General features: G+C 32.7%; 2 protein-coding genes, 1 long non-coding RNA gene and 2 other non-coding genes across 6 annotated transcripts; 1 reads left to right on the plus strand and 4 right to left on the minus strand.

Moving 5' to 3' along the window:
• Window positions 1–23,976: 23,976 nt before the first annotated feature.
• LOC112696738 (uncharacterized) lies at window positions 23,977–29,250 on the minus strand. 2 transcript variants are annotated; one of them, XR_011862368.1, is made up of 7 exons: window positions 29,061–29,250; window positions 26,582–26,650; window positions 26,234–26,292; window positions 25,703–25,880; window positions 25,356–25,534; window positions 24,678–24,905; window positions 23,977–24,387 (listed from the first exon to the last, which is right to left on the minus strand). It is a non-coding gene; the product is annotated as an uncharacterized lncRNA (long non-coding RNA). The 2 variants fall into 2 exon arrangements; XR_011862367.1 differs by having other exon boundaries at window positions 25,703–25,883.
• An 8,923-nt stretch (window positions 29,251–38,173) lies between these two features.
• LOC112696739 (secoisolariciresinol dehydrogenase) lies at window positions 38,174–45,092 on the plus strand. Its single transcript, XM_029287770.2, has 2 exons — window positions 38,174–38,291; window positions 44,064–45,092. The coding sequence occupies exons 1-2, from the start codon at window positions 38,257–38,259 to the stop codon at window positions 44,854–44,856; spliced, it is 828 nt and encodes a 275-aa protein (XP_029143603.2). The 5' UTR covers window positions 38,174–38,256; the 3' UTR covers window positions 44,857–45,092.
• Window positions 45,093–45,935: 843 nt separating this feature from the next.
• LOC112805635 (momilactone A synthase-like) lies at window positions 45,936–47,726 on the minus strand. The gene is made up of 2 exons (XM_029287771.2): window positions 47,632–47,726; window positions 45,936–47,043 (listed from the first exon to the last, which is right to left on the minus strand). Exons 1-2 carry the CDS (start codon window positions 47,649–47,651, stop codon window positions 46,194–46,196), a joined length of 870 nt encoding a protein of 289 aa, XP_029143604.1. The 5' UTR covers window positions 47,652–47,726; the 3' UTR covers window positions 45,936–46,193.
• A 6,088-nt stretch (window positions 47,727–53,814) lies between these two features.
• Window positions 53,815–53,917, minus strand: LOC112699996 (small nucleolar RNA R71). The gene has a single exon (XR_003152924.1). It is a non-coding gene; the product is annotated as a small nucleolar RNA R71 (small nucleolar RNA).
• A 15,916-nt stretch (window positions 53,918–69,833) lies between these two features.
• Window positions 69,834–69,941, minus strand: LOC112700157 (small nucleolar RNA R71). Its single transcript, XR_003153075.1, has one exon. It is a non-coding gene; the product is annotated as a small nucleolar RNA R71 (small nucleolar RNA).
• Between the last annotated feature and the right edge of the window lie 2,148 nt (window positions 69,942–72,089).

Consider the following 72,089-nt stretch of genomic DNA (forward strand, 5'->3'; position numbering starts at 1 on the left):
CATGCTCCATCATCCCGAATAGCAACCATTCTGAGGTTATCGTGGACCGGGCTGCGATGATCCACTATATCTTACTCGGGAATGAGGTGGAGGTGGAGCAAGTGATTTCACAGGAGATACATAGCATTTCTTCCAATGCCTCCATCCACGCTAAGTTGGCATTCCCACATCTCATCTGCCGCCTCTGTGATGCCTCTAGAGTGTGCATTGAGCATGACATCCTCATTCCATAGAAAGGCCGATCTCTAGGAAGACGATGGAATATGCCCGGGAGTATGCACGATCCCGGAGAGAGGAGCCAACTGCACAAGGAGGGCCAGTTTCCACTCCTCAGCAGGAGCAACCCATGATGCCTCGGGGATACTACTTCCCTCAGCAGGAGTATGGGCATCAGTTTACTTCCTCCATTGAGTAGCTGAGGGTGAGCCAAGATGGTCATAGTGTTCTCCTTCAGTAGGTTCTGGCAGAGCAGCAGAGTTAGTGCTAGGAGCTCACACAGATGAGAGTTGACATTGGGTGACTGAGAGGATATTGGGGAGCTCAGCTTGATGGAGGAGACAACCACCAGGATGACTGAGGTGGTTGACTTTCCTTTTATGCTATTTTCCTTTTCGTTCTTATTTTATTATTTTCTATTTTCTGTTGATTCCTTTCTGTCCTTTGCATGGTTTTTAATATTTTAGTCTTTCCAGCACTACTTAGTTAGTTAGTTGTTTTTATTTCTATTTAAAAAAGATGTCTCATGTACCGCTCACTGAACTTAAATTCAAAAAAAAAAGAAGAGAAAAATGGTGTAATGCATGAGTAGTTGGGTTTATATAGAGTTGTCTTATTTAATTAGATGTGGTGGTATTTATCTGTGATTTTGAATTCATAAAAAAGAACAATGCATATTTGATCTTGAAGTAAAGGATGTTAATTTGTGAGGAACAGGAGTTTAGAAAAGTATTATGAATTCTCTAAATTAAACAAAAAATTGGTCCTTGAAACAAAAGAAACAACAAGAAAAAAGAGAAAAAAAAAAAGCAAGTCCCAAGGCTCTGAGCATTAATGGCTAGAAAGGTTAAGATTGATCAAAGCTCAAAGAGTTATTTTCCTAGCTATATGCTTGTGGTATGCATGTGTTAAGAAATTCTTGAGCCATAATACTTAGAGTCAAAGCCAAGTGCAATTAAAGAATATGCCAAAGGCTCTGAGTACCACTGACTGAAAAAATTCAATAGAAAAATCAAAACTCAAAAAGTTTCCCGGTTATGTGCTTGTGGTGTTTCTGTGTCACGCAAAGTTTGAGACAAAATATTTACATTCACGGCTAGGCTCAAGGTGCAAAGTACCAAAGAAAAGAAAAGAAAAGGTTGTGTTCAAGGATTAATCAGAACTTAAAAGAAAGAGAATTCATAATATTATCCGGATTCTAGTTCCGAATAATATTGGCATTCCTAAGCTTTAAAGGATAGTGAGATGCCAAGCCTATTCATGATCATAGTGTTGTTAACCCCAATCAGAAGATAGACAGGAGCTAAATTGAAAACTCAACTCTCAAGCAACCCCACATCTCAGGTCATATTGTTTTCAGTTGCTTGAGGACAAGCAACAATTTAAGTTTGGTGTTGTGATGCGTGAGCATGTTTCCTATTTTTTCTTACTAATTTAGATGTGGATTTTTTAGTTTTTATGAGAAACTAGTGTTTTAGACAATATTAGAAGCTACTTTGATTTGCACTGTTGTTTTGATGATTTTAGGTGGAATTCGGACAAGTTTTACAGAGTTCAAGCAGAAGAAAAACTATGAAATTTGATGCTGCTAAGTTGGCGCTAAACGCCACTATCCGGCATTTAGCGCCATAAGCCTAGAAGTTTGTGCAAGCTCTTTGTTTGGTAGCGCTAAACACCATGACATAGCATTTAATGCCAGGTTCTTTGTAAAATGTGCCAAGGTTGTATGCTAGTGGTGCTAAACGCCACTACCTGGCATTTAGCGTCAAGAGTCCAGTAACACTAGAATTGCTCTCTGTCCAGTGGTGCTAAACACCACTGCTCGACGTTTAGCGCCAGTAGTGCATCCTGAACTTTCCATGGAAGGTTTAATTTAGTTTTTAATTAATTTTCTTGTATAGTTTTTAGGGCTTTTTTATTAAGAAATATAGAAAAATTAGGATTTTATATAAAATGAGGCAAAACTCAGCCCTGCGGGCTCTCTTCTCCTCTTCTTCCTCATTCCGCATTTTTACACTTTTTACTCTAGGTTTTTTTCTGAGTCAAGAGCAACTAAACCTCCATTGTTAAGGTTAAGAGCTCTATTTATTTTAATAGATTAATACTATTGTCATTCTACTCTTAATCAATGCACTGATTTAAATTTAAGGATTGATTTCATTCTTCATCCTAGGAATTAGAGTGTATTGAAATATAACTCTTTTTTTATTTAATTTCTTGTTGAATCTTGGAAAAGTTAAATCACTTGAATAACATCTTGAAATCAATTCCTCATAATTCTCTAATTATATGGATTTAACGGGATACGTGACATATAATCTCCTTAATTTTAAGAGTTTGTATGGTTCTTAAACTAGAATTGGACTTACTCTTCTAATTTAAATTAAGTGACCAAGAAATTGGAAATTGATTGAGTTAGATGAGATTAAATTACTAAGGAATTAGAGTTTAATCACTTAAGGTTTACCATGAATTGAATCATTACATGATTAAAATAAGTGAGAATTGTTAATCCAAAATTTTAAATATCTCCAAAACCTTAACTATTTTCTCATACTATTTTCACAACCCATTCACTTCTTGATTTCTTGCATTCACTGATTACTATTTATGCTGTTTGGATACAAACCACTCAATTTAGCTTGTCTGACTAGCCTAATCACTCAACTGTTGTTGCTTAGTCCATTAATTCTCATGGGATTGACACTCACTCACCTGAGTTATTACTTAGTACGATCCGATACACTTTCCGGTTAGTTTGTGGTATTCGAAAATCCACACCACACGTCAAACATTAGGCGCACATGCTCATCGCCATCAAGCCAGAATAGACGAAACTGAAATACACCACTCGCGATCGATGCTAGCATCCTATACTCAACTCTACCAACCTCTTTTCTCTCACCACCGCTGAGTGTGTCAATATCATACTCTTTAACTCAAACAACGAATCCACTCTTCGAGTTCAAAACAGTGCAGGACTCTCACACTCAAATATAACCCCGCTGTCACTATTTCTCATCTGATAGTTAGGATACACCATTACAACAAAGAAACCACTGCCATTAGACATTTTTGCTAAGTTTTTCGAAGAAAAACGGAAGAGAAAGAAGAATTGAGATATTTCTGAGGAATACCAACGATTTCTTAATCCTTTTGTAAGAGGTTAATTTTTGTCCTATTATAATCTCGTTTATTGTGTAAACATTTTTTACTTCCACATATCTTGTTTACACTGTAAACGAGATATGATTAATCAATTATTTTTCACATATCATGTTAAACGTGATATGTTGCCACGTGTTCGTGCCTTAATCAAGATAACACACTTGATGAAAATCGATAAATACCCTCAAATTAACGTATACTCGTAATTAAAATATTTATTATATTTATTTAAAAAATTCTATGTCAATTTGAATTTCTAGCCCAATTTAAATATTTTATTTCTCGAAAACTCTCAGGGACCAGCAAATATATCAAGATCTAACCATCATTCAGCCAACATGCGTTTTTATACCAGGACTGTCTCACCTGCTATCACAAACAGCTTTTTCTCACGCGCTATCACAAACAGCTTTCTCTCACGCTCCTCTCCAAGGAACTATCCACGCTCTTCTACAATCGCAGTTTTGTTGACAAAGTTTGAAACTTCACCTTTTACTCTTGGATAAAATTTTCTTCTCTGTCGCTCATTCCTTCTCAGCTGTAGAACAACTCAAAATTTCACTCTCTCGCTCCATGTCAATGATGGAATCAGTGTTAGAAGAACAAAATATTGAAGTAAGAAATTTGTTCCTCTTCTAATTTCATGATTTTTGTAATGATTTTCATAGTGCATCAATGAACACAATGATGATTATGATTATGAATTTCTGAGCTCGCAAAGCAAGCTGTTTTTGTTTTTCATAATAGAGTTTAAATTGAATGTACAGAATCCAAATTATACCTTATTTGATTTTGATTTTCATAATGCAACAATCCACAATTAACACAAACCAACTGTTTGATGAAATGACTAAGACAGAAAATATAAAAAATGTTAGTGTTTCTTGTTTGTTGTTTTGATTTTTCAGTGTAATTTAAGTTATGTACTGTTGTTGTCTTTTTATATTTTACCTAGTTTGGCCTCCTAACAAAATAATAATTTATTAATTTATATGAAATAAGTATAGAAATAAATAAGAAAGGAAAATAGATAATAAGACAAGATGCATGCTCAATGAAACTGATCTAACCTTAGCTGCAAAGAACTTGAAGTAGACGTAGAAGCATCAAACTTGTAATTGTTCTATAACAGTAAACATGTTCTATGATTTTCTTGGGGTTGGAGCTATGTAATTTCCAAGTGTTAGGAAAGTGAGGTGATGAGCGGATAATTTATACGCTTTTTGGCATTGTTTTTAGGTAGTTTTTAGTAGGATCTAGCTACTTTTAGGGATATTTTCATTAGTTTTTATGAAAAATTCACATTTCTAGACTTTACTATGAGTTTGTGTGTTTTTCTATGATTTCAGGTATTTTCTGGCTGAAATTGAGGGACCTGAGCAAAAATCTGATTCAGGCTGAAAAAGGACTGCTGATGCTGTTGAATTCTGACCTCCCTGCACTCGAAATAGATTTTCTGGAGCTACAGAACTCCAAATGGCACTGTCTCAATGGCGTTGGAAAGTGGACATCCAGATATTTCCATCAATATATAATAATTCATACTTTATTCGAGCTTAGACAATGCAAACTGGCGTTCAACACCAGTTCCATGCTGCATTCTGGAGAAAACGCCAGAAACACGTCACAAACCAGAGTTAAACGCCAAACACACGTTACAACTTGGCGTTTAACTCCAAAAGAAGCCTCTGCACGTGTAAAGCTCAAGCTAAGCCTAAGCACACGCCAAAGTGGGCCCCAGAAGTGGATTTCTGCATTTAAACTTATTTCTGTAAACCCTAATAACGAGTCTAGTATAAATAGGACATTTTACTATTGTATTAGACATCTTTGGTATCAGTTTTAATCTATTCTTCATCTTAGGAGACTATTAAACACGTTCATGGGGGCTGGCCTCTCGGCCATGCTTGGACCATCACTTATGTATTTTCAACGGTGGAATTTCTACACACCATAGATTAAGGTGTGGAGCTCTGCTGTACCTCGAGTTTTAATGCAAAGTATTACTGTTTTTTATTCAATTCCGCTTATTCTTGTTCTAAGATATCATTCGTACTTCAACCTGATGGATGTGATGATCCATGACACTCATCATCATCCGTCCTTATAAACACGTGCCTGACAACCACCTCCGTTCTACAAGCGAGAGCTAGAGTGAGATCAGAGTCTTCGTGGTATAAGCTAGAATCCATTGGCAGCATTCATGAGAATCCGGAAAGTTTAAACCTTGTCTGTGGTATTCTGAGTAGGATTCAGGGATTAAATGACTGTGACGAGTTTCAAACTCGCGATTGTTGGGCGTAGTGACAGACGCAAAAGGATCAATGGATCCTATTCCGACATGATCGAGAACCAACAACTGATTAGCCATGCGGAAAACCGTAGAGGACCATTTTCACTGAGAGGATGGGAAGTAGCCATTGACAAAGATGACGCCCTACATACAGCTTGCCATGGAAAGGAGTAAGAATGACTGGATGAAGCAGTAAAAAAGCAGAGATTCAGAAGGAACACAACATCTCCATGCACTTATCTAAAATTCCCACTAATGAATTACATAAGTATCTCTATTTATATTTTATGCTTTATTTATTATTATTTTCGAAAACATTATAACCATTTGAATCCGCCTAACTGAGATTTACAAGATGACCATAGCTTGCTTCATACCAACAATCTCCGTGGGATCGATCCTTACTCACGTAAGGTTTATTACTTGGATGACCCAGTGCACTTGCTGGTTAGTTGTGCGAAGTTGTGACAAAGTGTGATTCACGTTTGAGAGCGCTACCAAGTTTTTGGTGCCATTGTTGATGATCACAATTTCGTGCACCAAGTTTTTGGCGTCATTGCCGGGGATTGTTCGAGTTTGGACAACTGACGGTTCATCTTGTTGCTCAGGTTAGGTAATTTTCTTTTCAAAAAGTTTTCAAAAATCTTTTAAAAATTTTTCTTTGTTTTCGTTTTTCAAAAATATAATTTTCGAAAAATACAAAAAAAATTAATTAAATCATAAAAACCAAAAATATTTTGTGTTTCTTGTTTGAGTCTAGTGTCAATTTTTAAGTTTATTGTCAATTTCATGTTTTTAAAATTTATGCATTTTTCGAAAATTCATGCATTGCATTCTTCATGATCTTCAAGTTGTTCTTGGTAAGTCTTCTTGTTTGACCTTCATATTTTCTTGTTTTGTGTTTTTTTGTTGTTTTTCATATGCATTTTTGCATTCATAGTGTCTAAACATGAAAAATTTCAAAGTTTGGTGTCTTGCAAGCATGTTTTTCTTTTCTTGAAAATTTTTCAAAAATAAGTCTTGATGTTCATCTTGATCTTCAAAGTGTTCTTGGTGTTCATCTTGACATTCATAGTATTCTTGCATGCATTAAGTGTTTTGATCTAAAATTTTCATGTTTTGGGTCATATTTGTGTTTTTCTCTCTCCTCATTAAAAATTTAAAAATAAAAAAATATCTTTTCCTTATTTTGCTCATAATTTTTGAAAATTTGAGTTGACTTAGTCAAAATTTTAAAACTTAGCTATTTCTTATAAGTCAAGTCAAATTTTCAATTTTAAAAATCTTATCTTTTCAAAATCTTTTTCAAAAATCAAATCTTTTTCATTTTTTATTATTTTCGAAAAATTTTAAAATTTATTTTCAAAATCTTTTTCTTATCTTTATTTCAAATTTTCGAAAACTTTACTAACAATTAATGTGATTGATTAAAAAATTTGAAGTTTGTTACTTTCTTGTTAAGAAATATTCAATCTTTAAATTCTAGAGTCATATCTTTTAGTTTCTTCTTAGTCAAGTAATCAATTTTAATTTTAAAAATCATATCTTTTCAAAATATCTTTTTCAATCATATCTTTTTTTTTTTCAAAATCAATTTCAAAATCTTTTCTAACTTCTTATCTTTTCAAAATTGATTTTCAAATCTTTTTTAACTAACTAATTGACTTTTTGTTTGTTTTACTATTTCTTATCTTTTTCAAAAACACCTAACTATTTCTTATCTTTTTCAAAAATACCTAACTATTTCTTATTTTTTTCAAATCTCTGATTTTTATTTTGATGTTGAACTTGATCAAAACAAGCGTCTCAAAACTATATTTTGGGCTGATGCTCGAAGTAGAGAAGTATATGAGTACTTCGGTGATGTAGTTTCGTTTGATACTACTTATAAAACCAATCATTACGATATGCCATTTGGTTCCCTTGTGGGGGTTAATCACCATGGTAACTCAGTGCTTCTTGGACGTGGTTTGTTTACTAAGGAAAATTTAGGCTCGTTTACTTGGTTATTTAACGCTTGGCTTACATGTATGCATGGAAAGGCTCCTAAAGGCATTATAACAAACCAATGCCTCAGAATACGAGTTGGAATTGAGAATGTGATGCCAGAGACATGTCATAAGTTATGCATTTGGCACATTACGAAAAAGATTCCAGAAAAATTCAAAAGACACAAGAGATATGAAGAGTTACAAAGTGATTTAAATAATATTGTTTGGGAGTCTATTTTAGAAGATGATTTTCAAAATCAATGGGAAGATTTTCTGATTGAATATGATCTAGAAGATAACAAGTGGCTATCAGGTACTTCTCTAAACATGAATTTTTATGTTTTGCACATAGGAATTAGCATATTAGTATTTAAAAAGTATCAAGTGGATATCATATTCTATTTGCTAGAATTCTAACATGTGTTTGAATGTGCCTCTAGTACAATTTTCTTATTCTAATATTTTTTAAACTTCAATGTATTATTAACATGTTTATGACAACATTTGCATCCACTTTTGTTAAGTTTGCTTACAATTTTTTTTTTATGTATATTTGTTTACTATGATACATAGATATCTATGAAGAAAGACATCAATGGGTTCTAATTTTTCTTGACAACTTTTTTTGGCTGGTATGAGATCCACACAACGAAGTGAGAGCATGCATTCATATTTTGACAAATTTTTAAATAACAAGAGCTTGTTGATTCAATTTGTCAAACAATATGGCAATTGCCTTGGATGAAAAGAGCAACAAGAAAGGGAGGCTGATGTTGAAGACTATAAATCAATAATACCTTATGCCACTAATTCCTCAATAGAGAAGCAATTTCAAGGTGCCTATACTAATGCAAAGTTAAAGGAAGTACAAAAGCAATTTAGAAAGAAAGTAAATTGTATTTTGCACCTTATGAAAGCAGTTTATACATCTAAAGAGATGGTTTATGAAGTTAACTACAATGCAGAAATGAAGGATATTTACATGCAAGTGTCAAATGTTTGAATCAAGAGGCATATTATGCCATCATAGCTTGGTTGTCCTAGGGCATGAACGCGTGAGAGAAATTCCAAAAAGATACATTTTGGACTATTGGAGCAAACTTGTGAAGCAAAGACATAGTGATATTAAGAGCAGCCATGATCCAAGTTAGTTGAATCCAAAAACAGAGAGGTTTGATGATTTACGCTCCCATTCTAACAGTGTTGCTCAATTTGCATCCTAAACAAAGGAAACAAGTGATATTTTACATCGTTATCTTGATATGGCTATAGCAGAGTGTCAAAAGCATGTTGCTAACTCATCATCTAATGCCAATGAGTTAGATAATTTGCTTACATTAGAAGATGGTGGTAAAGATGGTGGTAAAGATGCATTGTCCATTTTTGTAAGAGGCTGTATAATAAGCATTCAAGATATTAAGAGCCCTCTTTATGTGTCCACTAAGGGTCATCCAACAAATAGGCTAGGATCTGAAAAAGACAAGATGATAAAAACGAAGACCGAGGCAAAGAAGAAGAAAAGTGAGATAACCGAAAAAGAGGTAAAACATTATTTTATTTTTGTTACCCATGTTGTTTTCTTACAATTATTTAAATAGACTTTAGATGTAGAAACTACTTCCTTAAGGTATATATAAAGGATAATCAGTTGTACTTTATAGCCATGCTGTTATTACTTACACTTGAGTGATAGCTTTTTCTATTGTATATAAAGGATAATCAACATATTGGAGATAGTCAAAGTCTCCCTTTCAACAAACAGGTTCATCCAATAGTTTGTGATTTTTGTGATTTAAAAACATATGAATTTTATACATGTGATCTAATATATTTGTTTTTTTTTTATTGTTTTAGCTTCAAGATGCTAACTACCATGTTAATGAGGGATTTGAATCTGATTCAATGGGAGGATCAATGGGAGGATTCATGTCCTTATTGAACTCAATCCATTCATACCAATTCTCAAATGTCGATTGATAACAAAATAATGTCGAACCAAAAAGAATTTTATTTGGCAATACATTAAAGAGTTCAATTAGCTGATGATTCATGAGACAATTATTATTTTGGATAAGAAATAAAAAAAATTGATTAGTTTCATGTGTGCAAACTGCTCATCATCGTAGAATCGCAACTGATGATGATGATGATGATGATGATGATGATCCATCACTACTTTCAAACTCCAATACAGCAGCTTGTTGCTCCTGTTATTCCATTTATCAATAATTAATAATAAATCTGTATATATAACTATATTAACTAGTACCAAATCTATAGCTTGCTAACTTACCCAATTAGACAAACTACAGTTTTCATCTTCCAAGATTCTTTCCTATATAAATTAAAACAAGTACCAGTTACAATAATAATGATAAGGTTTAATTACTCTGTTGGTCTCTATAGTTTCGCAAAATTTTCAATTAGGTCCCTATACTTTTTTTCCTTTTAACTGGGTCCCTGCACCAATTTTTTTTTCAATTGAGTCCCTATACTTTTTTTTCCTTTTATTTGAGTCCCTGCAATAATTTTTTTTAGTTGGGTCCCTATAAAATTAAGCCAATTACTACGAGGGACCTAATTGAAAAAAAATTTGGTGCAGGGACCCAATTAAAAGGAAAAAAAGTATAGGGACCTAATTGAAAATTTTGTGAAACTATAGGGACCAACAGAGTAATTAAACCTAATAATAATTATATATTAAGAACGAGATGATGGAGAAATTTGTAAGCAAAATAACTATGGATATATGAATATATGCTTCATTAAAATAGGTGTAAATTAAATTTGCTTATAGGTACAAAATTAGTTTGTTACTAGTATTTTACCCGTAATACTATTACGAAAATATAAATTTTTTAAAATTATGTCGGTCCTAATATTATAGATTATGACACAAAAAATTTATAGCATTAAGACGGGTGCAAATTGTGCTTTATAAAGTGTGCAAAATTCTGCTAAAATGAATGCAAACTGTCTGATTTATATATGCAAAATCTCATTATAATAGGTGCAAATTAAACTTATTTATAGATACAAAATTAGTTTGTAATATAAGTAACAAAAAAATTTAAAAATATTATATGTATTAAATTATGTTGCTCAAAACCTCAAAACATTTTTTTCATATATATTTTTTCCATCAAAATCATTTTTTCTCTTTTTTTTCTTTTTTTTATCCCTCTTCTGCTTTGAGGATAAATTAGAGATAAAATTGATTAGTTTCAATTTTTGTTGTGCAACGACATGATAAATTAAACTATCATGTGTGCAAACTGTCTTATTCATGTGTGCAAATTTTCAATAAGGTGAGTGTAAATTATTTGAGTGAGGTGTGCAAAATCTCATTAAGACGGGTGCAAATTGGCTTCATAAGGTGTGCAAAATCCTGTTAAAATGAATGCAAACTATCTGATTTATGTGTGCAAAATCTCATTATAATAGGTGCAAATTAAACTTATTTATAGATACAAAATTAGTTTGTAATATAACCCCACTCATGCTTCCTTATGAGAATGAGATCATGGGACATAACAACTACTCCAATTTATATATAAGATTATATAGGATTCATACATAGCTAAAAAAGGAATCATTCATTCATTGAAAATTGAAAAGTCTCTCTTGTGTTTGCTTACATTACATACTACAGTGTAACTCTTTCTTTCCTAAAAGAAGCAACAAACAATGGAAAATGTGCAAAGTAGCATGCACTTGGTTTTCACAACTGATGCAAAGCCAAGGCTCAAATGGACACCTAAACTTCACCAAAAATTCATTGAGGCAATTAATCAGCTTGGAGGTTCAGAAAGTGAGTGTATACTATATAGTAAAAACTACAAAACCATACCTTTCTACAAAACAAGTATATCTAATGACCCCTTGAACTCTGTTATATACAAAACAAGTATATCCAATGACCCCTAAAAAGAGATGGTAACTCTAACTCTTGAATTTCAGTTTTTGCGCTTCTTCACGAGAGCTTTCTTTCTAAAGCCCTTCTCAGTCGAACCAAGGCATTCGATCATCAATTCATCAGTATTACATACTACGTATGGACTTGATTGAGCTAGAGTTGGCTTTACCACTCTATATTTCTCTGATTTATTTATAACATCTTTAAGAAGGGCATTTGATGGTGATGTAAGCATTTGGATGACCAATTGCTTCCTTAGATTAACGCACTCAAACTGCAATAACAATGTTCACAAAGATCATAAATTATAAAAAGACATGAACATCAAAAGCAAAAATAAAAACTATACAAAAAACATTTACTTCCTCCCATTCTGGCATGTTAGACACATTAATCTCGATACTACTAGGATGCCACATTTCTACCCATTTTATTACAAACAATCCACAATCATAGCTGAAAAAACAATTGAATTAGAATTTGGTTAGTCTTATCATGTGCATTTTATATTATTTATAATATAACATAATTAATATTATGCTTACTTATTTGATTGTCTATGGATATTCAAATAAATTGGGATCGGGTCATTCTTTGGTAGCTCATAGTTTGGCACAGCTATCGAGATCATTTGTTGAATCAATTTGCTCTAGAAAAAAGTTCATTGTTAATAAGTAAAACTATTAAACCACATAATATAATATCACGTGAGCAAAACAAAATTATACCGCATATATGTCTAACTGCGCCCTGTCTCCTTTGGCCTCTTTATATAAGGAATCCAAGGCAAAAAGTCTCTTTTCATAGATGTCATAAGCATATAGCCACCAATGATGGTCATAACAGCATGCCACCAATAACTGCATTATATCATATTTTCTTATTAGAAGTGAAAGTCTTGACCAACAAATCAATTTATAATTTAACAAAGTAATGATGAAATTGTCCAAAACCATAAGTACCAAAGGATACAGAAATACTTCTCACGAATAGGGTCAGCAGATTCAAATGAGGCAAAAGGAGGCATCACTAACTTTAATGTATAAACAAAGAGAAGCTCCAATGCCCATATATCAAGTATAGATTCTTCATATCTATTAAGTAATATATTCATGTCTATAACTTTATATGGCCAATTATTGTTAATAGTCCAAAAACAGAGGATTTCATCTCTGTTTCATTTCTGTTCCATTATAAATATTTAATAGCATTCAAATGAAAAAATTAACACAAGGTAACAGTGACAGGGTATGTGGATAGAAACAGGGTTCTGAAAAAAGTGCAGAGCACAGGAAATAGACACACCCAGAATTAAATAAAGGTAAACATTTTGGGTCTAGTACTATAATCTTAAGGGATTCAACTATGGTAGAGAAGTTTCAGTTTACCCACAGAGAGTGTCCCCCACAAATAAATGGGTAGTTTTGGTTTCATCTCACTGAAACATAATCCAAGTAATCTGAACTACCAATCGATGAAACCTATCTGAATTTATTTCTTCAATTAATTTAATTATATAAACTCAAGGATAAGATCATAATTCTGCTACACATGATTTTGAGTAATTTTGATGAAGTATATTCAGGAAAAATTAAACTATATTTAGCAAAAGATATCCCATAAAAACAATAATGACAGGGAAGGAATGAAATTAATCCACAAATAGCATGACACTGACAAAATAAGTACATAGCAAATATAGCTCTGGCACAAACAAAAAAAAATAACACAAATACATAGAGAATAGTTTTAGTTTTACTCACCCATTTATGTTTCGGAATTTCCTTTTGCTTAAAGAAACTGTCACCATTTTTTCCAAAATCATCGGGAAGAAGTACATAACTTTTTTCCTTTCTTTTGACCAAGTGTCCCCAATGTAAGAACATCTCTCCCTATATATAAAGAAATAGTTAGATCATAAAGTTTAAACTCTCCAATCATAAAACTGAAAAAGTAGTTTGTAACTTTGTATACACACCAACACAAAAGCATTTATGAAATAGACATCAAAGCTAGGTGGCCTTAATTTGTTGAAAAAAAAGACCATATAATTCAGGACCTGCATTTTACAATGTAATGTTAGTTCCAAAATATAATACACATAAAAATATATAAAAAAATAGAAACATGTCACAGTCAAGAAATTTAACCATATTGTTTATCTGATATCTTGGCAACATTGACATGATATCCTCCCTAACAAGCATTGCTCTAGGTATGTCTTTCAAGATGCACAAAGTCTCATCCTTGTTCAACCTATCGTCTGTTGCCCAAAAGTATATCTTATCCTTATCTACTTCTGTTAACTTATTATCCTTTGTCACCTTTTCTTCTCCCCCTATTTTGTTTTTCTCATCTATCACTTTTTTTCTTCCCCTATTTTTTTCCCTCATCTATCATTAGGGAGAATGATGGAATTGATGGTGGCACACGTTCTTGTGTCTTCTTGATTGGAGAAGGTGTATAAATATCACAGTCTTCTATTTCTAAGAATGCTTGGACTGCACTTTGCACTATTTTTCTCCATTCAGGTTTTACTGCATCATCTAAAGCATAAAACAGAACATATACACAAAAATGAGATTTACAATAGAGAGAAAGTGAAATCTAAATAATAGGAATGTGAGTGCAAACTATGATAATTGCAAAAAATCAGATTCATGTGTGCAAAAAATCATTACATTGGTGCAAAATGTGCTGAGTGAGGTGTGCAAAATCTTATTAAAGTGTGTGTAAAATATCTGATTCATGTGTGCAAAATCTCATTAAATCGGGTGTAAAACAACATATTCATGTGTGCAAAAATTCATTACATTAGGTGCAAAATGTGCTGATTCATGTGTGGAAAATCTCATTAAATCAGGTGCAAATTATCAAATTCATGTATGTAAAATTATATAACAAAAATCTCATATATATTCACATAATGCATAGCCAAAACAACATAAAAAAAATTAAAACAACAAACACTAAGAACTATAATTTATACCCTTATTGCTAGGTGATCACATTGGCGATCTCATGTTGTTTTCATCTTTTTTGTCTTCCCTATTAAATCAATACAAAGAATAATTAGAGATTTGTAGAACAACAAATAAAAAAATCAGAACTATAAAAAAGCACATACACTATTTTTACCTTGTTTTGACCTCTTTCTCCTCATCTTGCTTTGCATCACTATAAAGAAGCACACACTATATTTTACTTTACATTCTTTTTTATCACAAAAGATAAATCAAAACTAATTTTTACCTTTCTTTATCTTTTTTCTCATCTGATACATTGTCATCTTCCTTTGACATTTTGTTGTCATTATTCTGTTCATCAAATCTATAAACAAGAAATTTGATTAGTGATAAAGAGTGTTTGTAATACTCATAGGCTTCAGTCCTTTCATTTATAACATCCCAAAACTTTATTTTTTTTACCTTTCTTTCTTTTCCTTCATTGTGTTATCTTTATTAAGCTCCTTCACCCCCCTTTTCTTAGCCAAATTAGTTGGTGCTCTTGTTGTGTTCTTTGTAAATTTAGCATCAACAACACCTTGCTTAACTAAAAGGGTAACAATACCCTACAATAATAGTTACATAAATAAAGGTTTTGTAAGAAAATAGAAGAATGTGTCAAGATAAAAAAAAGCTATATTGAATTGGTTACCTTTGACCAGATTATATTATACACTCATCATATTATGCAAAACAAAAAAATCCAGAAAAAAAAACACGGCATCAAACTAAAACAATTCATTTAAATTAAATTAAATTGTACAGAAAGGCAGAAATTAAATTGTACATAAATTAAATTAAGTGAACTAAGTTCTTTCTAGTTTTGAAAGCCTTAGTATATGGCATATGCATCTTAATTAGGAGTATATCTTAAAGTTATGTTAGTATATATGTCTTTTCCCTAGTGCTTCTCTTCTGATCTCACAAGCAAATCCTATAATCTCAACAAAGATGAGACAAAAATACTCACAACAAGCCAAACTGGTGCTGTGATAATTACATTACAAAAAGAAAAGGCTCATGACGTGCCTCATCCGCATGTAGACCTCACCAAAAAGGTTAAGTTCACTAGAAATAAATATTTAGCTTATAATGCTTTCCATCCACCAATGGAGAAGAGTTGTAGCATAACTAGCATTCCATGAATTAAAAATTGAAAATAAAAAATAGAGATCGCATATTAAATCCAATTTAGGGAAGTAAGTAGATATGTATGCAACGGAATAGTCAGTTTAGTTTCAACTTTGTTATTTACCACTGTAATTGTATTATCTACAGTTTGCACCAAACTTGCATCTATTTTTCTTTTATCACACTGCATTCAATCTTTAGAGCAAATAACTAGATACTAATTCACTAATAAGAACACCACAAAATAGCACAACTATACTCACAAGACACTTAAAAGAAAAAAAAAGCTCTTGCATTACATTATAAGGCAATTACATAAAACATAAAAAAAGAAAATCAAAACCACAATGATGTAATTAGCAGCATTGGAGCAGAGTCCATATTTGCACCCAACAACATTAGAATGTCATTTTACTAACTTCTAAAACACGACATGCAAATATAAGACAGAGAATAAAATTGAGGCACTATCATAACTATAACTATGCCATTTGAGCATTCTATATAGATAGCAGGATTTCAACAATTAAGAATTCAACACATTTGTATGTATCTCAAACAGCACACACATCACACATCACACAATAACACATAAAAGATCAAACCTAATTAATATATTTCCTCTTGGATAAACAAAACATAGCTGATAACTAGAAGTGAAAAGAATTCAACTTAGAAATGGGTGCATTAAGTGGGTGCATTAATCGAAAGAATTCTAGATATTATAAGTAATCATCAATTTAAAAAAAAAAGAAGCTATATTGAAATAAATAAAACAAACTGTTGGCCTTTACTTTGATGACTCATGTGTCAACTTTTTTGCAAGTTTTTCTTTATCCCAATAAGCAATCCATGGTGGTGGAGGCCCCATATAATTTTCCTTATCTCTAAATGTGTCTTTGTGGTAATAGATAATCTACAAGCAAAATAATAAATGTAATGATTATCATCAAAAAAGAAATCAAAAAAGGAAAAAAAGATAAGTACATTAGACTGATTACCATCGAAACATAAAGACAACCATCAATACTTAATGAATTTTTTTCCTTGAATTTTTGAACCCATTTTATAAGCTCATCATGCATAAATCTTGCCCAATTGTATCTTGTGATATTCTCTACATCAACAATGGCACGTAAGTGCTTTGGGGATGTGACAGTGCTACTTGTTGGTGCCAAAAATGAGCTAATAATGAACATTGTAAATGCTCTCCTAAAGTAATCTCTCCCTTTGGATGTTGAAACATTACATTCTCTTGAATGTAATACTTCTTGTAACGATGGGCTTGTCACAGACTTGAACAGGGCAACTTATCTTTCTTGCTCTGAAGTCCAATCTTCTTCTTCTGGAAAACCTTTACCAGTTGAAGGTAATCCTCCTAGAGCTAACCCAATTTTGTCTGTTGTCACATCGATATCCCCCACCACTAATTCCAGTTTGCTTATTGTTGTGTTATATACTTTAGCAAGTGCGAGGAATAACCGCCTATCAATTTTCCAATCTTGAATAGCCTTCATGGATGAGAATCCCATTTTATCAACTTCAAGTTTTTGCTCTTTTGTAATAGAATTTATTGTTGTGAAAACCAAACCGGGAGAACAACGACATTCTATCAATTTCTGCAAACATAAAGTAAAAAATCTTCATCCAATTTTAACCATGTTTTGTTTGGAAAATAATAAGAAATAACAATAATAATAAATTATCATAATCATAATAAAGTAATACTCGCATTTAGATATAGATGGGTGCAAACTATGTTAAGTCATATGTGCAAAATCTCATTAAACTGAATGCAAACTGTTCAAGTAAGGTGTGCAAAACTTGACGGAAGTAGGTGCAAATTATCAAATTGGTGTGTGCAAAATCCAATTAAAGTGGGTGCAAACTATCTGATTCATGTGTGCAAAAAATTCATTACATTGAGTGCAAACCGTGATGAATAAGGTGTGCAAATTCTTATTAAAGTGGGTGCAAACTGTCTGATTCATGTGTGCAAAATTTCATTCAGATGGGTGCAAAGTGTCTTAAGTAAAGTGTGCAAAATCTCTATTTAAATCGGTGAATACCCGAGATTCTAGTTCTTCAAGAGTTTTCTGCTGCATTTTCCTTCTAGTTCCTGTTTCAGATTTCTTTGTATTTGTACTTCTTCGCGGCATCTTAATATCTGGATCTTTTTCCATTTCAAATAATCACTGCATATTATTAAGAAACATATTATTAACACAAACACATAAAAAACCTAGTAATCAATTGTGCAGTAGCCATTGTCAAAGCTCTACCACAACAAAGCTGTACTAACAACTGAGATAATAACTTAATGAATTTTTTCAAAGATTTATAAATTAAAAGTTCCAGCAATATTACTATTATGATTCATCTACATTCAATGTCATGTGTTTAACCTTTTGGAAGCTTAAGTGTTCAGGCTAAAGAAAAAGTATCATCCCAGAAAAGTAATAATAAAGGTAGAAGAAGAGAAGAGTTAAGAGTTGTTGGAGGGACAGGTTCTTTTGCATTTGCTCGTCACATTGCGGTAATTTCTCAAACAGGTGGTAGGCAATATACTCATGAAAATGGTGTTGCTGCGTCTTATCATGTTAAACTTCAGCTTCAATTTCCAAAGCTCTACCACAACAAAGCTCTACTAACAACTGAGATAATAACTTAATGAATTTTTTTAAAGATTTATAAATTAAAAATACCTAAGTTTCATAAACAACATATGATGAATCAAAATCAAAATCAAAAGAAATTTTATTATAGAGTGCTTAAAGATTTTTCATGAATAGACAAGAAACATTGAGTAATATTTTTGGGTGCCATTATGAATTTCTCCTTGCATGTTTTGAATGGATTCAGAATGATGGACAGCAAGAAGGTAAGAGTTGCAGAAAGCAAAGAAGGTAAGAGTTGCAGAAAGCAATAAATGAACAAAAATCAAAACTCATTAACCTTCACATTAATCTTGCAGAAGCATAACGCATCACTAGAAACGAAGGAGAATGGATAGAGAGCTGAGAGATGCTGTTGCAGAGAGTAACGCCGATGCTATTGGAGACGCTACTTGGGATGGACAGCAAGCAAAAGAATGCTGATTCGTGTTGAGCATGCTCCAGCGTTGAGAGCAAGAAAGATGGCATGCAAGAGTGTAGAGGAGAGAGTGTGTGAAATTTTGGGGAAGAATAAGAGCGTATCATAAAGGAGCGTGGGTACACGCTCTCTATATGCATTTGGGCTTTATTTTGTTTGAGGTATAAAATTACTAATGCTAGTTGTTTGCTGGCCCAAAAATAAGAAAATTGTTGGCCCCATAGCGGTGCTCTTTATTTTTATTAGACTTGTTAACATACAAGTTTCAAATCAAGCCAGGCTCAGACATTTAAATAAGCCTTTAACAAGTCACGGGCCAGGCTCATATTGAATCACTACAATGCAAGCCTAGTCTTTTAATGACAAAGTCTGACTTGTTTCTATGCCTACTTGCTATCCTTTTCGTTTCGCATTGGCAGTACCGGTGTTGATGATGAACCCAATGGCACCATCAAGGACTTGTTGATAGTACATTCTGAAATCCTCTATCAACTTGTGAATATCCACTTTATCCCTTAAGATTTCCACATGGGTTACTGCAATGAGCTTTGCATGAAGTTGTGGATATACTCACATAACTTTGTGATGATCTCTTTAGAAGGTAAAGGTGACTTGTAGTTATGGACGACTTTTCTAAAGAGCCCGATAGAAGAGTGTTGGAAAATAAATATTATTTCTCGTTAACGCAATTCTTGTGTAGCTCTCTAAGATTCTCTAGTCAAACCATTACACTAGGACTCACTTGCATAGAAATACTTGATTCGTGGCCTTCTTTGACATCTGCTGGGATTGTTGGGTCCGAGCCTCCAAGCTTTGTGTATACCTGTCCTAAACTTCGAAATACAAAGACTAGGCTGACCAAGACTAGGTCTTGAAAGAATGGGAGAGGCTAGCAAGAATGGATGTTTGTGTTCAACTCAGCTCCCTGATGAACTTGATGAACTTAGATTCATGTAGATAAAAAAGAATGGAGTTGTGAGTGTGATTAGAAGTATAGTTAGTGCAGTTAAACATTAGTTTTTTAAATATAATCTTTGTGACTATTGTAATTTTATACAACAAAAAAATGTGTGCAAAAGTAAAAATTTAGATTAAAAAGTAGTAGTGATTTTGATATCTAATAAGGCATGAAATTAATTGTAACAAACTATCAATAATTTTGTGTTTGAGAATAGCATGATGCATCCAAAAATATGCTCGAAATAGTGCATAAAATTATCTAGTAATATAATGAAATAATATATTCATAAAGAAATAGTGACAATATATGATTTTAAGAGAAATTTAAAATTGATATGTTATTAAGAAGCAGAAGATCAGATGAAACTTTGTCGACATTAGAAAATTCAAATTCAAATTCAAAAAAAATTGAACATAAGATTTGAATAATATTTGATTGAGTAATTTTCCGCAACCAAGTAATTTTATATCCAAATTCATCCAAAGGATTTGAGTTACGCGTTTTTTTCTGTTTTCTTCCCCCTCCCCTTTGCGCGTTCTTCTTCTTCTTCTTCTTCTTCTTCTTCTTCACTCCGAATGCTATGTCTTCTTCTTTTCCTCCTTTTTTATTATTTTTCAATTTCATTACCGTCGTCACCAACAACACCTCTTACTCTTCCTCCTCCTCCTATTGGAATTTTCTCCTCCATCCTTTTCATCATTATCCTCCATCATCATCATCATCATCATCATAATCATCATTGTTATCGTCATTGTCTTCTTATAATACGTATCTTCCTTATCGTTATCAACAAATTTGAATTTATACAATGGATAATTTTTTATTCGTTTGGTATTATACAATGATTTCGTTTTGAGCTAATTTTCAATTCATTCGAGACGCAAGTGTTTCTAAATTTGAATTTATATAATGGACACTTTTCGGTTCATTTGATATTATACAATTATTTCTTTTTGATAATATTTTTGGTTTATTCGAGACACAGGTGTTTCTGAATTCGAATTTATATAATAGACTATTTTTAGTTCATTTGGTATTATACAATGATTTTATTTTGATAATATTTTCAGTTCATTCGATCACCACAGAGAATTAGAATCAATAAAGATGTTAGCAAAATGTTAGTGTTGTTGGTGATAACGATAATGATGATGAAGGAGGAAGAAGAAAAAGAAGAAGGAGATCAAAGAAATTCAAATAAAAAAAAACAATAGGATAGGGAGAAGGAGGAGGAGGATATGGATATGGTGGTATAATGGTGGTGACGATGATGCTAATGAAAAAAAGATGAAGAAAAAAGAGAAGGAGAAGAAGCAGCAGCAGGAGAAGGAGAAGGAGAAAGAGAAATAAAAAGAAGAAAAAGACAAAGCCCTGTAGCGTAAACTCAATAACTTGGATAAATTTGAATGTAAAATTGCTTGGATGTATAGTGAAACTCTATTATTTGATCAGGAAGATATGATGAATACTTGAAGAGCAATGATAACATTTTTGTTGCATATAAATTGATGACTACGGAGTTTTACATAGATAATCTTCTACTCTCCTCAAAATTTTATTCTTATGGTAGTCTTGTATGGCTTTGTAATTTTGTTTTATGTTGTAAGCATAGATGGATCCCTTTGTGTTATTCTGTTGAATTTCTTTTTCTAAACAATGTCATTGCCAGTTATGAACCTAAGGAATGATTTATGTTGGTCATTAATGGGTTATTCATAACTTAGAAAATTATAAACAAATAATTGCCATAAATAAAAGCTAATGCTGTCATTGAAGTGTTTGCTTGTGCGGTATTTTGAATTCTTATAGTTGTGAGTAATGAAATTTAAGTTAGAGTTAAGTCGTTAACGTTGTCTTTAACTAAAGTGAAGAGTAATTCAACCATAATTATCTATTTTTATTAAAATATAAAGGTTAAATAGTCTATAGCACAGTATTCCCGCCAAAAGAGTTAGTGCAGTAGTAACTCTCATTGCAACACGTGGACTCCACAATAAATTATTACAAGATAATTATTATATATAATATTAAAATCAACCTAATGCATTAAGCGGAAAATTTTCCACACTTTTTACTTTCAATCAAATTCCAATTTTTCGCTGAGCGGGAATTAAGATCACTTCAATAATACCCTTCGCTCCCTCTCTTATCCTCATATCTCTGTTTACTTTTTCTTTAATTTAGTAAACCTTCAATCTTCAAGCCCAATGTCGGAAATGACCACTGTGTTGAAGTTCAAGCACACCATGGGAACAGCACAACGAAAATTACCAATGGTAGAGCATATGAATGATGATACTCCCAACTAAAACCCAGGCCATGGGAGAAGTCAAGAACCATGGTGATTGGGTTTCAGATATTTGTATATTGATGTCAATTGGTACAATAGTTTTGTTTTTCCTTTTCCAGAAATTTTATGCATATATTATATAAATAGTATACTATACATTTCTATTTCAATTTTCTTTTTTAGAAGTCTTTCTTGATTAGAGTATTAGACCAACTATTTGAGCTGGAATATCTATAATCTATGGTTTCTACTACATTTTATACTTGATATATGTGTTCCAATTTAATACTTGATTCTTACTACTATATTATATGTCAAAATTTGTCCCTAGACATGAGTTTTAAGTGTGCCATTTAAGTAGTAAGGCAAGTTCAGTTTATTGGCATAGCATTGTCATTAAAATTAATCATTTTAAATTTTATAGAACTAAACTCTGCAGATCTTTTTTTATCATCGAAATTGAGTGTAGAATATATAGCTGAATATAATAACTTGTGTTTACTTATAAATATATTCATTATAAAACTGTTGTTTTCTTGAGGCACCCAAAAAATTGCACACACAAATATGGAACTTCATTATTACCATGTCAGAAGATGGGAGCAGATGATGAGTCATCACAAACCTATGATTTGTTTGGTGAATTCTGAGGCAAGTGTAAACTCAATTAATTATTTAGTTCCGTGACTCAACATCTAACAATGATATAGGATTTAACTTCTATTCTTCTCCTTTTTGTCCAATGTTTCTTTTGTTAACGATGTCACTGTTGTTATTATTATTAGCATTGTAAATGTGTGAAGCAATTTTTTATGTGTTAGCTATTTGGAATAGTAAATATATCAAGAAGGAATTTAAAATAGCTTATAAAAATTCCTTTATTTGTTGTGTATTTATCTTATTTGTAGAAGTGTATTACACAGAGATGAACCAATTTTCAATTTTGAGTTATTTGTGAGAAAAATTTGTGAAGCAAAGAGTGAAGAAGCTGGAAATATTCCTTTATTTCTTGCGTATTTATATTTTATTGGATGGTTAGGAAGAAATATCTAGGTGTTAGTTACAACTTTTTCATGTGATTTAATGATGTAAAATTTCCTTCTTTTTGCATATATTTATTTATTTATATTTTGTTTCAAGTTGAGTTTTTCTTTCTTGAAAAAAATAAAATAATGTGATTGACTTTGAAAAATAAAACCAATTGGCAGATTGTTGTTGTTGATTAGGCATTGGAAGAGCTCAGAGATGAAAAAATAAGTGGATAGATAGAATGTGTTGATGAGGTTAAGTCCTTTTCAGGATTTTTTAACCTTAAATGCAAATCAAAAAGTAGAATAACAACCCCTTACATTAGAATCTGAAAAAGGCATTCCTTTTTCAAATAAAAAATTTGTTCGACAAAAAAAGTATGTTAAGTTGAAGAAGATACACAACTAGAAAATGGATAAATACAGACAGATTTACAGACAGATTTAGTCTTTATTACAGACAGATTTTTGGTTACCGACAAAATTACCGACAGATTTTGTCCCTCTGTAAAAGCACCGTCGGAAATTATTTATCGACGAATTTTTTTTCCGTCGGAAAATTACCGACGAATTTTTACTAGTTACCGACGGATTTTTTCTCTGTAAATTCTCCCTCCATTTTCTGAAGGTGACAAACTTACAGACGGATTTTCCGTCTATAATTATAGACAGATTTTCAGACGGATTTTCTGTCTGTAATTACAGGCGGATTTTCAGACGAATTTTCCGTCTGTAATTACAGACGGATTTTTCGACAGATTTTGCATCTGTAATTTAAACTTTGGAAAATCATCATTACAGATAAAAAATCCGTCTGTAAATCCGTCTGAAAGGTAAAATAGAATTTTTTTTACTTTTTCTAACTACAAAATAAACTTGTTTTCATATAAAATAAATATAAATTTAATACAAATTTTTATCTAATTTATATTCGAATATTTACAATATTTTAAAAAATAAACAAATTCATCGTATTAAAAATAAATAATATTTACAATAAATTATTCAATATGAATTGAAGATACAGCTGAAGTGATTTCATTTGTTCTAGAGTCAGCACTTTCTAAAGAAACGCCACAAGGATCTTCTTTAACCAGAAGGACAAGAACATTGAGTGAGCTCCATATATTTTGTCACATTGCTGCTTGAATCTCCCAAAGTAACAACAAAGACAGCATCAAATCCTCCTGCTCCTGGAACTCCAGCCAACAATACTCCTTCCAAGTTCAGTGTAGCATCTAAAAGTTTTATTTGTGATTCTGGTTCAATCTAAAATTCAGTCACACCACTTGAAACTGAAAACCAGGCAAACAGTAAAGTTGGATATATAATCTCTTTCAAACCCATCAAAAGTCAACTTAATTGTATAAGTTTAATAGTAAAGATGTCCTATCTCATTAAAATAACTCATAAACAGGAATATAGAAATTTAATCTAATGCAAGGCATACCATAAGGCCAAAATGTTTTAGTTATTTAACAGTGAGCATTATCAATCAGTTTACTCTACATCCACAGGAGTAAAAATTATAATTTTGATGTTACTTCCATTAATTAAACAACCACAAATGATTTGAAAGAAATACCTTTTCTGATCTGAGCTTGCTGCAGCTATCAATCACAGATTTATATGCATCCCATTGTTCCTTTGCTAATTTACTCAAAAAGTTCAGTTGAATTTCTAACTGCGAATTCGCCTCTGACAGTCTTCTCCATGTGTCCAGGGATTTCTGAGGGTCAGACTTTTGCCATTTTTTTACAACACCAACCATTAATGGCGTAGATGAACCACCAGTTCCTGGTTCTCCTAGTAACTAAAAACGATATATAGTCAGAATATTAACTGTCACAGTGTCACACATTACTCCACCATCAATTGAATACATTAAACTACATTATATAAATCAAGCATTGTATAAGGGAAGCTGTTATCTCATCAGGCATAGACTCCATAACAATTCATACACAACATTTTTTGTCTTCGTGTCTTTGAATTATCAAGGAATTGAACCATTGACATGTATATAATTGGTTTCAAGAGAAACATATCAATTTGGCCTCAACTATCTAACTAAAATTACCAAATGAATCAAATAGTGTCTTAGTAAGGAACAACCACTCCCAAGTATGTGCTTAACAGGTGTTAGCTGGAGAAAAGAAAAGTAACAAAAGGAAAAAGTAATGAAGATTCACATGTAATAATATTAAACAGTATATAAAAACTCAAATAGAACAAAGAACCTAACAGTTGAAACAACACTAACCTCCGCAAGATGCAGATCTTGGGTTTTCTCACCCTCAATTTCTCTTGCTATTCTTAAGGCTTTTTTTTTTCAATTCTCTTGTCCGAGGCCCTTTTTCAAGCTTTGTTGTATACAGTTCCTCATTGAATGTGCTTTTTACACCAAACAAGGCCTCATTTGTTTCAACCTGATCCCGTCCCCTTGAAAAAATATAGAAAAAAATAGCCAATTTAAAACCAAAATGAACAGCCTATGAAGAAATCGAAATAAACAAAGAAACGGGAAAGAAAACCTGTAGCTAAAATAACAAGATTATAGAAACAGCTGCATATGAATATGTTGTATACTGTGTCCTTTTAATTTCTAACCTGTCCATAATTTAAGATTCCAGCAGATGGAGGGAGCTCTATGTTTCCATAGGGAATGAGGCTTCCATCTCCAAAGTCTTCTCCCTTTGAACATTTCATGACATACATGAAGTCAGTTGAAACTATACCGAATCCAATCTCATCCCACTTGATTTCTGCATGCCTTTCTTCACCAGCACTACTACATGTAGGGTGAAAGATAATTGGAAACAAATTCTATACATAAAGTTAATAGTCTTTAATTAATGGCTTTCATAAGGTACCAATATTTCTTTTATCATACAATATCCTAAAAATCAATAAAGCTTACAATACAAGAATTGCACTAACCTGAAATCCAAGCAAAAAGTTGAAGAGAATTCAAAACATGTTAGGCTAAAAACAGTTAGGTAAGGCTAAAAATATGTTATAGTAGTGCAGAATTTAAAATATTAAGCTTCAGCTTCAGCTTCCACCAAATTTATTTTAATGTAGCAAACTAAATATTAAGATTGTGAATAATCTATCAGGATTTGCTTTTTACAAAAATACCTCTTTGATTGTGGCTTTCACAGGGACACCAAGAACGGCAGTCTCATTCAACCGTCTATCTTTAAGGATCCAAAAACACAGCACAAGTGAGTAGTCTAAGTTAAATTGTAAAACATGTTAGGTGAGGCTAAAAGTTGAAGAGAATTTAAAACATGTTAGGCTAAAAATAGTTAGGTGAGGCTAAAAACATGTTATAGTAGTACAGAATTTAAAATATTCTGAGAGGAACAAATAAATGAATTCAATCTCTCACTAATAACTTCAGCTTCCACCAAATTTATTTTAATATAGCAAACTAAATATTAAGCTTGTGAATAATCTATCAGGATTTGCTTTTTACAAAAATACCTCTTTGATTGTGGCTTTCACAGGGGCACCAAGAACGGCAATTTCATTCAACCGTCTATCTTTAAGGATCTAAAAACACAGCACAAGTGAGTAGTCTAAGTTAAATTGTATACACCACAAACTCAATTGGTGCAAATGTGTTTGGTTCAGTTCCAGTGCCCATAACCCTTCTCCCTCTGCAGCTGCTGACACATCACATAGCTATGCTAAAATTTGTGTCATACTTTGGATGAGTATTTTTATTTTAATATAGTTGTCCTGTATTCTATGCTAATATATCATTTATTTATTATTAGATAGGATATGAGTTTTATTTATAAAATTTTTGCCCCTTGCTAGAACAAGACCATTCATAGGACATACATGGTAGATACACTATAGAAAAATAAATTGTATGATGGAGATTCATAGAGATTTAAAGTTGATACAGTATATATGTTTTCCATTTAAAGAATGAAAGGCTTGCTAATGCATATGGAAGGCTTAGAACTGTGTTTCCAGATTTAAAGTAGAGAACAGACAACAATAGTCAATCATTTAGGTTGTTTCAATATCTCACATAAAAAGTATACACAGTAAATAGGAAATAGGAGCTAAGGTCTAATTCATCCAAATTAAAATTCTTTGCTTAGTTATTATTAGGAAATAGGAGCTGTCAAATAGTTGGGTTTCTTAAGTAAAGTGTACATATTATAATTGAATAATTGTCATGAAAATTGATACACAAGGTAAAGTCAACCTTTTGAGGAATGGTTTGACAGATAAGTTACAAATCAAGAAAAGTGACACTTGGCAACATAGTCAACAAGGCCTCATTTGTATCCTAGATAGAATGATCTAAAGCTCTCATCTGAGAAAAGTGACACTTGGCAACATAATGAAAAAGGTTTCTATACATATAAAGTGGATGGATATAAGAAACAAAAACAGTCATATGAAAGGTCCATATTTGAGCAAAATATATGTGGCCAAATTAGAATATTAATTTGATTTCTATTAAGTACTTAAGGAAAGTGAGAACTCACACCTTAAAAATTAGCTGTTAAGTGGGAAAAACTACTCTCTTTAAATACAACATCAAGTATCCCATACTATTCGTAATAATTTCTTATTAGTATCTATCATTATAAATCAAGGAATCTTCAATATATCTTTGTATTCCTCTGCCATCTAACTTCAACAACTCTCTCACAATTAAAAATTTGATATATGATTGTGCTTTGCAAGAATTTGCTTTGTTCTATAATGGAAAATGATGGTCAAGTTGATTATACCGTGAACCTTTGATTCCAGGGATGCTATATAAATCCTGAGTATTTCATGCAATAATACTTATTTGTGGGACCAGGGCAAGTCAAGCATTCATAATTGACTACCCACATGAAAGCTTTATCAAGTATATTAAGCTAAATACTGAACATGTGATAAATCTTTAGCTATTAAGTAACAAAAAACTAGAGCGATCAAATGAAAAAAGGAGGATGCAAGAAGATAGAAATAATTTGCAATATTTGTTTTGTGATGAAACAAATTGATTCTTCAGAAATTACTTTGCATAGCTAAGATATTTTGATCAATATAATCCTGCAAATAGGAGAGCAAGTATGTTTTCTTATTAGAAAGCACATAATAAAATAGAAGAATGTTTCTGTTTAAAACTAAATATATCTGGTTTGTCTTATTAAAATAAGATAGAAGAATGTTTTCGTTTAATAATGAGAAAAATAAACTATTTTTATGAAGACAAACATTAAAATATGCATAATAAGAACAAAAATTCAGCAACTTCATCATCATCAATCAAGCACATATCTCATCATAATCATCATAGAACAAGGGCAACAACACATCAAACATTTACATTATAATCAAATAATAAGGGCAGAAATAGATCAATAATTTTTTTATGTTTAAGACATCCATGATCCATAAACAGCAGCTACTTTAACAATGTATAATAAATTCTTATCAGATCCAGCAAAATATATAATAAATTGACTAGACAATAAATTGATGGAATAATAGGAATGTTAGTCCAGATCTATGACACTAGAAATGCAAGCGGCTAAAGTTCTTCCAAATGAGCAATATTTAATTCTTCTCTCGGTCTAAACTAAGATTTCACTAAGAAAAAAAGAAAGAAAATAAAGATTAACACATTCAAGAACCAACCTAAAACAAAACCATTGACAAGCACTAGCAGAACTAGTACCAAAACACCATTCTGAGGCTTTTCATCAAACAGCTTACATGTATCATTCGAAATGCTTTGATTAAATAAAAAATTCATCACAGCAACCAAATAAATCACAAAATTAAAAGCAAATCCTAGCTTAATCCCAAATCGAAAATGAAATCAAGCAGCAATTAAACTAACTGGAAGAAAATATAGTCACCATCGATGTTTGGGTTTGAAGAGAAGAAAAAGTCACTGAAGGAGGATTAAAATTTATACTCATAAAAGTAGAATTAGGTTTACCGAGAGTGATGATTGACAACGACGAGTGTGATGGAAGTCCCAAAGGTGTTTATGATGGAAGAATGCAGTGGATGACTGTGGTTATGGAACAGCGGTGATGGAAGAATGTGGCGCTAAGGAGCAAGATTTGGAGTGTGAATGGAGTCTGAAGCTGCTTGTGAAACTCGTTTGGAGTGTAACTGTGGAGCTCGAGGGTATAGAAGTAGCGTTTAGGTTTAAGTCAATATTACCTACGGAAATTTTTAAATTACAGATAGATTTTTCCGTCTGTAATAATTTAACAAAACGTACCGTTTTTGTCCATTTAATTACAGACGGAAAATTTGTCTGTAACTATTTTTCACGAAAAAAATTAATTTTTTTGACAGAATTATCGACGAATTTTTTTTCTGTCTGTAATTTATGTTAATTCATTTTTTTTATTTTTTGACAAAAAATTCCTCTAAAATTCTGTCTGTATTTCCATGGGATAAAATCCCTCGGAAATATCCGTCTGTAATAACTAGTTTTCTAGTAGTGATACAGTAACTTTTCAATAAGAAATATTTGAAAGAAAAGGTTGCTAAGTCTATCTTTAATTACTTAATACTTTAAAATTTGTAGCAATATTTTTTTCGTATGTTATATTAATATTAAGTAATATGTATTGAGGCAGCACTTTAATGGCTTCAGAAGTTAGATGATGTATTTAGTTTTAAGTTCTCTTTGAATAGTTTTGAGTTCTACTATTAATATTTTGTTGACTTTTGCAGAACTGTTGCATGTATTTTATGAGCATCTTGAATATGTAATTAATTGTAGGACTTCCTCAAATTTGATCTAATTATGTAATAGCAAATTAATAAGAACAAAAAATAAAACTAGATTAACTTGCCTTCATTGACACTTCATGGATTTGAAAAGCACTAAGAATACACGTAAAAGAAGATGGGAGATAAGAAGTGGAAAAAAAGAAAATTGCTACAAAAATAAACTAAAGGTAACCTTTTTGAATCAATACAAGTTTTTTATATATTCATAAATTAATTCATATAAATTGATAATTTTTAACCTCTTGCTTTCTTAATCTGACATGCTCATCAGATTTTGCATTTGTTTCTTCCATAGAAAATATTCCTCCATCTATACAAAAATATGAGAGCTATAGAAGTAAAAAGAATTTGGATTCTATTTTTTAAAGGAGGTCTTTGTCACTAATCATTCAAAGTAATATCACTTACGTTCTTTCCGTCATAGTATTATTTAGTTGCAAATCAATAGTGGATTACATGATATCTCAAAATAAATACAACATATCTCAATTGTAACTCTTTCTTAAGGACAAATCTAAAATATTCCAATAAAAAATCTGGATATGAGTATTCTAGTAAATATACATATTTGAGTTTCATAGGTAACAGATCTAATATTTGAATTTAAATAGGGTATTATATTGCAATTATGCATTTTGAATTACCAAAATGCACTCTGATGCATGTGCATCATTGGTGGTTTTGTTATTTCTATAGTTTTTAGTTACGTATCTTACAAATTTAGTCAATAAATAAGTGATTGCTTGAAATATTTCTGCATGTAATAAATTTTCAAGTATAAGTTGAAATTGTAGCTATTTCATAATATACAAGGTGAATATGATGCAATAGATAATACTAAGTGAAGTTGTGATTATAAACATTATTATTACACTTAGTATATTAAACCATCTTGTATATTACTTTGATGCACTATGTTTGAATGCTTGATAGGAAAATAAGAAAAGGCATGCAGAGCACTTGGAGTTGGAATGAAAATGGGAGTTACCCTGGGAGCAACTTGGCGCTGGAGGTGGTGCTGGGTAACCTAGTTTCCAGTAAGAGCACCTCTAGCGCTGAGAATGATGCTGAGTTGGGCGCTCAGTAACTCCGCGCCTTAGATACTTTATATAGAAAAATTGAGGGTCACGCGTATACGTGGACGACGCATACGCGTGAGGATGAAGATTTGTGTCCCTGGAAGTGAGACCTGATGCTGACTTTAGCGCTCATTTACTCAAAGTCCACAACAAAGGCCACGCGTATGCGTGGGCGACAGGTACGCATGAGGATGAAGATTTTTGTCCCTGAAAGTGACTTCCTGGCGCTCAAACTGGTGCTGAGATGGGCGCTTGTTTACTCAGCGCCTGCGACGAAGGTCACGCGTATGCGTGACAAGTGAAATCAGCGCCCAATATAAAGGTGCTCGATAAACCAGCACCCAAACCAGCGCACATACATGCCAAATGCCTCATGGAGCTTCATTTTGGTTCAATTAAATTCACTCCAAATCCAACTCAACATTCAAGTAAGCAAACCCACAATTGTCAACTAATCAAGATTATAAGAATCATCTAGAATATTTAATTTTTATGTAATTGTAATTTGTTTTCAATTTCTTTTGAATTTGTAATTTAAGATAGCCTATATATAGGCTTTAGTTTCATCACAAGGAGATCCATACGGAAGAAGACCCATATACACGCATACACACACACACACACACCCCATCTTGGGCACACACCACTGGGAGTGGGTCTTCGAACCCCTCCCTTCCACACTTCTCTTCTCTTCTATTTCTTCCATATCACTCTTGTAAATATAATGAGTCTCTAATCCTTATTTAGGAATGGAGCTCTGTTGCATTTTAATTGAATTTATGTTTATTTTCTTCTCTTCTTGATTCTATCTTCATACATAGAAGAGAGTTCTCTTCTTTAGAGATCCAATTAGATCTATTAAAATTTTATGATAATCTTGACTTAGAAGTCATAGTAATTCAGTTTGAACTCTCTTCTCCTAATGAATTTGATCTTGATTTAGAGTTGGTATTGTGACATGTAACCTTTCTAATATTGGGGTCTTAGGAGTTGTGGTATGAGATTAGAAATTGTGTTTTGTTTATTTAAGATAGAGCTTTTGTTCTTCAAAGATTCAATTCCATCAGAAGAGAAATTGGATCTATTAGAATTCTATGATAACCTTGGTCTAAGAGTCATAGTAATTCAGTTTGAAGCTTTCTTCTCACAATGAGTTTGATTTTGATTCAAAGTTGATATGTGACATATAATCACTTTGAAATTGGAGTCTTATAAATTGTGTGGCTTTGGATTGGAAATTAAGCTTCATCTCTTTTCATGACCATTCGATCAAGGAATTGGCATTTGATCATTGACTAGAAAAGTTGAGTAACCATGACCTTGGAGCTTAACTACTTATGATCCGTCAAAGATCTAAACAATGCATGAACATGAGGAAGAAGAGGTTTGTTGATTTAAGAGAAATCAACATTTCCAATCCTTAATGTTTTCTATCTTTAATTTTTAGTATTTTACATTTTCCGTATTTTACATTCCTTGCAATTTAACTTTCTAGTACTTTACATCCTTACTTTTTACATTTATGTCATTTACTTTCCTGCACTTTATTATTATTTTTTTTTTACTTTCAAGTCATTTAGATTTTCTATTTACTCATCATCTCCTTATGATTGTCTAGCTAGAATAATCAATTAACTATTGATTGCTTAATCCTTTAATTCTCGTGGAATCGACTTCACTCTTGTGAGTTTTATTACTTGATACGATCCGGTATACTTGCCGGTAGTTATTGCGGAAAAAAAATTTTCTGTATCAACTTTTCGGCGCCGTTGTCGGGGATTAATTGTGATTAAAAACTATCAATTGATTGATTATTTAGATTAGACATTTTTTCTTTTGTTCATTTAATTGTTTTTGTTCTTTATTTTCTATTGCTATTTAACTGTTTGTGTTAATGCCTCACCAAGAAGCCCCTATTCGTGACATCTCTATCTCTTGGTGATTATGTTATTAACACAGAATAGTTTCTTTCTTTACCTAATTTTTTCTCCAATAAATTGACATGAGATTGCATAAAATAAGTTTGGTGTTACCTTGCAACAAATTGAATTTGAAATCTGTATTGGGTACTTGCATCAATTCCAAATGAAAGTGTCTCACTAAATTTGGTGTTGCCACTTATCTTTCATGCAATATATCATGCAACACCACTTATTAGTGTAATCACCATGTCTTTGTTTCTGTGGCCTTCATTGTTATCATTAAATTCGCTTGCTTAAATTCATGCATTACTTATATATATTTTTTTTCCTTCTAGACATTCATGATTAACTCACAATCTCGGCACCTCTGTTCTTACTTATTGCTTGAGGACAACCACTCATTCTAGGTTTGGTGTTGGAGGGAGAGAATAAGAGAAAAATGACAACAACAATAAAGATAAACTACAAGGTGGTAATATTTCTTTTTTTCTTATTTGCTCCTAGTACATTTAATTGCAATCATGATTGGCTTTTGTTTTGTTATTTTGATTGAATGTTCAGGTTATACCTCTGTTCTATTTAATTTTTTTTCTAGCCTAATAAACATGATTCATTGCTTCTCATTGCACTTTACTCTTAAAATTGTTTGCACCTAATATACTCAAAAATACAACAAATAAATTATTCTTTTAAAAGAAAATATTAAAGAATTTTATAAATTTTGGGGCAAGCAAAAGATTAACAGAAGTGGAAGTTTTAATTGTGTAATTATGTAATGAGGCTTCATGTGTTGTAAAAATTTGCATAGGAGCTCATAGACAGAAAATAAAATTTACAAAAATATTATAGAAACTCTCAAAAATTTATTGATCTAAAAAGTAGGAACAAAAGAAAACAAAAAGAAAAAAAACAAAGAACAAGGTTCAAGGCTCTAAGTATCAATTATTAGGAAGAAAAAGAAAAAAACAAAAATTCAAAAAATTATTATCCTAGTTAAATGTTTGTGGTGGATTTGTGTCAAAGAAAGAGGCTTGAGAAAGTAAATCCTAAGGAGTGCTTCAACATCTAATACCCTAAACCAACTGGTTTTGGAGTATTGATTTAAAGCTTATTGATAGGAAAACTATTGTTGGTCTAGAATTTCATTAATAGAAAATCAAATCATATCATAGTATAGTCCTATACCAACAAATAATTCTCTTAATCAAATTTTGATATGGTTGTTACTAGTTCAACCCCAATAAAAAATAACCAAGAGTATTAGTCGCGAGTCATCCTCATAAGAATGGGCAAACATGTGCATCAATAATTTTAAATTTTTTGTATAATAATCTCTAATAATTTTATTGAATATATAATTATTATTATTATTATTATTATTATTATTATTATTATTATTATTATTATTATTATTGAGTAACTATATATATTATATATATACATACATAAAAATTTAATAAATAAATTTATTATTATTTTTGTTCAAAAAATTATGGCACAATATTATTATATAATTAATAATAATAATAATAATAATAATAATAATAATAATTTTATTTAACTTTCTTTGGATGTAAGACCGTTATAATTATTTGTCTGATGAAAAAAAACGTTAAGATTGATTTATATATTAATTTTTTTAGGAGACTAAAATATTTATATTTAAAATTTTTAGAAATTGATATGATATATGAGTAATTATTCGATTAAAAAATAAATTGGAGACTAATTTATTTATTAGAGTAAAACCTTAAAGATATTTTTATACATTAAATTTTTTAAAAAATTAAAATATTTATTTTTAAAATCTTTAGAGATTGATTTGAGTAATTATTTTAAAATTAATTTGCGACTAAGTTGATACCGCTGCTTAATTCAATTTCATTATTCCAGAAATGATTTCTTTTTATCAATTTGGTGTGTCAGTTCAGGCACCTCGATGAGATTCCAACTCCATTTTCCTGTCCATAGAAGGATCCTACTTTGTCGTATTTGCCATTTAATTGTTTCCCCTCATGACTCATGTATATAAATACAAGACTCTAGCAATATATAACAGCCGTTTGATTGTAAGTTTTAACTAAAAATAATGAGGGAAATAATATTGGCATTTATAAATTTGATATAGTCAATTTATTTTTTTAAGTTATTGTTTATTTTATTATTTTAACTATTAAAAAAAATAACATCTCCTCCCTTTTCTATTTATAAAATATATACTGTTTTTTTTAAGATTAAAATAATATACACTTTACTCCAATAATTAACATCCAATCAATAATCATATATCTATTAGAGATAATTATTTCATTGATTCAAAAAATAATAATATATTTATTTTTTTATAAAAAATTCAAATTTTTTATATTATATAATAAAATATTAAAATTAAAAAAATTATTACAATAATAAATATATTTATATTATTATTATTATTTGAATTAACTAATATATTTTCATTAATTTATATGTAATTATAATGATTATGAATCAATATTTTAATAAAATAGGCTAAAATATATGTAATTTTAATTTCAAAAAAATATATTTAATAAATAAAAAAGAGAAGGATATTTTTTTATTTTTGTAATAACTAAAAACTTTTTATGATAAAAAAATTTAAATAGTATCCATTTCGTACTAATGATTCGGGTTTGGGATTATACCTAATGAATATTTTTTTTCTTTTAAACTTTTTTGTTTTCGTGATTCTATTAAGTAGGTGTTAGTCCCAATACATTCTTTTCTCTTTTATGTTACTTAATATTTGAGTTAATACTTAAAATGGTTCATGAAATTTGACTTTTGACTTAATTTAATTTTTAAAATTTTAATTGATTTTAATTGTACTCTAAAATTTTGACCCGCACCTCAATTTAATTTTTTTGTCGTTTTTTGTTATCGAAGAGCTAATCTGACAATTTTGATTGACATCTGTCACTATCAAAATAACGTCGTTTAACTCTTGGCGTCTAAATTATTTAAAAACGACATAGTGTGACATGAGAAAGGGGTTAACCACCTCAAAATAAAACTCCCAATTGACTCTTCTGCTTCCTCCTCCTCCCATTGTGAAGAACCATAGGTGTCGCTGTAACTAAAACTTGAAGCTTTTCTTACTTGTTTTGCCTCCTCCCATTGTGAAGACTAATTGTCTGAAAATCACCATCTCTTCAAAAACTGGTTAGTAACAAAATTGTTACTCTCAACATACGATACTCTGATTTTTGCAAAATGTTGCATGAGGTTTGTTTTTTATTTTTTCGCTTTATTTCATAAAATTTGTTTTTCATTTTTTTTCACTTTATTACCCTAATAGATTATCCTAATAGAGGAGAAACAGACACACTTAAAATTATTGCTATTGCTTCTAGTGCATATCATAATCTTGCTCTTACAAGGTTCTATAACAGTGTAATTCTTTATACTTATTGAATTTTTTTTATTTATTATTTTTCTTTTTTTAAAGTTAATTAATTTTAATACATTAAGAGTAGTGTAAACTTGTTTGTAGCTTCATCTAATCAAATTTATTGTCTTATATGACCAACTAAAGTGGATATATTAAAGTTTGAAACTTTTGCTGTTAGATTAAGTTTTGGGTAAAACTTTTTACTGAATCATATTTCAAAAAGATTTTTTTTTTAAAAGAAAGAAATAAATAAAAAAAGCTATAGTTTTGTGTACTTGGACATAAGTGACAAAGCTGTTGAGTGACAACAGAAAAAGTAAGTTGGGGGTAGAGTGAAAGTGAAAAAATTTTAATTTTCACTGCTTGGTACTTGTAGGTGAAATTTAAAGATAAAGGGTATATAGCCTTTTCAACCATGTATGGCTTTGATTGTATCAAGCAAGAATAAAACGTTTATAATATTTGACTGATTCAGTTGAATTGTTTTGTTAACAAAGAGCTCCCAGAAGATTTAGAGGAAGAGAAATCAAAGAACTTCCAGATCATCAAAGAATAAGACCCACAATTGTATCAATGGGAACCTTCTCACCTCTATCACGGTATGCATTCTTAACTCAACCACCATGCGAACTAGCTCTACTAGAGCTACCTGTGCAGCTATGCCTAACATCTTTCTCAACTTTTGGAGAGACTCTTGCGATTTGGAAAAATTAGAACTGTTAGGATTTATTTGAAATTTTTAGAAGTTAAATTGATGAATTCAAACATTTCACTACGTCATCTAACTATTATGGTGACAGGTGTCAACCAAAATTACCAAATCAGCTTTCTAGTGACGGAAAACAACAAAATGATCAAATTAAAGCACAAACCAAAATTTTAAAATATAATTAGAATCAATTGAAACCTTAAGAATTAAATTAAATTTTGAATCAAATTTCAAGAATCATTTTAAATATTAACTCCTTTAACATTTACTCCTGTAATTCAAAAATAGAGAGATGAATTTCATCTTACTCTATTTTTATCCTTAAATAGATTAAGTAAACTTTTATAAGCACTAAAGCATTTTTTTAATATAATTTCTCATATTTCTTGGTTCGCGGCGGCTGCCAACTTTATTGTATTGTATTACTTTGGTAATTGTGAACATGTTGTAGGTAGTGATGAGTGACATATATATAAACACTCGGTTGTGATGATCGAGGTTATGTCAGATTAATTAAATAAATGTTAATAATTGAACTGATTTAAATTATTAAATTAATTTTACCAGCATTGGACTGATAAGTTGTGGAATAAAAGGTAAGCAGCTTAGTTTAATTTGTTGGGAGAATGATACAGATTTAAACTTTGACAATTCTATTTATTAAAAGAAAGAATAAATTTAATTACTCAAATTTCCGAAATTATAAGAGCATTATATATTGCATTGCTTAGCTTCCTACAATTAAAACGAAGAAAATAATTTTATGCAAATTTAGATCCAATACGCATGATTTAGAGTATTTATTTGTATTCGATTTAAAATTTACACATATGACCTAATCTGTAAATTTATCAAATCGATTTCAATTATTTGATCTGCAAATAAGTAAAATCGAATAGCAAATTTTAGATATCAATGTATTAACTATTAAACTATTTTATATTATAACAATAATATATTTTATAATTTTTATTGTATTAATGATTTATTAATTTATTTATTATTTTATTTTAAAATAATTTTTTTAGTTAAATAATAACAAAATCAATTTAGAGTTTTAGACTAATAAACAAATAAATAAATATCCTAATAATAAATGGATATCCATTTTTTTATCCTAAATGGATATCCCAATACAATTAGCAATATAAAAGTATGTTTGATCTCTGATGCTTCATCATTGTCATTAAACTTGTCTCAAGTTTCATATTCTAACAAAGCCCTAATATCTCTCCTCTCACTCGTTTCTCCTTATCAGAAGAATGGTAGGACCATCCACCTCTGCAATAAACAGAAGGTACGTACAAAATAAGAAACACAATATCTTCTTTCAAATTAATATTAAGTTTGCGTTGTGTTTCATATCATCATATGTAAGAATAGTAGCATAAACTACAACGTTTCTCAACTCATCCATCACATAGAACTTTAGTTTCTGCCTCTTATTGCTTGCAAAAGCTTAATTTATGATCTTATCCCAAAAAAATAAAAAAAACCCCTCTAGTGTAACAATGAAATAGGTTAGACTTTTTTTAATTACTTTCAATTGAGGGACGAAACTGGGTGAAATATTAAAGAGAAATAAAAAATTAATTTATCATACAATAGAATTAAAATAAAAGTTTTAAGGGAATTAAATTAAAATTTATATAAAAAAATTAAAATTTACGGGGTTATTGTCCTCTTCCTTATTATGAGGCTACGCCTCTATTTCAATTTATCACCTATTTTCCATTAAGGAAAAGAACTTCCGAAAATAATTGATAAATAAAAAAGTAAAAATAATTTTATATGATTATTTTTAAAATTTGCAACTACTTTTTTTAGGAATCAATTTATATCTATTTCTTAATTTATACCAAATTTTAATTATTTTCAATTTATATCTATTTTTTATTTACAGTGCACTTAATAAATTCTTTTATAATTAATCTTTAAAAAAATTAAAGATAGAATTAAAAGAACTCTTCTTTTTATATCATTTTATATGATTCTTTTTGAAATCTACAACTTTAAATTTTGTTTTACTCTCAAACTTTGTTCTTTAAAAATTCTTAAAAAATTATATCTGAAAAGTACTAAATTATTATAAGTTATTATTATTTTTTACTTTAATGGCCAAACTAAATTTGTCATTGTTGTATAATAGTGATATGCAACCCTATAACATACAATTTCTTAATTTAATCCAACCAAAGTTCACTCTATAAAAATCTTAGGATCATTTTTAACATTAGTCTTATTCATTAAATTCAACAACTTTTTGTAAAATCCACCATGACCCAAAAACGATGTGTTACACCACTTTCTTTCCCATTCTAAAATTAATTTGCAACAAGTTGATACCGCTGCTTAATGCAATTCATTATTCCAAAAATGATTTCTTTTTATCAATTTGGTGTGTCAATTTAGGCACCTCGGTGAGATTCCAACTCCATTTTCCTGTCTGTAGCAAGATCCTACTTTGTCGTATTTGCCATTTAATTGTTTCCCCTCATGACTCATGTATATTACAAGACTCGAGCAATAACAGCCGTTTGATTGTAAGTTTTAACAAAAAATAATAACGAGGGAAATAATAATTTTGGCATTTATAAATTTGATATAGTCAATTTACTTTTTTAAGTTATTGTTTATTTTATTATTTTAATTATTTAGAAAAAATAACACCTCCTCCTCCCTCTTTTATTTATAAAATATATACTGTTTTCTTTTTAAAATTAAAATAATATACACTTTACTCAAATAATTAACATTCTATCCATAATCATATATCTATTAGAGATAATTATTTGATTGATTCAAATAATAATAATATATTTATTATTTTTGTAATAAATTCAATTATTTTATATTATGTAATAAAATATTAATATTAAAATTAAATAAAATTTATTACAATAATATATATTTATATTATTATTATTATTTGAATTAACTAATATATTTTCATTCATTTATATGTAATTATAATGATTATGAATCAATATTTTAATAAAATAGGCTAAAATATATGTAATTTTAATTTCATGAAAAAATATATATTTGATAAATAAAAAAGAGAAGGATATTTTTTATTTTTTGTAATAACTAAAAACTTTTTGATAAGAAAATATTAGAACGAAAGATAAAAAAATTTGTGCATAATAGCACCCATAAAATTTATTTATCACAAATTTGCTTAAGTAGATCCTAAATGATGATTTTAAAAATAGGTCAAATCTTTCTAAAATAAAATTATAAAATCTGAAAATAAATGAAATCTATGACACAAAATAATCCTAACTAACTAATTTAAGTCATATTTGATCTTATTAGATTAGATTATTAGATTTAAATATTAAACACCAAAAATTTATTAATTAATTTAAATAAAATTTGATCTTTATAGATTAGATAAACTTTGATTGTAATTTTAAAATCTTAAAAATACTATTAAACAAATCAAAATCAAATAATTTTTTTTAATAAATTCTAACGACAAATCAAATTTAAATCTACTATTATATTTAAAATTTAAACGAAAAAAAAAAGTCTAATCTTCAAGTAATTCTAAAATCTACTAAATCCAATTAACTTAGTTAGAGGCAGTTTATATTTAGAAAATTTCTCACAATTATTTTTGTTCCAACTAATTTCAAAAAATTCATATTCCTTGCTCCTCAAGTTGATACAATTGCACTTGAAACGAATTTTTGATCTTTTTAATTTTCAAAGTCAGCATAATGTAATTTTCTAATAATTAGATTCTTAAACATAATAAGATTACCATTTTACTTTTTCATTCTAGAAAGAAAAAATATCTTCTTAAACACATATTAATGATCTATCTCCAAAACAAATAAAAATTCATAATCATATAAATTTAAAAACAAAAATTATACATTAGGATAATAGGTGCGTTTCAATTTTGTGAATCTAATTTATAAAAAATATTAGAAGATTAATATTTTTAGGAGTAAAGTATCGTTTTTGTCCGCAACGTTTGGGGTAAGTTTTAAATTTATTCCTAACGTTTGAATCGTCCTATTTAAGTCCCTAATGTTTCAAAATTGATTCAATGTTGTCCTGCCATTAGAAATCTATTAACGGAATTGACGGTAGGACAAAATTGAGACGATTTTGAAATGTTAGGAACTTAAATAGGATGAACACGTTGGGGACAAAAATGATACATATAAATAAATTTTAATTTTACTTTTAATAATATCAATTTTTTACGGTACATAGTTATTCAATTATTTTTTAATCACATCTAAATAAATTATATTTAATCACATTAACTTTATTCTAAATAAATTTATTTTTTATAATTTCACTCTTAAAAAATTTCTACCCATCAAAAAATGTGTGTAGAATGACTAGTACATAAATTTGTGGGGAAAAAATTATACATATACAATAAAGTAACGTGATTCTATTTATTTTACAAACATTTCATGATGAGTAAAATCTTTAAAAGTAAAATTATAAAAAAATCAATTTATTTAGAATCAAAGCAGTGTAATTAAGTGTAATTTACTTAAATGTGATTAAAAAATAATTGAATAACTATGTACTGTAAAAGATTGATATTAGTGAAGAATAAAATTAAAATTTATTTCTATGTATCGTTTTTGTTTCCAACATGTTCGTCTTATTTAAGTCCCTAACGTTTCAAAATTGTCTCAATTTTGTCCCGCCGTCAATTTCGTTAACAGATTTCTAACGGCAAGACAACATTGAGCCAATTTTGAAACGTTAGGGACTTAAATAGGACGATTCAAACGTTAGAGACAACTTTGAGACTTACTCCAAACGTTGAGAACAAAAACAATACTTTACTTATATTTTTAGTGAAAAGCAAGTTGGCCCGGATAATTTTTAAATTTTTAATGTATAATTTTTAATATTAAAAACTGGTAAGAACTTGTCAAATTTAATAAAAATTGGTTCAATTAAATTGCTAAAGCATAAATTTTAAAATTGATAAAAATAAGATTTAAATCAAAGTTTTTTTTATTATTACATGCTTTCTTTATCATTAGACTATGCTATTCCTTGTTATATAATATAATAATTATTAAATATAGTAAAAACGTACAATAATTTTATTAGATAATATTTTAATTTTATATTTATTTATATTTAAATTAATTATATTTTTTATTATACATAATTATTCATATAAATATAAATATTATTAAACATATATAAATAAAAATATTAAATATTTTTATTAATTACAATATAATTATTTTTTTATAATTATATAATATTTATTAATATTATTTTTAAAAAAATACCTATTATATATAGTAATATAATATATATAAATTAATTAGTTAGTTATTAAAATTAAAAATAATCATTTTAATATAAAAATTAAATTAAAATTTTTTAATGATTATAATTATTTAATAATAATTAGATTATAATTAATTAATTATAATTTGTTGAGATTTAATTATTTTTAAAATATTAAAAAATATTTTAAATTTTTTATTATTTTATATTTTTATTTATGTAAAATTAAATTAACCAATTTAACTAATAACTTACAAATTGAAAGCGAACTAAGTTAGTTATTAAAAATAAAAAATAATTATTTTAATATAAAAATAAAATTAAAACATTTTATTATTTTATATATTTATTTAAAAATAAATAAATTATAATTATTTAATTATAATTTATTAAAATTTATTTATTTTTAAAATATTAAAAAATATATTTTAATTTTTTGATTATTTTATATTTTTATTTATATAAAAATAAGTTAACTATTTAACCAATAACTCATCCGTTAAATCAAATTAAATCAGTGAACTAATAGTTTAATCCCAATTTAGTTTAGATAACTATATAAAAAAGACAGGCTACATGCGAGTAATTATAAAGTAGGAGTGTACATGAACCAGACTATACTGAGTTTGGCTTAACTCAAACCCGACTCAAAATATAGATCGGGTCTAATTTTTAGACCTTAACCCGATTCTAGATCCGATGAAATCTACGCATCTTGTAAAAACCTGGTAAAAATTGAGTCTTTAATATGTAAAAATCACCTAATTTTCAACCATTATTTCACAATTTACATAGTAAAATTCATTAAAAAAAATATAACAAGAACTAACCCTTCTTTAAAATTAAAGCATAACCATAAAGAATACTAATATTGTCTAATAACACCAAATATTTAAATCAATATAAATAACACAATATTATACATTAGTCTAAAGTTTTATGCATTTTAAACATAAAACATTAACTTATAATCTTATAATAACTAATAACACAAAATATTAATATTTACAATATTTAAATTCCACGTAAGAATAGCCATCATCCATTACTAATAACACAAAATATTAATTGTGTATGATGAGTGGGCCACTGGACCGAATTCGGGTGATCCAAGTTATGGCCCGGACCTGATCCAAAATAATAACCGAATCTATTTTTAAAATCTTTATCCAATTTTAGACCCGATAAAATCACACTAAATTAACCCTTAAAATATTCGCGGTCAGATTGAGTCTTCACCGGGTCATGTACACTCCTATCATAGAGTGGCATGTGGAAGTGTTTGACCTTCGAATGTTGAGTTGACTCGTGCGTGGGTTCTTAGATCAAACTAACGAGGAAGTTCACATATATATTTTTATAATGATAATTTATAGAAATTTTAATCATTTGTTAAAAACAAAATAAAAACACATGACTATTAATTAATTTAAATATATTTATTATTAAAATTTGTTAAAAATTTTAAAATTTTTTTTAATTTTAATTTATTTTGTTTTTTTTTAAAAAAAATTTATTTACATAAAATATACTTTAACAACTAAATTTTTGATAAATTTAATATATACAAACAAACAAAAATATTGAAGATTATTAAAATTATTATTTTTTATTATAATTAAATTATTAACTGAAATTTATTTAATCTATTAATTTAATAAAATATTTTATTTTATATTTTTAAATATTAATAATTAAGTAATAACTAAATTTTTAATCAGGAAACAAAAAAGAGGTTACTTCTCTTGTTTGACCGGACAGTATGAACCTTTGTCATGTGCAGGCTTGAAGGAAAAGTGGCATTAATAACTGGAGGAGCAAGCGGAATAGGCAAACGCACGGCGGAAATATTCGCAGAGCACGGAGCCAAAGTAGTCATTGCAGATGTCCAAGACGAACTGGGCCACGCGGTTGTCCAATCCATAGGACCATCCACATGCACCTTCGTCCACTGCGACGTCACCGACGAGGACCAAATCAAGCGCGCCGTCAACACCGCCGTCGAAGCATACGGCAAGCTAGACATCATGTTCAACAACGCCGGCATAGCAGACCCCAACAAGGCCCGAATAATCGACAACCACAAGGCCGATTTCGAGCGCGTCCTCAGCGTCAACGTAACCGGAGTTTTCTTGGGGATCAAGCATGCCTCGCAGCCCATGATCAAGGCCGGAGGCGGCAGCATAATCTCCATGGCTAGCGTCAGCTCGTACGTGGGCGGCGCCGCCTCCCACGCCTACTGCTGTGCTAAGCACGCGGTGGTTGGGCTGACCAAGAATGCGGCGGTGGAGCTCGGACAGTTTGGGATCAGAGTGAATTGCTTGTCGCCTTACGCTCTTGCGACTCCTTTGGCTACCAAGTTCGTCGGGGTGAACGATGAGGAGCTTGAGAATGTGATGAACTCGCTCGCGAATCTTAAAGGTGTTACCCTTAAAACTGATGACGTGGCCAATGCTGCGCTTTATTTTGCTAGCGATGATTCCAGGTATGTCAGTGGACAGAACTTGCTAGTTGACGGTGGCTTCAGCATTGTTAACCCCTCCTTTCACATGTTTCAGTATCCACAAGACACTTAGATTTTGAAAAATTTTGGTGCAAATGTAAGCATACAACACATCACTTTTAGTTTTTATGAATCAGTTTTATCGTAAAGATGTCTAAAAGTGATGTGTTAAATTTGTAATAGAGTGCATGTTGAAGAAATAATACTTCAATAATATGGCTCCAGCTTAACAGAGTCCATGTGTATTATTGACTTATGATTTGTAATATTCTACATTATTTTCAACAAGCTAGCAGCTTATTATAACAATGTTCTAAATTGATAAACTAAAAAGGTCAAAGTAACAAGGATTTAAGAACTAAATATTACAATTGTCTAAGAATGAAAAGTTATTTCTATATAATCTTGAAGCCTCTTTTGTTCGTTCAGCTAGAGGATTCCTGATATTCCCCATCTCTCAACAAATGGTAATGTTGCATCACTACTTTATTTACCTCTTGAGCTTCAGTTGCCTTATCCAATGTTGAGTTGGACTTTGTTGCCAAATTCCCTAGCTAGTCCATTTATCACTAAGCTAGTTCTATATATAATTATATATAGAGAGCTTATGGATAAGGAATACACCATGTCCCTTACCATACCACTTTATCTGGTTACAAGTAGGCCAGTTCTAGAATGGCTATGGATAATATGACTACCATTACCATGGCTATAAGTTTACTATATAAGCAATAATGCAATGACAAATGGTAAGCAATTAACTGTTGATGCTAACATTATAACCTTTGTGATTAATTCTTAAATAAGCTTATTATAACTAATTTGGGTTTTCAATTATTTTATTATATAAAGAAATAAACCATTTGCTTTATTAACTTATTAATTTGATTTTGAAATTATCTGAAACATTAGTAGAAGTTCTTCAGTGCAGCAGTAGTGCACGACGTCGACGGCGACGGACAAAATCGCTAAGAAGGTCCATCTCTTCTGTGACAACCATAACCTCAGCTCCATCGTGTGTGCCACCATAGCCACTAAAATGGTAGTCACTGTAAAACGCACCTTACATGTATTGCTACCTACCATCCCATAGAGGAAAAACTACGGTAACCGTTAAAAGAGTACACACAAAAATTATAGCATAAACTCACATTATAGACTACAACATATTCATTTTCTGTAATTTAGAGAGACCATCCAACCTTGCAGTTGTCATAATTTTGCAATTAATTTAGTCCGATCCACGTAACTAAGTTAACTACAAATTGGACAACAATTACAAACATTTTTAAACTATAAGAACACATTCGATCACGTATAAAAAGAAACTATAAAAACTTATGGAGTGATTGGATATTATTAGAACACACTCATTACTCACAAAACAGAATATATTGTTAGCTAATAGGCTTAGGCATCAATGAAATTGGTGGTTTGGATGTTTTTGAGAACGTTCGCTATCATAGCGAATGAGCCATTGGTTGAGCTATAACCCCCATCCAACACAAGGTTAACTCCACTTATGAACCTCCCCTCGTCGCTGCTCAAATAAACCGCCGCCTCTGCCACGTCCTCCTCCTTAACCACTCCACCTTTCAGCACCCCCACCGACTGCAGGATCTCCTCTGTCCCCTCCCTCTCCATCTTCAACCAACCGTTCAGCATTGGCGTCGCAATCCCCCCCGGAGCAATGCAATTCGCTCTAATCCCATGCTGCCCAAGTTCCACGCAAAGATCTTTCATCAGCCCCACCAAGGCGTGCTTCGATGCGCTGTAAGCCGGTTTTGCCTGGCCTCCGATCACAGAAGTAATGCTCGTCGTGAAGAGGATAACGCCTCCCCTCTGTGCCTTCACCATGACCCTCGCGGCATGCTTGGCGCCCAAGAAAGCCCCTAAGACGTTGACATCGAAGATTCTCTTGAAGTCTTCGACGGTGGAGTTCTCCATCGGGCGCTTGATATTGTCACCGGCGGTGCCGGCATTGTTATACATGATGTCAATGTGGCCGTATTTGGAAACAGCCAAATCGACCGCGTTTTTGACGTCTTGTTCGGAGGTCACGTCACAGTGAACGTAGTCGATGTTGTTGTTGTTATTAGCGGCACCGTCTTTGGTGATGAGGGATTTGCAGAGAGAGATACCCAGTTCGTCTTGGACATCTGCGATGATCACCTTAGCTCCGTGTGGAAGGAATAGTTTTGCGGTGGTTGCACCAATGGCCCCGGCACCTCCTGTGATTATTGCCACCTTACCCTCTAACCTGCAACGTTTATATATAATTATAAACAATTAAATGACATAAGATTTTTATGAAAGACGAATTTAAAATAAAATAATATTTTGTAAAAATACTTTTTATCTTTAATTTTATTTTTAATATGTTAAATTTTTGTCAAAATTATTCTTAAACATTAACTCTATCTAAAATATAAGACAAAATTAAATATATTCAAGGATAGCATTGTCAAAATTAAAATGTTATAAAAATAAAATTAAATGAATATAAAAAAAATTGAAAACAAGTATTACTGAATAAACATTTTTCTTTCTTTTTAAACAAAATGTGTAAGACCAAGGACTTAGGATGTAACAGTGTCACAATTAAAAATCCACAATAATATCTATTCTTCTACTTCGAAATCCCAACTTAAGAGTACATATAATTGTAAATCTTGGAGAGCTGGAGTTAGAGTAATAGAGAAAGGAGAGGGAGGGGGATTATCTAATTCAAATACTAACTATAAATCATTTTCCTATTCAAGCCTTTATTTTACTTTTTGTTTTTTGTATTTTCTTGTCAAAATATCAACCTACAGATATAATCTATAAGAATAGGCATGGAAACTACCTTTTAGCAACTGGAGCCATGGGGAGGATTATATTTATTCTTCCTGGAGTAGCAATGTATCAAGTGGCAGGCTATCAAAGGATGAATTAGTGGATGCTAAGATGATAAGATTCCCCTAATTTATAGAGTTTATAAGGAAGTAATTTTTGGAGTTGAATTGTGTTATTAAAACACGGTGCGAATTAAAATAAGGAACAAAACTATGAAAATGTAAGATATAAATGAATGCCGACAAATAGTATGTATGTAAAATGCTCCTGATTAATGCGTTCAAGTCAACTATATTGTAGGTCAATTAATTAGGCAAAAAAGGAGCTAATATTCTCTTTTTAGTTTTTATCCATCTCTTTGGTTGGAATTTGGATTTTCTAAAGTTTGAATTTTATTTTAGAGAATAAATTATGATTTCTCACCATTTATTTTATAGGTAAGATCAAGAATAAATATGAGAGAGAAAACATTCAAAGATAAAAAATCACACTTTACCCTCTAAAGTACAAATTTAAAATTTAGAGATTCAAATTTCTTTGGTTGAGAATTAAAATAAGGAAAAGTCTAGGGGGCCAGCAGTTTTGTTGAATTTTGGCCAGCATGTAACCAGCAGAGAAATGTGAGTCATTGGATGAAATCTCACACCAATCTCACACTATTAAATCATCATTGATGGTTATTTGCTGGCTACCAATCACAAAAGTTGCTGGCCCCCTAGCATTGCTCTTAAAATAAAAGATAATATAGACTAACAAAAATATTATTTATGCACTAAAATTAATCATTAAAATTAGTTAACATGTATTTATATACAAAAATATAATGATAATACATAGTTTGGTATCCAAGATTTCTTTTCAGTATTACCCTTTCTAAGACATCAGTTATTCATCTTATTCATCTCTGAAAAACTTTCATTACTCTATTTGGCCACCTTAGCGTAACTTTCACCTGTTATCTTTTATCTCTTACCCATTTTTCTCTTCTCATCTCATCTCATCTCTTATTAATATTATTGAATACATTAATATATAGATTTTAAAAATACATTAATCTCATGCCAATAATAAATTTGCTTTTAAACATTCAGATACTCATAATAATAATACTAAACTTGGTCCAAATCCAAGTAATAGATAGAACCATAATATTATTAGTGGGTATAAATTATAATTTTTTAAAAGCTTTAATTCATACTTAGTAAACTTTCAATTATTTCTAATATACTATGTTACATATATCTATAATACAGTGTATTATGATTGTTAATTGTTCACTTAAAAAATTTACACTATTAATTTAATATTGAAATTTTTTTTATTATGAATGTACTCTAAATTTTTATTATGTATTTATAATTTTGTTAAAAATCATTCTTAAAAGAAATATTAATCTTATTTTTAATTTTTTTTGTCCAGAAAATATTAAATTGTTTATATTAAAAGATTTATGTAATTTAAAAAATATTATTTATATGTTAAAAATCTGTTTTTAGATATTCAAGTATTAGAATTGATCCAAATAATATATTGAATGATAATAATATTGGTTATACACTACTAGAAAACTAGTTATTAGAGACGGATATTTCCGACGAATTTTATTCCACGGAAATACAGACGGAATTTCAGAAAAATTTTTTGTTAGAAAAAAATGAATTAGCATAAATTACAGACGAAAAAGAGAATCCGTCGATAATTCTATCGAAAAAATTAATTTTTTTCGTGAGAAATAATTATAGACAGAAAATTCGTCTTTAATTAAATAGACAAAAATACTACTTTTATTAAATTATTACAGACGAAAAATCCGTCTGTAATTTAAAATTTTCCATCGATAACTTTTAGTTAAACATAGTATTTGCTCGAACTCCATTCACAACACACAAACCAAAGAAACCTAGTTTAACTTCAAATCGAAGAACTCCCTTAGTTAAACCTAGCTTTCCCCTCTCCGTCAACGGACTCCTTCTTCTCTCCGCCGTTAACGGAATCAACCCGCGAAACTGATAGAATGGCCAACCTTGTTAGGTTCAGCTCCTCCGTCTCCTCCCCCGTCGCTAAAGACACCCGCGGTTGGCTCCTCGACCTTATCTCGCTAGCTCGAGCTTCTATCATTTTAGGTTTTTCTTTTTCCCCTATAACTTCGGTGTTTCTCATCATTGCCTTTTAGTTAGAGATCGGTATGTCAAATTGTATCATGATTAGCATGTTTATAATGTGATTATAAGATGGAGTAGAGTCAAATTGAAGTTGAGAATTTTTGGGTGGAGTAATTTGGTGTCTCGTTCATTTTGAGAATAGTTTGTATTTTAACTTTGTTTTTTTAATGAGGATTTTGCATTCTTGTTATGGATTTGTGATGAGCGGATAATTTATATGTTTTTTGGCATTGTTTTTGCATAGTTTTTAGTATGATTTAGTTAGTTTTTAGTATATTTTTATTAGTCTGTATGCAAAATTCACATTTCTGGAATTTACTATGAGTTTGTGTATTTTTCTGTGATTTCAAGTATTTTTTGGCTGAAATTGAGGGACCTGAGCAAAAATCTGATTCAGAGGTTGACAAAGGACTGCTGATGCTGTTGGATTCTGACCTCCCTGCACTCGAAATGGAATTTTTGGAGCTATAGAAGTTCAAATGGCGCGCTCTCAACTGCGTCGGAAAGTAAACTTCTAGGGCTTTCCATCAATATATAATAGTCCATACTTTACTCGAGTTTAGATGACGCAAACTAGTATTTAACGCCAGCTTTTTGCCCTATTCTGGCGTTAAACCCCAGAAACAAGTTGCAAAGCAGAGTTAAACGCCAGAAACAAGTTACAAACTGGCGTTTAACTCCAAGAAAGACCTCTACACGTGAAAGCTTCAATGCTCAACCCAAGCATACACCAAGTGGGCCCGGAAGTGGATTTCTGCATCATTTACTCATTTCTGTAATCCTAGTAACTAGTTTAGTATAAATAGAACTTTTTACTATTGTATTAGACATCTTTGGATTATATTTTGATCCTTTGATCATGTATTGGGGGCTGGCCTCATGGCCATGCCTGGACCTTCATCAATTATGTATTTTCAACGGTGGAGTTTCTACACACCATAGATTAAGGTGTGGAGCTCTGCTGTTCCTCTAGTATTAATGCAAAGTACTACTGTTTTCTATTCAATTCATGCTTATCTTTATTCTAAGATATTAATTCACACACAAGAACGTGATAAATGTGATGATTATGTGACACTCATCACCATTCTCACTTATGAACGCGTGATTGACAACCACTTCTGTTCTACATGAAAACAAGCTTGAATGTATATCTCTTGGTTTTCTAATCAACGATTCACGTCGACTCTCCTCTGAAAATGGGGCATCTGAATCTGAGATTAGAGTCTTCGTGGTATAAGCTAGAATCCATTGGCAGCATTCTTGAGATCCGGAAAGTCTTAACCTTGTCTGTGGTATTCCGAGTAGGATCTAGGATGGGATGACTGTGACGAGCTTCAAACTCGCGACTGTAGGGCGTGGTGACAGACGCAAAAGGATAGTAAATCCTATTCCTACACGATTGAGAACCAACAGATGATTAGCCATACGATCTCTATGCATGGTATTTTTCATCCGAGACGAGAAATCCGACAGTTGATTAGCCGTACATAAACCGTAAAAGGACAATTTTCACTGAGAGGACGGAAAGTAGCCATTGACAACGGTGACATCCAACATACAGCTTGCCATGGAAAGGAGTATGAAGGATTGGATGAAGGCAGTAGAAAAGTAGAGATTTAAAAGGAACAACTCATCTCCATACGCTTATCTGAAATTCCCACCAATGAATTACATAAGTATCTCTATCTTTATTTTATGTTTATTTATCTTTTAATTATCAAAACTCTATAACCATTTGAATCCACCTGACTGAGATTTACAAGATGACCATAGCTTGCTTCAAGCCGACAATCTCCATGGGATCGACCCTTACTCACGTAAGGTTTATTACTTGGACGACCCAGTGCACTTGCTGGTTAGTTGTGCGAAGTTGTGAAAAAGAGTGATATTACAATTGTGCGTACCAAGTTGTTGGCGCTATTGAGATCACAATTTCGTGCACCAAGTTTTTGGCGTCGTTGCCGGGGATTGTTCGAGTTTGGACAACTAACGGTTCATCTTGTTGCTCAGATTAGGTAATTTTCTTCTTGTTTTAACCATTATTTTATTTTCAAAAAGTTTTCAAAAATCTTTCAAATTTTTTTCTTCTTTTTTGTTTTTCCAAAGAAATTAATTTTCGAAAAATCCAAAAAAAATTATAAAATCATAAAACCAAAAATATTTTATGTTTCTTGTTTGAGTCTAGTGTCACATTCTAACTTTGGTGTCAATTGCATCTTTTTAATTTTCTAAAAATTTTCGAAAAATTCATGCATGTTTTCTTCATGATCTTCAAGCTGTTCTTGATGATTTTCTTTATTTGATCTTTTCATTTTCAAGTTTTGAGTTTTTTCTTGTTTTTCATATGCATTCTTGTTTTCATAGTGTCTAAACATGAAAAATCTCTAAGTTTGGTGTCTTGCATATTTTTCTCTTCTTGAAAATTTTTCAAAAATAAGTTCTTGATGTTCATCATGATCTTCAAAGTGTTCTTGGTGTTCATCTTAACATTCATAGTGTTCTTGCATGCATCATGTGTTTTGATTCATAATTTTTATATTTTGAGTCATTTAGTTTTTTTCTCTCTCTTCATTAAAAATTCAAAAACCAAAAAATATCTTTTCCTTATTTCTCTCATAAATTTCGAAATATTTGGGTTGACTTAGTCAAAAAATTTTAAAATAAGTTGTTTCTTGTTAGTCAAGTCAAGATTTCAATTTTAAAAATCTTATCTTTTCAAACCTTTTTCAAAAATAAAATCTTTTTCATTTTTTTATTATTTTTCAAAAATTTTTAAAAAATTTGTTTTTCAAAATCTTTTTCTTAATTTCATTTCAAATTTTCAAAAACTTTACTAACAATTAATGTGATTTGTTCAAAAATTTTAAGTTTGTTACTTTCTTGTTAAGAAAGGTTCAACCTTTAAATTCTAGAATCATATCTTTTAGTTTCTTGTTAGTCAAGTCATTTTAAAAATCAAATCTTTTTCAAAATAAATTTCAATCATTTCTTTTTAATCATATCTTTTAAATCATATCTTTTTCAAAATCAATTTCAAAAATCTTTTCTAACTTCTTATCTTTTCAAAATTGATTTTCAAATCTTTTTCAATTAACTAATTGACTTTTTGTTTGTTTTACTATTTCTTATTTTTTTTAAAACCTAACTACTTTTCTCTCTCTATTTTTTGAAAATCACCTTCCTCTTTTTCAAAAATCTTTCTAATTAACTAATTGTTTCAAATTTCAATTTTTATTTTATCCCTTTTCTTAATATTCGAATTTTAACTTTAAATTAAAATAAAAACAAAAATAATTTTCTTTTCTTAAAATTAAAATTCGAATTCTCTTCCTCTCTTCTCTTTCTATTTATTTATCTACTAACACTTCTCTTCTACTCATAATTCGAACCCTCTCTTCTTTCTCTGTGTTCAAATTCTTCTTCTTCCCTCTTCATTCTTATTCTTCTTCTCTTCTACTCACATAAAGGAATCTCTATACTGTGACATAGAGGATTCCTCTTCTTTTCTGTTCTCTTCTTTTTCATATGAGCAGGAGCAAGGACAAGGACATTCTTGTTGAAGCAGATCCTGAACCTGAAAGGACTCTGAAGAGGACTTTACTGAAATTTTCGAAAAAGAAGTAGAGATGGCCGAACCCAATAACAATGGTGGAGGTGCAAGGAAGATGCTTGGTGACTTTACTGCACCAAATTCCAACTTTCATGGAAGAAGCATCTCAATCCCTGTAATTGGAGCAAACAATTTTGAGCTAAAGCCTCAATTAGTTTCTCTGATGCAACAGAATTGCAAGTTTTATGGACTTCCATCAGAAGATCATTTTTAGTTCTTAACTGAATTCTTGCAGATCTGTGATACTGTTAAGACCAATGGGGTTGTTTCCGAGGTCTACAGGCTTATGTTTTTCCCTTTTGCTGTAAGAGACAGAGCTAGAATATGGTTGGACTCTCAACCTAAAGATAGCCTGAACTCTTGGGATAAGCTGGTCACGACTTTCTTAGCCAAGTTCTTTCCTCCTCAAAAGCTGAGCAAGCTTAGAGTGGATGTTTAAACCTTCATACAGAAAGAAGGTGAATCCCTCTTTGAAGCTTGGGAGAGATACAAGCAACTAACAAAAAGTGTCCTTCTGACATGCTCTCAGAATGGACCATCCTGGATATATTCTATGATGGTCTGTCTGAATTGTCTAAGATGTCATTGGACCATTCTGCAGGTGGATCTATTCACCTAAAAAAAATTCCTGCAGAAGCTCAGGAACTCATTAACATGGTTGCAAACAACCATTTCATGTACACTTCTGAAAGGAATCCTGTGAGTAATGTGACGCCTCAGATGAGGGGAGTTCTTAAAATTGATGCTCTGAATGCCATATTGGCTCAGAACAAAATGTTGACTCAACAAGTCAATATAATTTCTCAGAGTCTGAATGGTTTGCAAAATGCATCCAACAGTACTAAAGAAGCATCTTCTAAAGAAGAAAGCTTATGATCCTGAGAACCCTGCAATGGCAGAGGTGAATTATATGGGTGAAGCCAATAGAAACACCTATAATCCCTTATGGAGAAATCATCCAAATTTTTCATGGAAGGATCAACAAAAGCCTCAACAAGGCTTTAATAATGGTGGAAGAAATAGGTTTAGCAATAGCAAGCCTTTTCCATCACCCTCTCAGCAACAGACAGAGAATTCTGAGCAGAGCCCCTCTAGTTTAGCAAACATAGTCTCTGATCTATCTAAAGCCACTCTAAGTTTCATGAATGAAACAAGGTCCTCCATTAGAAATTTGGAGGCACAAGTGGGCCAGCTGAGTAAAAGAGTCACTGAAACTCTTCCTAGTACTCTCCCAAGCAATACAGAAGAGAATCCTAAAAGAGAGTGCAAGGCCATGACTGTGAGTAACATGGCCAAACCTGGAGAGAGTGAAAAGGTAGTGATTCCTAGTGAGGAAGACCTCCTGGGACGTTCACTGACCAATAAGGAGTTCCCCTTTGAGGAACCTGGCGTAGCAGAAATTGACAAATTAAAAATTAATATAAGTGATACGTTGCAAGTACAGTTCTTAACCAACAAAAATCTACTTATCAATTTAGAAGGGTTGTCACAAAATTAGAATTAAAATACTGGGAGTATGAATCCCAGGTCGTCTCCCAACGAGTTGCAGGAAGATGTGCTATCTTATTAATCAGAGGTTTTCCAAAATGGTTTTGAGTTTGATAAATGGGAAATTAAATTAGAGAGTTGATGTAATTTAAATAAAAATCTTGACCGGGAGTAGATTAATCGGAAGTTCTATCCTTGTTGGAGTCTTCCCAAGATCAATTGATAATTGAAAGTTGTTCTACTTAGTTATCCTTTACTAGGTAAAGGAGAGTCAAGTAAGTTGGAAGTCTACTCCTATTCACAAGTTCTAATCATCTCCCTTGGGAAGGATTAGTGTCAGTGACTAGAGAGCCATCCAATAATAAACCCAATTACAATTTTACTCTTGAGCATTCCAACTCAAAGGTCTCCTTTCAATCAACTCCCAATCAAGTTAGAGAACTACTCACTCATCATGGATGTAAATCTCACAAAATAAAAATAAGGAATAAGGAAAGACATGATAGACAATAATAAAAACGATCAATTAAAAATAAAAATGGTTCCTGTATTAATAAATTCTAAAAATAATCCAATTGTAACTCAGAACAAATTAAGGATATGAACGAGTAAGCAACAAGTAAAGAGAACAAACTAGAGTGATGAAGTCTTGCGGAGGTAATAACTCTTCTCAATATCCCAAGCCAAAAAGCAATAAAAACCAAATCCTAAGAACTATGAATGTGTAGAGAGAAAACCTAGAGGAGGAGTAAAATCAGATCCAAAAACTAACAATTATGCCGAATGAATATTGTCCCCTCGTCTCTGCATGTTCCCTGACTCTAATCTGTGTTTATGGGCCGAAAACTGGGTTAAAACATGGCCCATAATCTATGCCAGCGACTTCTATAATTCTGCAGATCGCGCACGTCACGTGACCGCGTCATCCACGCGTTCACGTCACTCAACATTTTCTGTGCCACGCGTGCGCGTCGTCCACGCATTCGCATCACCCGTGCAGCTTCCAATCCACGCGTTCGTGTCAGGTACGCATTCGCGTCACTGTGAATTTCTCCATTTCGCGCGGCCGCGTGAGCCATGCGCCCGCGTCACTTCTCGCTGGTCATCTCCTCAATTTCTAGTGTTCCTTCCATTTTTGCAAGCTTCCTCTCCATTCTCTAAGCCATTCCTGCCCTATGAAGCCTAAAACACTTAACACACAGATCACGACATCGAATGGTATAAAGGAGACTAAAAATATACAATTAAAAGATCTTTATGAAGCAAGTTTTCAATCATAGAACATTTTCAGGAAGGAATTGTAAATACATGCAAATCATATGAATAAGTGGGTGAAGACTTTGATAAAACCACACAATTAAACACAATATAAATCATAAAATAATGCTTTATCAGAACCAAAGGAATCTTAGGCTCATACAGAGACCATAGAGTTTCCATTGAACCTACTTCTGCCATTCATGAGCTCTGATGAATATTCTTCCTCTGAGGAGGATAAAGATATCACTGAAGAGCAAGTTGCTAAATACCTTGGAGCAATCATAAAGCTAAATGCCAAGTTATTTGGTAATGAGACTCGGGAGGATGAACCTCCATTGCTCATTAATGAACTGAATGACTTAGTTAGGCAGACATTACCTCAAAAGAAATAGGATCCTGGTAAATTTCTAATTCCCTGTATCATAGGCACCATGACCTTTGAGAAGGCTCTGTGTGACCTGGGGTCAGACATAAACTTAATGCCACTCTCTGTAATGGAGAAACTGGGAATTTTTGAGGTACAGGCTACCAAATTCTCAAGAGAGTTGGCAGACAAATCCATGAAAAAGGCTTATGGACAAGTAGAGGATGTGCTAGTAAAGGTCAAAGGTCTTTACATCCCTGCTGATTTCATAATCCTAGACACTGGGAAGGATGAGGATGAATCCATCATCCTTGGAAGACCCTTCCTAGCCACAGCAAAAGTTGTTATTGATGTGGACAGAAGAGAGTTGATCCTTCAATTGAATGAGGACCACCTTGTGTTTAAAACTCAAGGATCTCCCTCTGTAACCATGGAGAGGAAGCAAGAAAAGCTTCTCTAAGTGTAGAGTCAAACAAAGCCCCCACAGTCAAACTCTAAGTTTGGTGTTGGGAGGCCACAACCAAACTCTAAGTTTGATGTTGAACCCCCACATTCAAACTCTAAGTTTGGTGTTGGGAGGTTCTAATAATGCTCTAAACATTTGTGAGGCTCCATGAGAGTCCACTGTCAAGCTATTGACATTAAAGAAGCGCTTATTGGGAGGTAACCCAATTTTATTTATCTATGTTAATTTCTTTTTTTAGGTTGATGATCATGTAGAGTTACAAAAATAATTGCAAAAATTAAAGAAAAATAAAAATAGCATTAAAAACAGCACACCCTGGAGGAGAAACTCACTGGCATTTAAACGCTAGTAAGGGTAGCAGAATGGGCATTTAACACCCAGTCTGGCAGCATTTTGGGCGTTAAACGCCAGAAACAAGCACCAGACTGGCGTTAAACACCAGAAACAGGCTACAATCTGGCGTTAAACGCCAGAAACAGGTTGCAGCCAGGCGTTTAAGACCAGGAAAGGAATAAAAGCTGGCGTTTAACGCCAGAAACAAGCAGCAATCTGGCATTAAACGCCAGGATTGCACTATAAGGGCGTTTACACGCCTAATAGGAGCAGGGATGATAAATCCTTGACCCCTCAGGATCTGTGGACCCCACAGGATCCCCACCTACCCTACCCATCTCTCTCTCTCACTTACCAATCAAATCATATCCTCTTCCCTATATTCTCTTCACCAATCACCTCCATACCTCTTCCCCAAAAACCCCACCTACCTCACTTTAAAAATTCAAACACTCTTCCTTCCCAAAACCCAACCCTAATGACCAAAACCCAACCCTCCCCTCACCCCTATATAAACCCTTCACTACTCCTTCATATTCACACAACACAAATACCTTTCCCCCTCTTGGCCGATCCACCTATCTCCCCCCATCTCCTCCATTTTCTCCTTCTTCCCCTTCTTTCTTTCTTCTTTTGCTCAAGGATGAGCAAACCTTTTAAGTTTGGTGTGGTAAAAGCATTACTTTTTGTTTTTCCATAACCATTTATGGCACCTAAGGCAGGAGAAACCTTTAGAAAGAGGAAAGTAAAGGCAAAAGCTTACACCTCCGAGTCATGAGAGATGGAGAGATTCATCTCAAAGGTCTATCAAGACCACTTCTATGAAGTTGTGGCCAAGAAGGTGATCCCTGAGGTCCTTTTCACGCTCAAGAAAAATGAGTATCCGGAGATCCGATATGAGATCCAAAGAAGAGGTTGGAAAGTTCTCACCAACTCCATTCAACAAGTTAGAATCTTAATGGTTCAAGAGTTCTATGCCAATGCATGGATCACTAGGAACCATGATCAAAGTATGAACCTGAATCCAAATAATTGGCTTACAATGGTTCGGGGGAAATACTTAGATTTCAGTTTAGAAAATGTAAGGTTCGCGTTCCACTTGCCAATGATGCAAGAAAACGCACGCCCCTATACTAGAAGGGTCAACTTTGATCAAAGGTTGGACCAAGTCCTCATAGACATATTTGTGGAAGAAGCTCAATGGAAAAGAGACTCAAGAGGCAATCCAGTTCAATTGAGAAGGCCGGACCTTAAGCCTGTGGCTAGAGGATGGTTGGAGTTCATCCAACGCTCCATCATTCCTACTAGCAACTGATCTGAAATGACTGTGGATCGGGCCATCATGATCCATAGTATCATGATTGGGGAGGAAGTTGACACCTCAAGATCTGTGGACCCCACAGGATCACCTCAGGATCTGTGGACCCCACAGGATCCCCACCTACCCCACTCCTCTCTTTTTCATTCTCACACAACACTACCCTCTCTTCTCCCCCTTGACCGAAACCCACACCTCTCTCCTTCTTCTCCATATCTTCTTCTTCTTCTTCTTCTTCTTCTTCTATTCTTTCTTCTTTTGCTCGAGGGCGAGCAACATTCTAAGTTTAGTATGGTAAAAGCATAGCTTTTTGTTTTTTCATAACCATTTATGGCATCTAAGGCTGGAGAAACCTCTAGAAAGAGGAAAGGAAAGACAAAAGTTTCCACATCCGAGTCATGGGAGATGGAGATATTCATCTCAAGGGTCCATAGCTCAGTAGTATAGCATTTGACTGCACATCAAGAGAGCCCACTCATGGACCTCAACAAGAGCATGAGAAATTCCCTCATCAAGAAATCCCTGAGATACCTCAAGGGATACATTTTCCTCCATACAATTATTGGGAGCAACTAAGGATAGGAGCACCAAAATCACTAGGGATCAAGCAACAGAGGCAAGGAAGAGACATAGAGGTGCTCAAGAACACCATTGGTCCTTCAAGAAGAAGGCGCCACCCTCACTAAGGTGGATTCATTCCTTAACTTTCTTGTTCTTATCTCTCTGTTTTTTGGTTTTATGCTATATGTTTGTCTATGTTTTGAGTCTTTACTATATGATCGTTAGTATTTAGTAACTATGTCTTAAGGCTATGAATAATTCCATGAATCTTTCACCTCTCTTAAATGAAAAATGTTTCTAATACAAAAGAACAAGAAGTACATGAGTTTCGAATTCATCCTTAAAATTAGTTTAATTATATTGATGTGGTGGCAATACTTTTTGTTTTCTGAATGAATGCTTGAACAGTGCATATTTTTTATCTTGTTGTTTATGAATGTTAAAATTGTTGGCTCTTGAAAGAATGATGAACAAAGAGAAATGTTATTGATAATCTGAAAAATCATGAAATTGATTCTTGAAGCAAGAAAAAGCAGTGAATAAAAAGCTTGCGAAAAAAAAATAAAAAAAAACAAAAGAAAAAAAAAAGAAAAAAATAAAAGAAAAAGAAAAAGCAAGCAAAAAAAGCCAATAGCCCTTAAAACCAAAAGGCAAGGGTAAAAAGGATCCAAGGCTTTGAGCATCAATGGATAGGAGGGCCCAAGGAAATAAATGCAGGCCTAAGCGGCTAAATCAAGCTGTCCCTAACCATGTGCTTGTGGCATGCAGGTCCAAGTGAAAAGCTTGAGATTGAGTGGTTAAAGTCATGATCTAAAGCAAAAGAGTGTGCTTAAAAACTCTGGACCTCTAATTGGGGACTTTAGCAAAGCTAAGTCACAATCTGAAAAGGTTCACCCAGTTATGTGTCTGTGGCATTTATGTATCCGGTGGTAATACTGGAAAACAAAGTGCTTAGGGCCACGGCCAAGACTCATAAAGTAGCTGTGTTCAAGAATCAACATACTTAACTAGGAGAATCAATAACACTATCTGAATTCTGAGTTCCTATAGATGCCAATCATTCTAAACTTCAAAGGATAAAGTGAGATGCCAAAACTGTTCAGAAGCAAAAAGTTACTAGTCCCGTACATCTAATTAGAACTAAGCTTCATTGATATTTTGGAATTTATAGTATATTCTCTTCTTTTTATCCTATTTGATTTTCAGTTTCTTGGAAACAAGCAACAATTTAAGTTTCGTGTTGTGATGAGTGGATAATTTATACGCTTTTTGGCATTGTTTTTAGGTAGTTTTTAGTAGGTTCTAGCTACTTTTTAGTATGTTTTTATTAGTTTTCATGCAAAATTCATATTTTTGAACTTTACTATGAGTTTGTGTGTTTTTCTGTGATTTCAGGTATTTTCTGGCTGAAATTGAGGGATCTGAGCAAAAATCTGATTTAGGCTGAAAAAGGACTGCTGATGCTGTTGGATTCTGACCTCCCTGAAAGAAGAAGACCCTAAAGGGAGATTAAACTGTAGTCCTTACTAAGGAATGTAGTACAATAATTCAGAGTAAATTGCCACGAAAGATGCCAGATCTAAGAAGCTTTCAGATTCCATGCACCATTGGGAGCACAATCTTTAACAAAGTCTTATGTGATCTGGGTGTAAATATCAACATAAAGCCCTTGTCTGTGATGAAAGAGCTGCAAATCAAAGAGGTACAACCTACAAGGATATCATTACAAATGGCAGATATGTCTTTGAAACATGCACATGGAATAGAGGAGAATGTCTTGGTCAAGGTGGGAAAATTCTTCCTCCTAGCAGACTTTGTCATACTCGACATGGGAGAGGATGAAAACGCCTCCAATATCCTGCAAAGACCATTCCTAGCTACTGGGAGAGCTCTGATTGATGTGAAAAAAGGTAAATTTGTTCTGAGGGTGCATGAGGAGCTTTTGATCTTTAAGGTTCTTAGATCCTTACAACACTCAAGGGAAGAAGCTAAGTGCATCAAGAATGAATTCACGAATCTAAGTCTCCAAGAATCCCTTAATGAGGTAAAACAAAGTTTGTAGCTCAAGCTTCCTTTGGTGGGAATCAATACAATTTCCCCTGACATCAAACCTAAGTTTGGTGTTGTGTATGCATCATCCAACAAGGAAGAAGTTTCCAAGAAGAAGGTACCCAAGGGATGGAGAAATAAGAAGATCACCACTAAAGTTAATCCATGAGAACACAGAAAAATGATTCATAGTAAGAGGTAAAGAGTTGAAACATTATGATCAACCCTCGACTAAGCAGATCTGAATGTCAAGCTAATGACGTTAAAGAAGCGCTTGTTGAGAGGCAACCAAATAATCCGTATCATTTGATTTCACAGTTATTCTAGTTTAAATTTAATTATTATAGTTAATTGCAGTTTTTCTTTACTTTACATGCGTTTTGGTCATGCAAAGTGTTTAAAATAGGAATAGGAGGAATCAGAAGGAAAAACGGAAGACCCAGGAGAAAAATGGATTCGGGTGCCGCGGCGCCAGAAGGCACAAATTTCGAGGGGAGAATTTTGTTTGGGCGGCACTAAAGGCCAGGCTAGGCATTTAGCCCCGAAGTGCACGCATTACAAGAAGAGCCCACTATCTCCGTGGGGCTAAATGCCAGGAGCGGCGTTTAGCATGGGAGAAAGATCTCAAGGCACGCGTACGCGTGAACCTGTGCGCGTATGTGATACGTGAATTATTGTCGGTCTAGAATTTTCTCTATAGAAATAAGAACTTCATTGTAAGTATAGTTCCCAACCAACTAATAACTCTCAATCAAATTTAAATTGTTTGGTTGTCACAAGTACAAACCCCATTGAAAATTAACCGAAGTATTCAAACCTCGAGTCGTCTCACAAAGAATTGCAATGAAGTGACCAATTATTGGTTATGAAGGAATAAAGGGGTTTGATTTATAACTGAGAAGAAAAATAAGTAACAAGAAATTAAATGAAAATTAACTAATAAAAGAAAGGAAAAGAACTCTTGGCTAGACATAGGTGATTAAGATCACCATCCTTGTCTACAAACCATATGTTGATAATTATGAGGGATCAACCCATTTAGTTTACGTCTATGCTTGAAGTAAGTATAATGTTTACTTCAATGCATTAAGTACGCCAAATAAGCTTGATCAACATCAATCCATAAGTCCTAACCTAGCTACTAATTAACTTAGTAGTAGGCAAGAGTCAATGGTTATCAAATTGACCACTAAGTGTTCTTAAATCACCAACTCATTGAGACCCAATGACTCAAGGTCACTCAATTCCCTTAGCCTAGGCCAAGAGTAGAGAAAACTACTCAAAAACTAGAGAAAATATTTTATCAAACACCTAGAGTGCAATAAAAGTAAACATCACAAAATGCAAGAATTAATGAAATCCATAACTAACATGAACAAGAAAACAACAATAACAATGAAGATAAACATAAGAGGACATGGAAACATGAAATTGCATTAAAGGAGAAGTAAATCCAACAAAGGTTCATGAACATAAAAAGGAGCAAAATAAGGAAAGTAACAAGAAAATCTAAGAAGATTAAGACAATAGCACAATAAAATGTAAAGAGAATTGAACTAGAAACAAGAATTAAAGTGGATCTAAGAGAATTTTAACCTAAACTACCCTAAATTCTAGAGAGATGGGAGAGCTTCTCTCTCTAGAATTCTACCCTACAACATGATGAAAACTACACTATGAGTCTCCCCCTTTCATTCCCTTGCCATCCTTGCGTTCAAAAGCATCAGAAATGAGTTGGATTTGGGCCTCCTAGGGCTCAAAAATCGCCCCTAGCGTATTGGCCTTAAGTTGGTCACGTGTAGCTTGTCACGTGTACGCATGGGTTAGGCGTATGCATCGCTTGACAACTTTCCTGGTCACGCGTATGCATGGGGTGACGCGTATGCATCGATGGCGAATCTGCATCTCAGCGTACGCGTGGGGTGACGCGTGCGCGTGGCCTTCAGTTCAGCAAATCCTCATTTCTTCATAAATTCTCCATTTTTGCATGCTTTTTCTTCATTCCTTCAACCCAATCTTTGTATTTTAATCTTGAAATCACTTAACAAACATATCAAGGCATCGAATGGAATTCAAGTAAATTAAAATTAGCAATTTTAGGGCCTAAAAAGCATGTTTTTACTCTTAAGCACAAATTAGGAGTAATTCACAAAACTATGCTATTTCATTGAATAAATGTGAGAAAAGGTGATAAAATTTCCCAAATTAAGCACAAGATAAACCACAAAATTGGAGTTTATCAGTATGCGTGAACATCTCATCCCTTAAAAGAAAATTTGGAATATTTCAGTGGTGTTAAAGGCCAGGACGGGCGTTTAACACCCAAATTGGCACAAGACTTGACACACTGCGGCGCTAAACGCCGAAGCTGGCATTTAGCGCCAGCAACGCAAAAATGGATTTTGAAGAAAGAGTTTGAACATTGAAAACGGTAAACCTAGTAGTGGGTCCCACCCCCATTTGACCATACCACGCACAAACCCTACTCCCTCTTTCCCCCTTTACCCACTTTCCCATCCCCATTCCCATCTCCCTCTTACTGTTACCCCATTCTCCCCATTTACTCCAAATCCCTTCTGCATATACCAACCCCCAACAACTCACCTTCGCATCTTTCTCCTTCATTATTTCCAAAATCATACATTCCCTTCCCTCCATTTTAACTATGTCCCTTATCCACATCTATAAATACCACTTCTTTTTACTCTTTCACCACACCCTCATCAACATCACACTATTCCCTTCTCTTACTAATCCTTCCCAAGTCCCTTTCTTTCTTTGACCTAACATCCACTCCCTATTCCACTTTCTTCTCCCTTTTTCATTTCTCAAATTCCCCTTCTCTATTTTTATCATCATCTATTTTTGGTGTTGGGGCGCTCCACTTCTCTATTTTTATCATCATCCATCTGGCACCAAAAATTAGAGAATCCTCTTCTAGAAAGAGAAAGAAAAAGGCTCCCACAACTGGCCCATTTGATGTGAACCGGTTTAGCTCCAAGACACACGAAGATCACTTTAATGAGATAGTGAGCAAAAAGAAGGTGATCCCAGAGGTAAAATTTGACTTGCAACCGGATGAATATCCAGAAATTCAAGAGCAGATACTGAGGAGGGGTTGGGGAGTTCTGTGCAATCCCGTGACTAATGTTGGTATTCTGATAGTCAGGGAGTTCTACACTAATGCTTGGGTGACTTACAAGCATGTCAAGGGTGTGAACACCGACCCGAAGAACTGGCACACTATGGTCCAAGGGAGGATCTTACAGTTCGATCCAAAGAGGGTGAAGGATATACTTTAGCTGCTGCCATCCAGACATGACACTCACTCTTACACTAGGAGGGTCAACAGTGATTAGAGGTTGGACCAAATTCTCACTGATAGATGCCTCTCCGGATCACAGTAGAGGAGGGATGCTAAAGGGCAACCATACCATTTGGGTAGCCATGATCTTAAGCTAGTTGCTTGGGCTGATTGGAGTTTATTCAGTGCTCAATCATTCCTACGAGTAACCGATCCGAGGTTACTATTGACCGAGCTATGATGATTTACTGCATCATGCTTGGTAATGAGGTGGAGGTGCATCCTGTGATCCCTTAAGAGTTGTATAGCATTGCCACGAAGGCCTCCACTTCTACTAAATTGGCCTTCCCCTACCATATCTTTTGCATGTGTGAGGCTGCTCGAGTTCGCATTGATCGAGACACCCCTATTGACATTGATAGGCCGATCACTTGGAGAGGTATGGAGTACGTGAAGGAGTATGCCCGAGAACCCCCTCAAGATCCAGTTCCTCCTCCTCAGCCAAAGCAGCCTGAGATACCTCAGGGATACTATTTTCCTCCACTGGATTATTGTAATCAGCTGACAACATCTATTGGGCAGCTGACATCATCTATTGATCAGTTGAGGATCGATCATGGGGGCTATTCTGCCCTTCTCTAGAAGCTAGTGGAGGAACAGTAGAGCCAGAGGTGAGATATGGATGAGTTGGGGCGCGAATTTGGAGCTTGGAGAGGATATCCGGGAAGGAGTGGCCACCATGACTGAGGTGGTTGAGTTTCTTATCTTCTATTTTCCTTATTTCTTGTTTTCTGTTATTTGTTTAAAGCCTTTGCATGATTATTAGTAGTATCTTTAGTCTTTCTAGTTCAGTTAAATAATTTAGTATTCAGTTAAATAATTTAGTATTTTATGTTTATTTTAAAAATGCCTCATGTATTGCTCACTGAGCTTGGAAAATCAAAAGAAAAAAGAACAGAAGTAGAAAAATGCACGAGACTTGAATTATATATTCTGAGTTGTCTTGTTTACTTTGACGTGGTGGTATTATCTGTGATTTTAAATGTATAAAATGAATAGTGCATAATTGATACTGAAGTTGAGAGTGTTGAGTTCTGAAGCATAGCAATTTAGAGAAGTATTATGGATTCTCTAAATTAAACAAGAAATTAATCCTTGAAGCAAAATAGACAGCAAGAAGAAAAAAAAAGAAAATAGAGAGCCAGGTCCAAGGCTCTGAGCATCAATGGCTAGGAAGGTCAAATACGATTAAACACTCAAAGAGTTGTTTTTCTAGCTATATGCTTGTGGTGTGAATATGTCAAGGAATTCTTGAGACAGAGCACTAAGAGTCGAGACCAAGTGCATATAAAAGAGTATGCCAAAGGCTTTGAGCACCACCGATGAAAATAATAAAAAGAAAAATCTAAACATAAAGAGTTTTCTAATTAAGTGTTTGTGGTGTTTCTGTGTCAAATTGATGAGCGGATAATTTATACGCTTTTAGGCATTGTCTTTAGTATATTTTTAGTATGTTTTAGTTAGTTTTTATTATATTTTTATTAGTTTTTATTTAAAATTTACTTTTCTGGACTTTACTATGAGTTTGTGTGTTTTTCTGTGATTTCAGGTATTTTCTGGCTGAAATTGAGGGACCTGAGCAAAAATCTGATTCAGAGGCTGAAAAAGGACTGCAGATGCTGTTGGATTTTGACCTTCCTGCACTCGAAGTGGATTTTTTGGAGCTACAAAAGCTCAATTGGCGCACTTTTAATTGCGGTGGAAAGTAGACATCCTGGGATTTCCAGTAATATATAATAGTCCATACTTTTCCCGAGATTTGATGGCCCAAACTGGCGTTCCAAATTAGCTCAAGACTGCCCGGTGTTAAACACCGGAACTGGCACAAAAATGGGAGTTAAACGCCCAAACTGGCACAAAAGCTGGCGTTTAACTCCAAGAAAAGTCTCTACACATAGAAGCTTCAATGCTCAGCCCAAACACACACCATGTGGACCAGAAAGTGGATTTTTACGTCATTTACTCATATTTGTAAACCCTAAGCTACTAGTTCTCTATAAATAGGACCTTTTGCTATTGTATTTACATCTTTTGATCAATTTAGATCTTAGGATCATCTGGGGACGTCTAGTTCTTAGATCATGGGGCTGGCCTCACGGCCATGCCTAGACCTTGTTCTTATGTATTTTCAACGGTGGAGTTTCTACACACCATAGATTAAGGTGTGGAGCTCTGCTGTACCTCGAGTATTAATGCAATTACTATTGTTCTTCTATTCAATTCAGCTTATTCTTGTTCTAAGATATCACTTGTTCCTCAACTTGATGAATGTGATGATCCGTGACACTCATCATCATTCTCACCTATGAACGTGTGCCTGACAACCACCTCCGTTCTACCTTAGATTGAGTGGATATCTCTTGGATTCCTTAATCAGAATCTTCGTGGTATAAGCTAGAATTGATGGCGGCATTCTTGAGAATCCGGAAGGTCTAAACCTTGTCTGTGGTATTCTGAGTAGGATTCAAGTATTGAATGACTGTGACGAGCTTCAAACTCGCGATTGTGGGGCGTTAGTGACAGACGCAAAAGAATCACTGGATTCTATTCCGACATGATCGAGAACCGACAGATGAAGAGCCGTGCTGTGACAGAGTGCGTTGAACATTTTCACTGAGAGGACGGGACTGTAGCCATTGACAACGGTGATTCCCAACATACAGCTTGCCATGGAAAGGAGTAAGAAGGATTGGATGAAGACAGTAGGAAAGCAGAGAGACGGAAGGGACAAAGCATCTCCAAACGCTTATCTGAAATTCTCACCAATGAATTACATAAGTATCTCTATCTTTATTTTATGTCTTATTTATCTTTTAATTATCAATCCTCCATAACCATTTGAATCCGCCTGACTGAGATTTAAAAGATGACCATAGCTTGCTTCATACCAACAATCTCCGTGGGATCGACCCTTACTCGCGTAAGGTTTATTACTTGGACGACCCAGTGCACTTGCTGGTTAGTTGTGCGAAGTTGTAATAAAGAGTTGAGATTGCAATTGAGCGTACCATGTTGATGGCGCCATTGATGATCACAATTTCGTGCACCAAGTTTTTGGCGCCGTTGTCGGGGAATTAAATGTCCTAACTACAATTTTGCATTTGTTCCCTGCAATAACAGTGCCAAGTTTTGATCTGGCAACAACACCAAGTTTTTGGCGCCGTTGCCGGGGATTGCTTGAGTTTGGACAACTGACGGTTCATCTTGTTGCTTAGATTAGGTATTTTTCTTCAAAATTTTTAAGAATGAATTCTAGAGTTTCAAGGTGATGTTCTTATCATCACCAAAGCTGATTGATTTTCATCAATTTAGCTCTTGAATGTAATGTCCTGCTGAAGCTTGGCTAGCCATGTCTAATCTTTTTAGACTAAAGCTTTAGACTAACATTACATGATTCCTGGAATTCTTATTAAAAATTTTGAATCTCTTTATTTTCTTTTCCATATAATTTTTGAAAAATCCAAAAAAATTACAAAGTCATAAAAATAAAAAATATTTTATGTTTCTTGTTTGAGACTAGTGTCTCATTTTAAGTTTGGTGTCAATTGCATGTTTCTGTTCTTCTTGCATTTTTTGAATTCATTCATGTGTCTTCATTGATCTTCAAGTTGTTCTTGAAGATTTACTTGCTCTAATCTTTAAATTCTCTTATTTTGTGTGTTTTGTTGTTTCTCATATGCATTCTCAATTTGTTAGTGTCAATAGTATACAAACTTCTAAGTTTGGTGTCTTACATGCATTGTTTATTTGATTTTAGTTGCATTTTGATTATTCCTCATCATTAAAAATCCAAAAATTTTTTCAAAAGTGTGTCTTTTCTAGTCAATAATACAGAGGATTGAAGATTCAGAACATATGGCAGAGGAATCACACAGAAAAAGCTGGGCGTTCAAAACGCCAGTGAAAAAGGAAAACTGGCGTTTAAACGCCAGCCAGGACACCTGGCTGGGCGTTTAACGCCCAAAAGGGTAGCATTTTGGGCGTTAAACGCCAGAATGGATACCATTCTGGGCGTTTAACGCCAGAATGGCACAAGAGGGAAGATTTTGTTTTTAATTCAATTTTTTTTTTCAAGTTTCCATAATTTTTCAAAATCAAATCTTTTTCAAATCAAATCTTTTCAATCATATATTTTCAAAATCAATTTCTTTCCATTTTTCAAAAATACTTGCTAACAATTAATGATTTGATTCAACATTTCAAGTATGTTGCCTTTTCTGTTGAGAAATGTTTAATGTCTGAATCATACCTTTTAAATTTCTTGTTAGCCAAGTCATTAATTTTAAAAATCAAATCTTTTTAAATTGTTTTTCAATCATATCTTTTTAATCACATCTTTTTCAAAATAGTTTTCAATCATATCTTTTTGATTTGTAATTTCAAAATCTTTTTCAAAATCACTTTATTTCTTTCCCAACTTTAAATTTCGAAAATCATCAATCAAATTTTCAAAATTTCTTTTAATTATTTAAAAATCTTTTACTCTAATTTCAAAAATTCTTCCCCTCTTCTCACATCCTTCTATTTATGGACTAACACTCCTCCTCAATGCACAATTCGAACTCTCTACCTCTTGATAAGTTCGAATTCTTCTACCTCCTCCTTCTATTCTTCTTTTCCTCTGACACCTCAAGGAATCTCTATACTATGACATAGAGGATTCCATATTTTCTTGTTCTCTTCTCTTTCATATGAGTAGGAGCAAAGACAAAAGCATTCTTGTTGAGGCTGACCCTGAACCTGAAAGGACCTTGAAGCGAAAGCTAAGAGAAGCTAAAGCACTACTCTCTGTAGAGGACCTAACAAAAATCTTCAAACAAGAAGAAGACATGGCAGCCGAAAACAACAACAATGCAAACAATGCAAAGAAGGTGCTGGGTGACTTTACTGCACCTACTCCCAACTTCTATGGGAGAAGCATCTCTATCCCTGCCATTGGAGCAAACAACTTTGAGCTTAAGCCTCAATTAGTTTCTCTAATGCAACAGAATTGCAAGTTCCATAGACTTCTATTAGAAGATCCTCATTAGTTTTTAGCTGAATTCTTGTAAATCTGTGACATTGTCAAGACCAATGGGGTTGACCCTGAGGTCTACAGACTTATGCTATTCCCTTTTGCTGTAAGAGACAGAGCTAGGATATGGTTGGACTCACAACCTAAGGAAAGCTTGAACTCTTGGGAAAAGCTAGTCAATGCCTTCTTGGCAAAGTTCTTTCGACCTCAAAAATTGAGTAAGCTTAGAGTGGAAGTCCAAACCTTCAGACAGAAGGAAGGTGAATCCCTCTATGAAGCTTGGGAAAGATACAAACAATTGATCAGAAAGTGTCCTTCTGACATGCTTTCTGAATAGAGCATCATATGTATCTTCTATGATGGTCTGTCTGAACTGTCCAAGATGTCATTGGACATCTCTACTGGAGGATCTCTTCATCTGAAGAAGACGCCTGTAGAAGCTCAAGAACTCATTGAAATGGTTGCAAATAACCAATTCATGTACACTTCTGAAAGGAATCCTGTGAACAATGGGACGAATCAAAAGAAAGGAGTTCTTGAGATTGATACTATGAATGCCATATTGGCTCAGAACAAGATATTGACTCAGCAAGTCAATATGATTTCTCAAAGTCTGTCTGGAATGCAAGCTGCACCAGGCAGTATTAAGGACGCTTCCTCTGAAGAAGAAGCCTATGATCCTGAGAACCCATCAATGGAAGAGGTGAATTACATGGGAGAACCCTATGGAAACACCTATAATCCTTCATGGAGAAATCATCCAAATCTCTCATGGAAGGATCAACAGAGACCTCAACAAGGTTTCAACAACAATAATGGTGGAAGAAACAGGTTTAGCAATGGCAAGCCTTTTCCATCATCTTCTCAGCAACAGATAGAGAATTCTAAGCAAAGCCACTCTGACTTAGCAACCATGGTCTCTGATCTAATCAAAACCACTCAATGTTTCATGACTGAAACAAGGTCCTCCATTAGAAACTTGGAGGCACAAGTGGGTCAGCTGAGTAAGAAAGTTACTGAACTCCCTCATAGTACTCTTCCAAGCAATACAGAAGAGAATCCAAAAGGAGAGTGTAAGGCCATCAACATGGCCAAATTTGGAGAGGAGGAAGAGGCAGTGATCACCACTGAGGAAGACCTCAATCGACGTCCACTGGCCTCCAATGAGTTCCCTAATGAGGAACCATGGGAATCTGAGGCTCACACTAAGACCATAGAGATTCCATTGGATTTACTTCTGCCATTCATGAGCTCTGATGAGTATTCTTCCTTTGAAGAGGATGAAGATGTCACTGAAGAGCAAGTTGCTAAGTACCTTGGAGCAATCATGAAGCTAAATGACAAGTTATTTGGTAATGAGACTTGGGAGGACGAACCCCCTTTGCTCACCAAAGAACTGGATGACTTGACTAGGCAGAGATTACCTCAAAAGAGACAGGACCCTGGAAAGTTCTCAATACCTTGTACATTAGGCACCATGACCTTCGAGAAGGCTCTGTGTGACCTAGGGTCAAGCATAAACCTCATGCCTCTCTCTGTAATGGAGAAGCTAGGGATCTTTGAGGTACAAGCTGCAAGAATCTCACTAGAGATGGCAGAAAATTCAAGAAAACAAGCTTATAGACTTGTAGAGGATGTTCTGGTAAAGATTGAAGACCATTACATCCTTGCTGATTTCATAGTCCTAGAAACTGGGAAGTGCATGGATGAATTCATCATCCTTGGCAGACCCTTCCTAGCCACAGCAAAGGCTGTGATTGATGTTGACAGAGGAGAATTGATCATTCAAGTGAATGAAGAATCCTTTGTGTTTAAGGCTCAAGGATTTCCCTCTGTAACCATGAAGAGGAACATGAAGAGCTTCTCTCAAAACAGAGTCAAACAGAGCCCCCACAGTCAAACTCTAAGTTTGGTGTTGGGAGGCCACAACCAAATTCTAAGTTTGGTGTTGAACCCCCACATTCAAACTCTAAGTTTGGTGTTGGGAGGTTCCAACATTGCTCTGAACATCTGTGAGGCTCCATGAGAGCCCACTATCAAGCTACTGACATTAAAGAAGCACTTGTTGGGAGGCAACCCAATGTTATATTTATCTATTTTCCATTGTTATTTTATGTTTTCTATAGGTTGATGATCATGTGAAGTCACAAAATCAATTGAAAAAGCAAAAATAGAATGAAAAATAGAATGAAAAATAGCACACCCTAGAGGAAAAACTTGCTGTCGTTTAAACGCCAGTAAGGGCAGCAAATGGGCGTTTAACACCCAGTCTGGCACCATTCTGGGCATTTAACGCCAGAAAGAGGCACCAGACTGGCGTTTAATGCCAGGAATGGACAGGAAGCTGGCGTTAAACGCCAGAAAGGGGCAGCAGCCCAGTGTTTAATGCCAGGATTGGCAGAAAAGGCGTTTTTGCACGCCACTTGGTGCAGGGATGACCTATCCTTGAAACCTCAGGATCTGTGGACCCCACAGG

Source organism: Arachis hypogaea, chromosome 6, assembly GCF_003086295.3.
Source record: "Arachis hypogaea cultivar Tifrunner chromosome 6, arahy.Tifrunner.gnm2.J5K5, whole genome shotgun sequence".
Lineage (NCBI taxonomy): Eukaryota > Viridiplantae > Streptophyta > Magnoliopsida > Fabales > Fabaceae > Arachis > Arachis hypogaea.

What these genes read in the sequence shown, in the direction of transcription:
- LOC112696739 (XM_029287770.2), top strand. Translation starts at nt 38,257, where the DNA reads ATGGTAGGACCATCCACCTCTGCAATAAACAGAAG. An exon ending in ACCTCTGCAATAAACAGAAG is followed by an intron (nt 38,292 to 44,063) that starts GTACGTACAAAA and finishes TGTCATGTGCAG; the next exon opens with GCTTGAAGGAAAAGTGGCAT.
- LOC112805635 (XM_029287771.2), bottom strand. Translation starts at nt 47,651, where the DNA reads ATGGCTCCAGTTGCTAAAAG. An exon ending in ATGGCTCCAGTTGCTAAAAG is followed by an intron (nt 47,044 to 47,631) that starts GTAGTTTCCATG and finishes TAAACGTTGCAG; the next exon opens with GTTAGAGGGTAAGGTGGCAA.